Source organism: Eurosta solidaginis, chromosome 4, assembly GCF_040869045.1.
Source record: "Eurosta solidaginis isolate ZX-2024a chromosome 4, ASM4086904v1, whole genome shotgun sequence".
NCBI classification, from domain to species: domain Eukaryota; kingdom Metazoa; phylum Arthropoda; class Insecta; order Diptera; family Tephritidae; genus Eurosta; species Eurosta solidaginis.
Window position 1 is genome coordinate 125,068,153 of NC_090322.1, and position 72,089 is coordinate 125,140,241.

General features: G+C 38.2%; 2 protein-coding genes across 2 annotated transcripts in view; one reads left to right on the forward strand and one right to left on the reverse strand.

The window, feature by feature from the left end:
• Positions 1-7,903: 7,903 nt before the first annotated feature.
• cold (coiled) lies at positions 7,904-10,069 on the reverse strand. Its single transcript, XM_067779035.1, has 3 exons — positions 9,843-10,069; positions 9,461-9,768; positions 7,904-9,405 (listed from the first exon to the last, which is right to left on the reverse strand). Exons 1-3 carry the CDS (start codon positions 9,904-9,906, stop codon positions 9,313-9,315), a joined length of 465 nt encoding a protein of 154 aa, XP_067635136.1. The 5' UTR covers positions 9,907-10,069; the 3' UTR covers positions 7,904-9,312.
• A 52,902-nt stretch (positions 10,070-62,971) lies between these two features.
• The window catches only part of LOC137250278 (putative nuclease HARBI1), a 16,791-nt gene continuing 7,673 nt past the window's right edge, over positions 62,972-72,089 (forward strand). The window contains exon 1 of the mRNA XM_067782781.1: positions 62,972-65,197. The gene's annotated coding sequence lies outside the window, so the exon portion shown is untranslated. The remainder of the gene's footprint in view (positions 65,198-72,089) is intronic.

The window sequence follows — 72,089 nt, forward strand, 5'->3', positions numbered from 1 at the left end:
TTATTTAATGGATAGGGCTTATCCTACATGTCTGGCGTTCCAGATTCTGTGATCAAAATGGACTGGTTGCATCGGGAGTTGATATTTACAAAACCTATTTTTAGTGATAACTTTTGAATGGGCAATAATATTTACCCTCCGCCTTCGAACTAATAATACTTACACTAAAACAAGTATTTTTATCCTTTTTCCCATAATTTTTGAACGCTATTCTACAGTTGTAGGTCAAACTAAAGTTTACCAAAAATTTTGGCACGTTTTTCGTTTTGGCTGGCACATTTTTTGTTCTGGCACCCGCTTCAGCTGGCGCGAGGGATTTATCTGTGATTGTTGCCAGCATCAACTAAAAGATAAATCCCTCGTGAGAGCGAAAATATGAGAGCGTAAGCAAAAGATTCGTATCAATCTAATCTATGATCGACACTGACAGCTGATCGCTCAAATTAGACAAACATACAAACCATAAATTGTTGTTGCCAGCAACAACTAGAAGATAAATCCCTCGTGAGAGCGAAAATATGAGAGCGTAAACAAAAGATTCGTATCAATCTAATCTATGGCAAATTCATTCATCTATGATACAAACCATTGTTTACTATGATACAAACACTACTCGACTGCATATTACAAAAAATTTATAATTCAGGAGATCCGGCACACAAGACTTCAAAAGGACATGAAAAGTCCCAGTGCCATCCACAATCGGTTGGCAGTAGTGATAAATCGCACGCTTCTCACGGCAGCGCCTTAGCGTCCCCAATCTTTTAGCAGCTCCGCAAGCTACAACAAGTTTGCACTGCTGCTCAAGACCGACAGCGCCAGCAGCTCACACGACCACTCCAACGAATAACTACAATCTCCATAGCATGGTAAATAGCACTGCCGAGCACCAGACCCTGCCCCCGTTGTTGTTGTTGTTGTAGCGGTGCTTCGCCCCACCTAACAGTCGCGACCGATCACAGATTGTCATCAATATCCTCTAACGGGAGTCCAAGGCAACTTGCCGTTTCAACAGGGGTGGACCATAAGTAAGGGGTGTTAGAGGCGTTGGTTCCACATTACAATTAAAGAGATGGTTGGTGTCATGTGGGGACACATCGCAAGCGGGGCATACATTTTGTATGTCGGGGTTGATTCTGGATAGGTAAGAGTTTAACCTGTTACAGTATCCAAAACGAAGTTGAGCCAGAGTGACACGCGTTTCCCTGGGGAGTATGCATTCCTCTTCCGCGAGTTTTGGATACTTTTCTTTGAGTACTGGATTCACCGGGCAATTCCCGGCATAAAGGTCCGACGCGTGTTTGTGGAGTTCACCAAGGACCTGCTTGTGTTTTTTCGCTTCATACGGCTGGGTTCTCAGGTGCCGTATTTCCTCAAAATGCTTACGGAGATGACTCATTAAGCCCCTAGGCGGTGCTGGCTCATCAATCAGATGTCTGCTGGGATGCCCAGGTTTATGGGTATTCAACAGGAACTGTTTGGTCAGCATCTCGTTTCTCTCCCTGATGGGGAGTATTCTCGTCTCATTATGCAGATGGTGTTCTGGGGACATAAGAAGACAGCCCGTGGCAATTCTGAGGGCAGTATTTTGGCAGGCCTGTAGCTTCTTCCAGTGGGTAATTTTTAGGCTTGGTGACCATATGGGTGACGCGTAGCACGTAATCGGCTGGCTAATTGCTTTATATGTAGTCATGAGCGTTTCTTTATCTTTTCCCCAGGTACTGCCAGCAAGGGATTTGAGGATTTTCTTACGGCTCTGAATTCTCGGAACAATTGCGGCTGCGTGCTCACCGAAATGTAGATCCTGATCAAACCTCACACCCAAGATTTTGGGGTGTAGGACAGTCGGTAGCGTAGAGCCATCGACGTGGATGTCGACATTTGGGACGTCCATGTTGTAAATAAGGTCGCGGAAGATTTAGTCGGTAATAATGCCAGGTTTCGCGTGGCGAAAAAACTGGAGAGATCAGGGAGGTAGCCGTTTATTTTATTGCATAGCTCATCGATCTGTGGGCCTGGGACCCTGCCCCCGTTTTCTCCCCCTCTTTCTAGCACTAGCACGCGAATGGGACAGGGAAAGAAATTCTTAGTCCCTATCACCTTGTGCACCGTTTGCCAGTACAGAATATATATGCTTGCGATATCTTACCCCGACGGGTAAGATTTGCGCAATGTTGCCAGGCCGCACACCCAACCACACTGGGTACTGCGATGGTTACCCATGGACGTCCAGTCCCAGGGCCCCAACAGCACTTGCGACCAGACCTTCCCGACCAAGGACTGTCATTTCAGTGTAACTCCATTTAATTTGTTGCGTCCGTCCCACAAATTGTCATCCTCCCAGCAGCTCCTTCCAGCGGGACTGCGCCATACTCTCCTGCTCCGGGTCCGTCTCCTGACCCCGGTCCTGAGAAATGGTTTTGCTGCGTTTGCCGGAAAGGAATCTTTTTAGGACGGTCATACTCTTGTTGTTGTTGTTGGTGTAGCGATAAGGTTGTCCCCCGAACGCTTTGGGGAGTGTTATCGCCAGATACAGATCCGGTACGCTCCGGTAACACAGCACCATTAAGGTGCTAGCCCGACCTTCTCGGGAACGATTTATATGGCCACATTAAACCTTCAGGCCATCATCCCTCCCTCCCCACCCCCAAGTTCCATGAGGAGCTTGGGTCGCCAGAGCCTCGTCTGTTAGTGAAACAGGATTCGCCGCGGATAGGTGAGGTTGACAATTGGGTTTGGAGAAGCTGTATATTGCGCTGGCAACCTGAAGGGTTGCGCTACACAGCCCCTTGAATTTGGTATTTTAGTCGCCTCTTAAGACAGGCATACCTACCGCGGGTATATTCTGACCCCCTAACCCGCTGGGGTCTTGTCAGTGTGTCTCGTGCAGGGATGGTTGCATCGGACAGGTTGTTCTGGCCTTGATCCCAAAACCCGACGTCTTCGTAACTTTTATAAATCTTTTGTGGCTCCTTGCTGTTCACGCCCAAGGGCGTCCCGTAGTCTGCGCCTTAGCGCCCTCCACTACCTCCCAGCCGCTCTGTTGCTCAGCAAGCCACAACAAGTACTCGCTGTTGCTTGCGCCCTACGGCGCCACCAGCTCATACGGTCGCCCCCACTCATAACTACTATCTCCGTAGTAGAGTCGGTAGCAATGCCGAGCATCAGCCCCTGCCCCCTCTTTTCCGGCAGCAATCGTGCAGGTCAGGGAAACAGACTCTTAGTCCCTACCTCCTTTTGCACCGTTTGCCAGCACAGAATATATATGTTTGCGACATCCGCCCAATGCAGCTCCTGCCATGGACGGTGCCACTTTCCAAGATGTTCTGATCTCCGCGACGGCAACCCCCCGACGGGTTTCATTGCGCCATGTTGCCAGGTCGTAAACCCAAATACACCGGGTACCCCAATGCTTACCCAAGGACGTCCAGTCCTAGGGAGAGGGTTTCAAATATTTAGCAAATGTCTTCAACCTGTCTCTTTCCACCTTTGTCATACCCAAAAATGGAAAATGACCAAGGTGGTCCCGCTACTACTGGGAAACCAGCTAACATAGGAGACTCGTATCGCCCGATATCTCTCCTATCGCCAGTAGCCAAGACGCTTGAAGCCATTTTGCTTCCCTACTTCAAAGCAAATTTGCAGCTAGCCTGTCATCAGCATGGCTTCAGAAAACTCCATAGCACCACCACCGCGCTAAATTGCATCAGCACACAGATAAATTGCGGTTTAAATCAAGACCCCACCATAGAACAGTACTCGTTGCGCTAGACCTATCAAAAGCTTTGGATACGGTCAACCATGGCACGTTACTGCACGACCTGGAAGGGTTTACCCTTCCCCCATGTCTTAAAAGGTGGACCGCAAATTATCTGGGCGGTCGTTTCCTACGCCGATGACTGCACAATAATGGCCACAGGCCCAGGCCCACAGATCGATGAGCTTTGCAACAGAATAAACGGCTACCTCCTAGATCTCTCCAGTTTTTTCGCCTCGCAAAACCTGGCATTATCACCGACTAAATCCTCCGCGACCTTATTTACAACATGGACGTCCCAAATGTCGACCATTTTGAACATCCACGTCGATGGCACTACGCTACCGACTGTCCTACACCCCAAAATCTTGGGTGTGACGTTTGATCAGGATCTACATTTTGGTGAGCACGCAGCCGCAATTGTTCCGAAAATCCAGAGCCGTAATAAAATCCTAAAATCCCTTGCTGGCAGTACTTGGGGAAAAGACAAAGAAACGCTCGTTACCACATACAAAGGAATTGGCCAGCCGATTGCACGCTACGCGTCCGCTATATGGTCGCAAAGCTTAAAAACTACCCACTGGAAGAAGCTACAGGCCTGCCAAAATACTGCTCTCAGAATTGCCACGGGCTGTCTTCTTATGTCCCCAGAACACCATCTACATAATGAGGCGAGAATACTCCCCATCAGGGATAGAAATGAGATGCTAACCAAACAGTTCCTGTTGTATACCCAGACACCTAGGCACCCCAAAAGACATCTGATTTATAAGGCTACATCTCCAAGGGGTTTAAGAGGTAAGTATGATGAGGAACTACGACACCTGAGAACACATCCGTATGAAGCAAAAAAGGATAAGCAGGTTCTCAGTGATATCCACAAACCGGTGTCGGACCTCTATGCCGGTAATTGCCCGGCGAATCCAGTTCTCGGGAAGCGGGTGTCACTCTAGCTCAATTTCGCTCTGGGTACTGTAACAGGTTAAACTCTTACCTTTCCAGAATAAACACCGACATACAAAATGTATTTCCTGTTGCAATGTGTCCCCACATGACACCAACCATCTCTTCAAATGCAGTCTGGAACAAACGCCTCTAACACTCCTCTCACTATGGTCCACCCTTGTTGATTCTGCAAGTTTCCTTGGACTACCGTTAGAGGATATTGATGACAATTTGTGATTGGCCGCGCCTATTGGATGGGGCGAAGCATTGCTACAACAACAACAGCAATAACTGTATCCTAGGCACCCCATCCATGGATCAGCTGTGTAATAAAATAAACAACTATGTATGCTCTTATTACCAAGCCTAAGGGTTATTCACTGGAAGAAAATACAGGCCTGTCAAAACACTGCTCTCAGATGCGCTACGGGCTGTCTTCTTATGTCCCCCGGACACCATCTACGCAGTGAGACGAGACTACTCCCCATTGCGGAGAGAAATGAAATGCTGAACTAACAGTTTCTGCTGAATGCCCAGAAACCTGGGCATACCATCAGGCACCTGATTGAAGGGTGGACGCCCCTATTGGATGAGATAGATAGATAGATATTGGATGGGACAAGACACTGCTACAACAACAACAACAACAACATCAACAACCACAGTGATAATTCACCGGAAAGTTGCAGTAGAGGCAGAATATTTCCCCGGAGACGCGCGTCGTTCTCATAGGCACGATCACTCTTATCCCTGGAGTTCAAAAAAGTGTTTAAAAAAAAAACTTGTTTCTAAAATTTTGATGTTGCTTTTCCCGGGGCATGAACCCAGGATCTTCGGTGTGGATGGCGGAGCACGCTACCATCACACCACGGCGGCCGTCGTTAATATTTGGACTAAGGCAGTCTTATTTTGTATCGAGTCATTTGTGTTACTTTACTAAACACTTTTTAAAACAAATAAGGAAGGCTAAGTTCGGGTGTAACCGAACATTACATACTCAGTTGAGAGCTGTGGAGACAAAGTAAGGGAAAATCACTATGTTGTAAACAGAACCTAGGGTAACCCTGGAATGTGTTTGTATGACATGTGTATCAAATGGAAGGTATTAAAGAGTATTTTAAGAGGAAGTGGGCCATAGTTCTATAGGTGGACGCCATTAAGGGATATCGCCATAAAAGTGGAACAGGCCTGACTCTAGAATTTGTTTGTACAATATGGGTATCAAATGAAATGTGTTAATAATAATTTTAAAAGGGAGTGGGCCTAAGTTCTATAGGTGGACGCCTTCTCGAGATATCGCCATAAAGGTGGACCAGGGGTGACTCTAGAATTGGTTTGTACGATATGAGTATCAAGTGAAAGGCGTTAATGAGTATTTTAAGAGGGCGTGGGACTTAGTTCTATATGTGGACGCCTTTTCGAGATATCGCCATAAAGGTGCACCAGAGGTGGCTCTAGAATTTGTTTGTACTATATGGGTATCAAATGAAAGGCGTTAATGAGTATTTTAAAAGGGAGTGGGCCTTAGTTCTATAGGTGGACGCCTTTTCGGAATATCGTTATAAAAGTGGACCAGGGTTGACTCTAGAATGCGCTTCTACAATATGGGTATCAAACGAAAGGTGTTAATAAGTGTTTTAAAAGGGAGTGGGCCTTAGTTCTATGGGTGGACGCCTTTTCGGGATATCGCCATAAACGTGGACCAGGAGTGACTCTAGAATTTATTTTGTACGATATGTGTATCAAATGAAAGGTATTAATGAGTATTTTAAAAGGGCGTGGGCCTAAGTTCTATAAATGGACGCCTTTTCGAGATATCGCCATAAAGATGGACCAGGGGTGACTCTAGAATTGGTTTGTACGATATGAGTATCAAGTGAAAGGTGTTAATGAGTATTTTAAGAGGGTGTGGACCTTAGTTCTATGGGTGGACGCCTTTTCGGGATATCGCCATAAACGTGGACCAGGGGTGACTCTAGAATATGTTTGTACTATATGGGTATCAAATGAAAGGTATTAATGAGTATTTTAAAATGGAGTGGGCCTTAGTTCTATACGTGGACGCCTTTTCGGAATATCGTTATAAAAGTGGACCAGGGTTGACTCTAGAATGCGCTTGTACAATATGGGTATCAAACGAAAGGTGTTAATAAGTGTTTTAAAAGGGAGTGGGCCTTAGTTCTATGGGTGGACGACTTTTCGGGATATCGCCATAAAGGTGGACCGGGGTTGACTCTAGAATTTGTTTGTACGATATGGGTATCAAATGAAAGGTGTTAATGAGTATTTAAAAGGGAGTGGGCCTTAGTTCTATAGGTGGATGCCTTTTCGAGATATCGCCATAGAGGTGGCCCAGGGGTGACTCTAGAATTTTTTTGTACGATATGGGTATCAAATGAAAGGTGTTAATGAGTATTTTAAAAGGGAGTGGGCCTTAGTTCTATATGTGGACGCCTTTTCGAGATATCGCCATAAACGTGGACCAGGGGTGACTCTAGAATGTGTTTGTACGATATGGGTATCAAATTAAAGGTATTAATGAGGGTTTTAAAAGGGAGTGGCCCTTAGTTGTATATGTGAAGGCGTTTTCGAGATATCGACCAAAATGTGGACCAGGGTGATCCGAACCGTCATCGGTCGGGTACCGCTAATTTATTTATATATGTAATACCACGAACAATATTCCTTCCAAGATTCCAAGGGTTTTCTATTTCGCCCTGCAAAACTTTTTCATTTTCTTCTACTTAATATGGTAGGTGTCACACTCATTTTACCAAGTTTTTTTCTAAGGTTATATTTTGCGTCAACAGACCAATACAATTACCATGTTTCATCCCTTTTTTCGTAGTTGGTATATAATTATGGTATTTTTTTCATTTTTCGTAATTTTCGATATCAAAAAAGTGGGATTTCGGCCATTTTTTACACCAATACAAAGTGAGTTCAGATAAGTACGTGAACTGAGTTTAGTAAAAATATATCGATTTTTGCTCAAGTTTTCGTGTTGACGGCCGGGCGGAAGGACAGACGGTCGACTGTATATAAAAACTGGGCGTGGCTTCAACCGATTTCGCCCTTTTTCACAGAAAACAGTTATCGTCCTAGAATCTATGCCTCTACCAAATTTCACAAGGATTGGTAAATTTTGTTCGACTTATGGCATTAAAAGTATCCTAGACAAATTAAATGAAAAAGGGCGGATCCACGCCCATTTTGAAATTTTCTTTTATTTTTGTATTTTGGTGCTCCATATCATTACTGGAGTTAAATGTTGACATAATTTACTTATATACGGTAAAGATATTAACTTTTCTTTTAAAATTTGAATTAAAAAAAAAATTTTTTTAAAAAGTGGGCGTGGTCGTTCTCCGATTTTGCTAATTTTTATTAAGCAGACATATAGTAATAAGAGTAACGTTCCTGCCAAATTTCATCATGATATCTTCAACAACTGCCAAATTACAGCTTGCAAAACTTCTAAATTACCTTTTAAAAGTGGGCGGTGCCACGCCCATTGTCCATAATTTTACTAGTTTTCTATTCTGCGTCATAAGTTCAACTCACCTACCAAGTTTCATCGCTTAATCCGTATTTGGTAATGAATTATCGGACTTTTTCGATTTTTCGAAATTTTCGATATCGAAAAAGTGGGCGTGGTTATTGTCCGATATCGTTCATTTTAAATAGCGATAGATGAGTGCCCAGGAACCTACATACCAAATTTCATCAAGATACCTCAAAATTTACTCAAGTTATCGTGTTAACGGACAGACGGACGGACGGACATGGCTCAATCGAATTTTTTTTCGATACTGATGATTTTGATATATGGAAGTCTATATCTATCTCGATTCCTTTATACCTGTACAACCAACCGTTATCCAATCAAAGTTAATATACTCTGTGAGCTCTGCTCAACTGAGTATAGATATACACACATACAAATGCGATGCGATTTTAAAGTAGTCCATTGAATTTTAGAATAGTGGAAGTGGGGTGGGAGATTTTATAAAATCCAATTGGATTTTATATAGCAACCCAAAAATCCAATTTTTTATGCTTTTATATGTCAAATTGATCCTCACGCGAACATTGATCGACAACCACACCAAAGGAAAATTTGTGTCAGTCGTATAGTTAAAAATTGGTTATACCATAAAATGGCGAACGGATCGTGATGGCTTTTCTCGTTCAGAAATAAGTTCAGAAGAAGCAATTTAATATATATAATAGTTGCATTCTATTGTATATACTATATGTTGGGACATTAACCCAATTCATTTGAGGATGTCGAATTTTTGTTAAAAGTTTGAAATGATCAAACCAATGATTGTGTTCAATTACTTGTTCTCGAACATACGATATACATCACGTATGATATAAACCGAGAACCATGGTTGTAACAACGCTTTAGACATCCACGTAGATATATGTCGATTCATCAGTTTCTTATCCTAAAATCCATTGCAGGCTTCCTAAAATTTAATCAACTGGTTTGAAGCTTTCAAGCATTCAATAGATTATTTTTACTTCAAATTACACCTGTAGAATGTGTAGATATGGAAGTTGAGAGGCACTTGGTGAGCTTATCAACACAGCATTAACTTATATTAGTGCAGCGACAACAATATACTTAAGGTTGATATTAAAAATAAATTTCCAAAAATTGTGAGTTTATCTATTCGTTGTTGGGTTGACCCACTCTGTAAACAAAAGATAAATTAAACAAAGGTTTGCATCGTATATGTTGTAACTTACTATGACAAAGTAATTACAACGATCACCGACGCAGCACTCATAACACCACCAATCTTCATACCAAATATGTGTGCAATACTGCATGTAACGTTTGCGTCGTTGCTGGCATTGCTGTTTAGTCATACAACGCTTCGAAACATAGTACTGCTTCAATGCGCCTTGAGAGAAGTATGGTTGACTGCCCCAACGTATCTCAGTACCACAAGCATCTTCACCTGGTTCACATGTTTTTATTGTATTTAAACATTTTTCTGTATTGCCCGTCTGGTTGGAACAGACGTAACATTCCAACCCACTTACAATGTGTACTGAAAACGAGTGGAGCCATTATATATTTATGTAGAACGAGGTGTGGCATTACGACGGCTGGGATTACACTCACCTTGACCAACGTAATATATGGCAGTAGTTACAATAAGAAGAAGTTTCCATGTTTCCATTTCCATCAATTGTATGTAAATGAGTGAATCAATATGTTGTATATTTGGGTGAAATAATAAGTTTTAAATAATAAACCCCAAAAAACAGCAAAAGAGACAATCAACAAAAACTCCAAACTGACATGCGTAATTTGAAGTTTTCCCTTCCAAACCACTCCCAAAAACCATTGTAAATTTTACCAAGTAGCGCAAGTAACAGCTGATCGGTGAAAATTTGCACATTCACACGCACAGTTCTCGACTCAGTTTCAAAAAAAAACTTTAGATTATTTAATTCAAATTTTAAAGTGAGATAATCCTTACAAATTTATGTATACAAAATATATATGGCGTTTTTGTTGTTATTGAAATAATAGTTTTATTTATATTAAAGCTTTTATCGTATATTTTTTAACTTTGAAAAATCTCCGAACACCATTCCTTCATTGTATGACATTCGACTGCCTAGTCCACTGCCTTCCACTCTATTCGCAACATAACCTCTACTTAAGCTGCCAAACTATATAGTAAACAATGCCCAAAACAGAGTACCAGAAACATTTACATATGGTTTCCACCATTGTAATGCGGCAGTTACTCACGAACGTACGTACCATACACGTGTCAGCTGACACGACCTATCTTATGAGTGTGCAATGTAAACGAAAACTCACCGACGTGCAACGCCCGTACGCATTGTAAATTTTACCAAGTAGCGCAACTAACAGCTGATCGGTGAAAATTCACACATTCACACGCACAGTTCACGACTCAGTTTCAAAACAAAACTTTAGATTATTTAATTCAAATTTTAAAGTGGGATAATCCTTACAAATTTATGTATACAGAATATATATGGCGTTTTTGTTGTTATTAAAACAATAGTTTTATTTATATTAAAGCTTTTACCATTTTTTTTTTTTTAACTTTGAAAAATCTCCGAACACCATTCCTTCATTATATGACATTCGACTGCCTAGTCCACTGCCTTCCACTCTATTCGCAACATAACCTCTACTTAAGCTGCCAAACTATATACTAAACAATGCCCGTACGTATGTAGCCCGGAACGTAGAAATCAAAACAATTTTGATTTTTTCCGTAAGAACGTGTCAGCTGATCGCTCGCTCACTCGACAGAGTTGCCTAGTAAACTTTTGTGCGCTGATTTTTGACCGTTTGCAGTTTTATTTAAAAATACCTAATTAAAGTTTGAAAAATTGTGAAAATAATTCGAAATAATTATGTAAAAGTGCAGATTATAAATATGTAATCTATTTATATTTATTTAAATTAATTCCAGCCTTTTACAACATCAAAAATTAAACTGGAAAAATTTGCTGTTTCCATAAGCATGCATGCAAAATGGTCATTGGCAACAGTGCTTATCTGTAAACAATACCCACACAAATATGCTATGTACATGTACACAGACGCACACATTGATTCCTATGGGCTTGAGAGTTCGGTCAAACGTGTTTCGTACGACAAACGTTCGTACGTACGGCACGCGTCGGTGGGTAATTGCCGATTAAACTTTACCAAGTAGCGCAACTAACAGCTGATCCCTCTAAATTTGCACACACACACAAACATCACTAATGGCCATATTACGGAAATCTTAGGCAAATTGAAGTTAAATTTGTAAACAGACATAAAATGTTATAATTTTGAAATATATCCCTTCAAAAAACGCGAGTACTCTATAAATAATGTAAGGAATACTCCTTTGGGAGTATAGGACTGCTCCAAATCTAATCTGTATTCATACAAAAAATGCGCTCCAATTAACATTGCGATGTCCTATGAGAGGAGTAGGTGATTCCACTCTCGCTTTGTTTGTGAGTAATCCATAGAGAAGATACGTGAGAGTACTTTCCAAAGTACTTTCACTGTAGTACTCCATGGAGCACCCACAGAGGATCATATGCCAAAGTACTAAAGAGGATTGTGTCGGAAAGAATTATCGGACTGAATTTAATTTAAAATGAATGTAAATGAAGAGGGGCAATACAACTTTTATATTTTTCACTACGAATATTCTTATGTTATTTAGCATTTGCGTGAATAAAGAAACTATATATAACTCTATACATACCATAGTATGTATATATAAAACCAGTGCGCTGTTGCATTTTATCAGAGTTGCCAAAGTAAAATTTTATTATTAGTTATTGCATGCAATATTTTTCTTTTGGCAACTCTGTTCGATCGTCATCGTGTAGTGATCACTGTCGTTAAAAAACGAGCAATGATCGGCTGATGGTGGTCCGCAAACGCATTGCAAAGGAGTATTGTTAGAGTACTCCAATATGAAGAAAATGGAACACGTAATCCAACAATTTTTGCAGGGATAGCATCAAGGACACCTTAATTGCAGCAATTGAAAGAAATTGTTTGCTTATATTTAAGTATTTAATTATTTTTTCTAAATTTATCTTTAATATTGATGCAATGATTGATCCGATGCAACTCTGCTCTTCGTACTGTTTTTCATTCCACCCCATTCGAGAGTCTCTTTCACAGAATTCGAGTGCCTTCCACTCTATTTGCAACATAACCTCAAATTAAACTGCCAAACTATATAGCAAGGCGAATTCTGTAGAGGTGGTGTTATCCCAACAGCTGATTGCTTCTTCTTGATAATTTTCCATACAAAGCCTTGTACAACAAAATGTCAGTTAATCGAAGTCTATGAAAATTTTCTTTTGACTTGACATTCTTCTGCGCGGCGAATTGATTTAATTCGCTTTGCCACCACCTGGTATGGATTCGCCTTGCTATATAGTAAACAATGGTTTCCACTACTTAATACATTAAAGCCATGTCACATAAGCACGTTTTCATATAGATGCGTTGAGAGACTTGAGAAGCAGATGTCGCGAAATTTTCGCACACAGGAAATGTGATAGGCAGATGTCGCCGCTGTTTTTCATTTAACTCATACGGGGAAGAATTAAACAGGGGGTGCCACAGGGTGGTGTCCTATCCTCACGTTTGTTTAATTTCTACATATCTAAAGCGCCAAATACACGACACGAACATTTCCGCGAACATTCCCGTTATGTCATGTTTCTGCGACCTTTTCTGTCGTGTATGGTGGTGTTTGCCAGTTCCCGCAAATGTTCGCCAAAAATCAAAATATTTTAATTTTTGGCGAACATTTGCGCGAACTGTTCGTGCGTGTATGGCGAAATAGCTCATAATCGTAGTAATTTCTGAACGGAACAGACGTGCGCGGAAAAGTAAAATGGACAATAAAAAATTTCTGAGTGAATTTATTGAAATGTAAGCAAAGATTATTGTAATAGAATTAAAAAGAATAATGATTATGCGACTTTAATCGAAAAATTAAAAGAAGTAGAAGTAGATTTGTTAAACCATTTTTTGCACCAAATTCTTTTTTTGCGATCTTCTCTCTTTCTGAAAGAGAACTAATGTTCGGCCAAAAGTTCGTATGGTGTATGACCAAAGCTGCGAACAAGATTGAATGTTCGCGGAAATGTTCGTGTCGTGTATTTGGCGCTTAAGCTACATTCGCCACCAGAAGGAGTTACTATCGTTTCCTACGCCGATGGCTGTACAATAATGGCCACAGGCCCAGGCCCAAAGATCGATGAGCTTTGCAACAGAATAAACGGCTACCTCCCTGATCTCTCCAGTTTTTTCGCCTCTCTAAACCTGGCATTATCACCGACTAAATCCTCAGCGACCTTATTTACAACATGGACGTCCCAAATGTCGACGATGGCACTACGCTACCGACTGTCCTACACCCCAAAATCTTGGGTGTGACGTTTGATCAGGATCTACATTTTGGTGAGCACGCAACCGCAATTGTAGAAAATCTAGAGCCAAAATAAAATACCTTGCTGGCAGTACTTGGGGAAAAGACAAAGAAACGCTCATTACCACTTACAAAGCAATTGGCCAGCCGATTGCATGCTACGCGTCCCCTATATGGCCGCCAAGCCTAAAAATAACCCACTGGAATAAGCTACAGGCTTGCCAAAATAATGCGTTCAGAACCGCCACGGGCTGTCTTCTTATGTCCTCAGAACACCATCTACATAATGAGGCCAGAATACTCCCCTTCAGGGAGAAATGAGATGCTAACTAAACAGTTCCTATTGAATACCCGGAAACCTGGGCATCCCAACAGACATCTGATTGATGAGCCAAGATCGCCTAGGGACTTAAGGAGTCATCTCCGTAAGCATTTTGAGGAAATACGGCACCTGATAACTCAGCCGTACGAAGCAAAAAAGCACAAGCAGGTCCTTGGTGAACTCCACAAACAGGCGTCGGACCTTAATGCCAGGAATTGACCGGTGAATCCAGTACTCAAAAAACAGTACCCAAAATTCGCGGGAGAGGAACGCATACTCCCCAGGGAAGCGCGAGTCACTCTGGCTCAACTTCGTTCTGGATACTGTAACAGGTTAAACTCTTACATATCCAGAATCAACCCCGACATACAAAATGTATGCCCCGCTTGCAATGTGTCCCCACATGACACCAACCATCTCTTTAATTGCAATGTGGAACCAACGCCTCTAACAATGGTCCACCCCTGTTGAAACAGCAAGTTTCTTTGGACTCCCGTTAGAGGATATTGATGACAATTTGTGATCGGTCGAAGCTATTAGGTGGGGCGAAGTCCAATTTCCTTACAAACTCACAAGGAATATAAATATTTTTCTTGCTTACTTGGCTACCCCTGTTTGGTTCCATACTTATTGAACACCTTTAGAAGACTCACAATCACAAACTCACCATAACAGTCAACCAGCTGATTAGCAAGAGATAGTTTTAGTATCTGACAGAAGTTAGCTTGGTTGGTGGGCGGTTTCCGCTTTTTTTTCTTTCTTTCTGTCTGGAGCTGCTGAAGAGGACGAAGGTAGGCTTTGCACGAAACATTGCAATCTAGTCCGTTGAATTGCTTCACCATATTGCCGTAATCGAAATTGCAGGTGGAAATTAACAAATTGCATCTTTATCTAATTATTTCGGCACGATCCCACGGCACAGCTGCTCTTACTCAAATATTTGCTTTTTATTTGGTGCTGTAAGTTGAACTTGCCCAAGGAAATATATAAATTGCCTCATCATTTAATGATTCCGGCAAAATCGCCCAGCGCATTCATTCTTGGCTCGATTATTTCCCTCGTGAGTGTGCTGCTAACGTGAGCCCGCATTCAAAATCACATAAATTGCACAATCATTCAAGAATACAACCACATTGCGCAAGTTGTACTACGACCAATATTATATAAACCATAAATGTAGCTAATGCGGCAGTTACCCACCGACGTGTGCCGTACGTAAGGACGGTTGTCGTACGAAGCACGTTTGACCGAACTCTCAAGCCCGTAGGAATCAATGTGTGCGTCTGTGTACATGTACATAACATATTTGTGTGTGTATTGTTTACAGATAAGCACTGTTGCCATTGACCATTTTGTATGTATGCTTATGGAAACATCAACTTTTTCCAATTTAATTTTTGATATTGTAAAAGGCCGGAATACATATTAAATAAGTATAAATAGATTAAATATTTATAATCAGCACTTCTACATAATTATTTCGAATTATTTTCACAATTTTTCAAACTTTAATTAGGTGTTTTTGCATAAAACTGCAAACGGTCAAAAATTAGGGCACAAAAGTTTACTAGGCAACTCTGTCTAGTGAGAGAGCGATCAGCTGACACGTTCTTACAGAAAAAATCAAAATTGTTTTGATTTCTACGTTACGGGCTACGTACGTACGGGCGTTGCACGTCGGTGAGTTTTCGTTTACATTGCACACTCATAAGATAGGTCGTGTCAGCTGACACGTTTTTGGTACGTACGTTGGTGAGTAACTGCCGCATAATGCGAATGAATCTACTATATTACACTTGTAAGTAAAACAAACGAAAAAGTATGTATTACATTCCATAAACATTCCATTCAAAATTTAAGAACCATTATATTGTAAAATAAAAAGCGCCGAATCCAAATAATCGTATGTAATTCGTAAATATCGGCCATTATAAGTACAAAGTAGAAGTCCCAGTAGGATTCAAAAAAAAAGAAAAAATATGAGTCGTCTAGCCTGAATATTTCGATGTAATCCAAATGCAATAATTTAATACCGCCAAAGATTCGATAATCATAAGTGAAAAGCAGAAATGCTCGATAGGATTCTAATAATAAAAGGTGACTAATACATATTGTATTGTGACTCGTTCAAATGAAGATTCAAAAAAACCTGAAAATGCATAAATGTGAAAAATGTAAATCAGAAATGTAGGAGACAGGAAAAATTGTGAAGTAATTTTAAATAAAAATGACTAGGAGCTAGACTTCCCTCAATGACCACATTTTATACATACACATAAGCTGATATTTGCACGCTTGAATTTATATCACCACTCTCCCATATGGTTTAGTAATCAAACCAAATCGCATCTACAAGCACTGAGTATGGGTTGACACTAATTATATTTGAAGGAAGACCAGATAATGCAGATCAACGCCAATACTACGGATGCGGGGGAGGCCTTCTACGCTGCGTTGGACACGGCGTCGTTGACATAAAATGTAAGTTCCATTTGAATGATAATTTACTTTCTTTTTTTTGCATAGTTAAGTGTTGTTGAAAGTTTTACTAAGGCTGAGGTTTGGTCTTTCTCTTTTAAAATATATGCATGAACATATGTATTTCTATACCTAACAAGCAAAGTAAAGTAACAGTAAGTTTTTTCATAGATTTACAAAAATAGTTACTAAGCTTACAAAAAGAGTATTGAATAAAACCAAAATGTATTTAGTATCGAAAACGCTTAGACGTCGCTTATTTTATAAACTTACTTAAAGTTGTTTCCCAAAACAAGTAACAGAAATGCCTGTTGGGTATATACATATATATACGCATATGTACGAGTATACAACCCACTACTCAGCTTTCATTTGTTGCACCTCGGTTTCTATTGTTCTGTCTTTTGAGAAGATCATCCTGCCATATATTTGGAGGCAGAATTAGAAAAAAACCTGAAAATAAATTATGCATAAATGTGAAAAATGTAAATCAGAAATGTAGGAGACAGGAAAAATTGTGAAGTAATTATAAATAAAAATGACTAGGAGCTAGACTTCCCTCAATGACCACATTTATACATACGCATAAGCTGATATTTGCACGCTTGAATTTATATCAGCACTTTTCCATATGGTTTAGTAATCAAACCAAATCGCATCTACAAGCACTGACTAGGGGTTGACACTAATTATATTTGAATGAAAGACCAGATAATGCAGATCAGCGCCAATACTACGGATGCGGGGGAGGCCTTCTACGCTGCGTTGGACACGGCGTCGTTGACATAAAATGTAAGTTCCATTTGAATGATAATTTACTTTCTTTATATTCCGCCAAATAGTTCTGAAGATCTTTATAAAGCTCATGCTGACAATTTTTCATCTGTAGTTCTTAATAAGCTTGGTGATAATCATATATGTATTTTAGGTGACTTTAATCTAAGTGATGTCACTTGGTCTCAGGGTTTCTGTGGCTCGGGCCTCATGCCAAATAATATATTGAAGTCCTATGAGACTTATTTTATAGATAACATGCTAAGCTTAAACTTGTTGCAAATCAATAACTTCACTAACAGGCTTGACAGAATATTAGATCTTATATTCCTCAGTGATAATATTAATTTTAACATTTCCGAATGCCATGCACCATTTGCTCCGTCGGATATGCATCACACTACTATTGTTCTTAAACTTGAGTTTTATGTGTTTTGTGTACCCTCTGCAAATGATCATATCGCTTTTAATTTTGCACGGTGCGACATGTCTATACTTAACCATGTTTTCTCGGAAATTAACTGGGTTGATCTTTTTTCCTCCTCAGATGTTAGCATTTGCTATGAGATATTTAGATCAACGCTTTTTGACCTATGTTTAAGGCATGTTCCAGTCTTTAAGAAAAAACCGTATAAATTACCTTGGTATACTAAGGGTTTAAAAAAATTGAAGAATTTGCGAAACAAATACTACAAAAAGTTTAGTCAGACCAAGAACCTGTTCTTTTACGAGAAGTATCAGCAGTACCTAAAGGAGGTTAACTGCTTGGATAGTTTCTTTACAAAAACTATATTCTTAGCTTTGAGACAAATATTAAGTCCAATCCAAAAACATTTTGGAGTTTTATTAAATCTAAAAGGACCTGCTCCTCGGTTCCTGCTTCTGTCTTTTACCAAGATAATGTAGCTACAAATCCTAATGCGGTAGTGAATCTGTTTGCGGACTATTTTAGTGCAAATTTTGCATCCTATGATGATGCCCCTTCTTTCGACTTTGCATCTGATTTAAATTCTGCTCTGGATTTCGGTTCAATGTCGATTTCATGTGACGATATCTCAAGTGGTATTACTAATTTAAAGCAGTCGGTCAAGACAGATTCTGATGGTCTCTCAAGTGCCTTGTTTAAAGGTTGTCCGGCCTTAGTTTTGCCTCTTGAGATCCTGTTTAATATGTCACTTCAGTGCGGGGAGTTTATTGATGCTTGGAAACTTGCATCGATAACTCCTATCTACAAATCTGGAAATAAGAATGATGTCTGTAACTACAGACCTATATCAAAGCTCACTACTGTTTCGAAGTTATTTGAATGTGTTGTAAAAGACAAGTTATACTTTTCAGTGAAGAGCCTAATTTGTGCCAAACAGCATGGTTTTGTCGCGGGACGTTCGACGGTCACCAATCTAGTGGAGTTTAGTGAGTATTGTATATCTGCTTTTGCATCTGGATACCAGGTGGATTGTATTTATACTGACTTCTCCAAAACCTTCGATAAGGTATCACATGAGATCTTTATTCATAAACTTTCCTGTCTTGGTTTTCACTCAAATTTTCCGCAGTGGCTAAAATCTTATTTAATTAACAGATGGTGTATTGTCTGCATTGATGGTGTATCATCTGATCCTTACCTTGCAACTTCCGGCGTTCCGCAGGGCAGTATTCTTGGACCCTTGCTCTTTGTCCTGTTAATCAGCGACATCAGCACTTGCTTTTCGTATGCTAGGTTTCTCTTGTACGCTGATGATCTTAAAGTTTTCTCCATTATAAAGTCTTCGCGTAATATGTTCGAACTTCAGTGTGCAATTAATAATCTCTATTCCTGGTGCGTTAGATCGCACCTTTCTTTAAATATTAATAAATGCTTTCACGTAACCTACTCTAAATTGCGCTTTAAGTTTAATAGTTCATATACCATTGATAACAAACCACTGCAGACTGTTGATAAAATCAAGGACCTTGGTGTGGTTTATGATACCAAATTTTCTTTCAACAGCCATGTAAACTTTATCATGTCCAAATCGTATGCAATGCTTGGTTTTATTCGGCGTAATAGTGCAGAGTTATCTGACCCGTATACACTCAAATTGCTCTACAATTCATTTGTACGATCTCATCTCGAGTATGCCACTATCATTTGGCGACCGCTCCAACAGTTTGCAATTAATAGGATAGAGAGAGTTCAAAAAGTTTTTCTTAAATACTGTCTGCGGTCACTTAGATTTACTAGCCCTCTTCCCTCATATAATGCACGTTTACTTCTGTTAAATCTTAAAACTTTAGAAGCGAGAAGGTCTATTATTTCTTTGACCTTTTTATATTGCATCATCCATGGGGATACAGATTGTGCTGCTCTTCTTGAGAAAATTAATTTTAATGTTCCAAGAAGAGAACTTGGAAGCTTTTACCCTTTTTATGGCATTAATAGTAGAACTAATTATGCGAGAAATGCCCCAATTACCCGCGCTATGAATGAATTTAATAAGATCTCATATTTTGTCGAACTTGATTTCTCTTTGTCGAAGAACGTTTTTATTAATTTATTAAAGTGTGTTTTTTAGTTATCAATTCTTTTATATTAGTCTGTAAGTGCTAGTTTTTCACTGACTTGTTAACTTTTTGTATTTCTTAATTGTAGTCAGTTTTTTAATTGTATGAAAATTGTTAGTAGTCTGTAAGAATTTTGTTAATAATATGCTGTATAGTTTTTCATTGGTAGTCTGTAAGAACATGTGTTCATAGACTTAATAAATAAATAAATGGTAAATGGTAAATACCTAAGTGTAAGCAACTAACACAATAAGTACAAATGTGAATTATATTGAATAAAATTAACTATGGAAATTTTATTTGGAGAATGATGGTCTGAGTCCTGAGGATACGTGTGCGGTAACTAATGGGGCTTCATCACCAGCTGAAAGCCATGGAAGGGAGGGCAGAGGTCAGCCATCCAATATTCATTACGCTGCGAAGGTAAGGTGTTATCAGGGGGTGGATTAAGAGATGCGGGAAAATACCAGTGAAAGTGTAAGTTTTAGGATTGTGAGTAATTACTCACAGCTGTGTTTGGGAACTCACGTTGCTGAAGCTCCGGGATTAAGCCAGTACACACGCCATAGTTGTGGATAGTTGAAGGGCACTCCTGAATGAGGAAGAAGGTGTTAACGTCAATGGGTTCATAACAGATAAAATGGCGCCCAACGCACAGTGGCGCCTCTGCCGTTAAAGCATGGCAAAAATCAAAAAAATCATGAAAGCGTTCGCATTTTCTAGGGATAAAGAATAGATAACTGTTTTTTTTCACAGAAAATTATAGTTTACCAGGTATATCCGCTCAAAGTTGACCAATTTTCAACATTGGGAAAAATTTGAAATTTTTCTTTTTTTTGTTGTATTTAAAATGGTTTTGTGAGTAAATAAGGCGCCCAGTTGTCGTTTTCTTGTACAGCAATTAAAGATAATTTAATTTAGGATTGAAACAAAAAAAAAAAAATTGTTTTTTTTTGGTAAAAGTTGGCGGATATACCTGTTTTTCGAAATGCCTATTTTTAGGCCCATTTTAAAACTTTGATGGAAAAAAAAGTGTTAAAATATGTGCCCCGTCAAATTAACAGTAGTTATTTGTGAAATATTCAGTTACCATAATTCAAAAAGTCTACCTGCGTCCAGCTGCAACTTCACTTTTTACATCAAATGGAGTTAAACAACCTTGGGCATAAATACGCGCCTGAGCAGGTGTATATAATTCAGTACGGCCGTAAGGTCGTTTTATTGGAACTTGTTAACAACATACATTTTTTTAGTTACGAATTGTATACCTGAAATTCATTTTAATAATTTGAGTAGGTATATAAAGCTATCCATCATACAATGCACATTATCATTCGTCTTTTGGAGATTAAGGAACTAAGTATTCTGTTTACTTAAATAAAGTGAATAGTATTTTTAAATATAGTTCACAGTTTAATATTTAGTCAGATACTCTCGAAGCCAATTCTAATATGTATCTAGAAAACTCGAAACTATTTGCGGTGTTTAAATCTACAAAGTCAAGACGGGACTTCGTTGAGGCTATTATGAGAGAATTAGCGAGTGAAACAAGCATTAAAGAAAAGGAAGGCCTGGAAGAAAAAATTGGTTTCAATACATTATGATAGAAAGAAAATGGAAGTACGTCTATCGTAACAATTCAAAATTTCTAAGTAAGCATGAAAAGTGGCTAGCTGACAAAACTTTTTTGGATGAAGAAACGCCTAGCACGTCAGCCAATCCAACTAGAGGGAGACCAAAAAACCCATAGAAGAGTGTTCTACCTACACAAGGAAAAGAAAGCTGTCTGATACCACAAAAGCTATGGCCACGACTCATCTTTCAGAAGCACTGGCTATTAAATATAAAAAAGATGAAGAAAACGTGAAGTCTCATATAACAGAAGCAGTTGCGGTAGCAAGTCCAGTGCGACTGATGGGGATCAAAAACAGCATTCCCACACCACCAAATGCGCTACCTACGAAATACACTCCCGAAGAAGCTTTGGCGCTGTTTATAGATCTCGAAGAAAAAATATATTATATTGCGTAAGTCATTATTACAACGTAATGCCGATATTTTACTTGGATACAAAAAAAATTACTCAAGCCAAGAAGAAAGCAGTTCCTCTAAGTCCCAAAATAACCGAAGTATCAACTGAAATTGAGCTACAAAACCTAAAGGATCCTTCAAAGTTTTACTGAAGAAAAGTTGAAATCACTGCCAAAGGAGCTAGCATTGATAACTAAGTGGGGCTGTGATGGATCATCAGGACAAAGCGCATATAAACAAAGAATAAATGTAGACGATGAAACAATTACAGATAGTAATATGTTTATGGCTTCTATTAATCCATTACGACTAAAAGATGAAGCTTCAGAATATTGGAAAAATCCACGTCCGTCATCAACTATATTGTGCCGCCCGATATTATTTAAATACGAGAAGGAGTCTTCGGAACTCATAAAAGCTACAGTGAGTGATATAAAAAATCAAATTGCCAAATAAGAACCAACAATAATTGAAATTGAAGAGGGGAATGTCATTACAATAAAGCATGATTTTCTTCTAACAATGGTCGATGGAAAAGTTTTGAACTTAATAACAAATACGACATCTACAATGAAATGTCCAATTTGTAAGAAGAGCCAAAAGGACTTTGAAAACCTTGATGATTCAATAACTGACGAACTAAATTATGAGTATGGAATATCTCCTTTGCATGCTAGGATAATATGTATGGAATTTGTTTTGAAGCTGGCTCATACACTACCACAACAAGGAGAAACAAAATAGGAGAAAAAAAAATAGTTCAGGATGCATTCTATAAAGAGACTAGCTTTACCTGGCGTACGTTGTAACGCCCGAGATCGATTGAATGTTGCGTTATTTTTTCTGTTTTGTTTGTTGACAATTTAGTTTATTGTTCTCTAAATTGAATTGAATTTTGTACACATATTTGGTGAAATTTTCGCTTAAAACATTTTATTATTGTATTTTATTGTAATGCAAGTGGCTACACAGTATTTTTGGCTTTTTCGTTCGGTGCAAAGATAAACAAATTTTTTGGCGTTCCAACTTGAGAATTATCGCTATTGTAAGCGAAAGCAGCATATTCCATCTCTTGCACAGCACGACGTGAAAGTCGTGTCGTTCGTCTCGATGCTGGATTTAATGGATTTGGCTCTGTCGATCTATGACGACGTGCGTTTCGTAATTGTTGTACTTGGTTTTGTTGTGAGCGTTCCTCTACACTTTGCGCTCTCCTTTGATTAAATCTATAGGTAGAATTACGCGTACGTCGACCTATAGTTGATCGTCTTGTTGGTGGCATTTTGATGCATATGATGAAATTATGGAAAAAATCTTTTTTAACTAAGTTTTCTTGCACTGAACACACTTAAAATCACTTTTTAAATTAATAATAGTTGGAGAAATGTAGAGCGTTTTCTACATCTATGTATATGCCAAATCAATAGGCAAACGAAATTTGGTTTTTATATGGCTTTATTTTGTCGTAACTCTTTGACGATTACAAATTCAATGATCTTACATGCTAAGAAAAAATTCAATTTAGGCAGCAGAATTTATGTTTAGGAATTTTCCATGGAAAATTCCTGCTATTTAATGTTGACAAAATAAGCGATGAGTGCGAAGAGTATATAGGCAAAGTAATATTAGTGCCGGTGAGTGTGCATTATGTTGCTGCAGTGGGAGTGGGAGTGAGTGGGAGTGCAGTGCATTGAGGAATATGCGATAATAGCAAAATGATAAAAAAAAGCGAAGACGGTGACGTTACGTTGTACAACAAAAGCATGAATGCGTGCGATGAGTAAGAGTGTGTGTTTGTACGTATGAAAATTATTAACTTAACGAAGATATGTTGGAAAGGCAGGCGCGAACAATAGTTACCATCAGAAGAAAGTGATTGATAAACATTTGCATTTGGACAGGTTCATCTGTTTAACATTTGTATGCTGTCAATGAAATTAACTTGTAATAGGTTGGATCGATTTTTTTCGTTAGGTCGGACCAAATTGTAAACTTTATTTTTTCAAATTTTGAATTTTTTCTAAAAAAAAATCATAACTCAAGAATGGCTAAACCGATTTGGGATTTCAAAATCAACTAACCATCATCTCTCCTTCCTGTATCTTTCCATGAACCAGTTAGTGGACCCAAATTTGGAGAATATGCATCTAAAACTACAGAGTTGCTGCATCAAAAGTAGGTATCCTGAGAAGAAACTTACACCAACGGGATTGCAGCATTCTTATGCTTGCTTTCTTGTAGGCTTTGCCCTTGTTTAATGTGATATTATCAAGTGTACAAATAACAAATATGAGTGACTAACTATAGCGGGAGTATGTATGTAAATTTGTATGCAATGCAATGGTACATTAGCAGCAAACGGAAATAGGTTACACATCAAATTAAGCAATGCAAGTAAAATGATTGGGTGAATGACTTGTGTTATTCTGGCCTTGAATAGCTTAGGCATATAATTAAATAGTAGTTAGGTATGTATAAAACATATGTTCAATAAATGCAGCGGTTGCCAATCTATGACCCAACATCCCGGCCCTGTTGAAAGACATTTCAAACCGGCAGAGGTGACAACTTATGATTCGGCCGCCGAATGACTCCCTTTGATATACGAATATCGACCACCCGAACTTTGGAATCTTTTCCTGGAATACAGTTTATAATTCTGCCAATTTGCCATTTTTGTGATGGTAAATTGTCTTCTTGGATAATAACCATTGTATTTTCATTGATATTTGGACGTTCCTCAAACCACTTTGACCGAGCTTGAAGCTCATTGATGTATTCGTGTGACCACCGATTCCAAAACGCCTGTTTGATTGCAGTAATTTGATTCCACCTTTGTAAGTTGTTGATGTTGTCTGACAACTGACGCTCTGGAAGGACCTTTAGTGAACTACCAATGAGAAAATGCCCCGGAGTTAGCGTTTCATAATCATTGGGATCGCATGACAATGGTGCGATAGGACGAGAATTTAATACTGCATCTATTTCAACCAGAACAGTGTGCTTGTCGTTAGCTCCTCAAATGTCAGTCTTGCGTTTAATATGCTGCGATTAAGGTGACACTTGGCCGATTTAACTGCGGCCTCCCATATACCGCCAAAATGTGGTGCCCTGGGGGGAATAAAATTAAAGTTTACAAATTCATTAGCACAATATCTTACTATTGCATCTCGATTTTCGGTTTTGAATAAAAACGCCTTTAATTCATTGAGTTTGTTGCAAGCACCAACGAAATTTGTTGCGTTATCGCAAAAGATGTCGGAAGGAAGCCCTCTTCTGCCAATCATGCGTTTTAGTGCCGCCAAGAACCCGTCGGTAGATAAGTCCGATACAAGTTCGATATGAACCGCCTTCGTTGCCAGGCAAACGAAGATGGCAATATATGCTTTATATGGTGTTTTGCCACGAATTCGCAAATAAACATTAGATTGTCCACAAAAGTCGATACCGCAGCGTGCAAAAGGGCCAGATGGATTTAACCGTTCAACCGGTAACTGTCCCATTATCTGGCTCATTAGCTTTGGCTTATAGCGTACACAATGCACGCATGACTTTACGATGCGCCTTGCTACGTCGCGAGCGTTGATTACCCAAAACTGTAGTCTTATGAGTGATACTAGTGCTTTGGGTCCTGCGTGGTAGTGCTTCAGATGAAGATGACGAACGTAGTGCATAACGAAGTCGCATTTGTTTAATAATTTGGGAAAAATTTAAACAACGTGACATCAGGACGGACAAGACGACAGCTGTTTCGATTATACCTTGTAAATCTCTTCAAAGCCTTTTCTCCCGGGAGTGGGAGTCGCATTTGTTTGGTAATAAAATTGGGTGCTTTCTTTCCTCTGGGATATCTGCTTATTCTAGTCTGCCACCAACCTTCAGTATTTGAAACCCTTCCACGTATTCAAGAAAAGAGATTAAGTAACGCAATGGGTCATTCGTCCTAAGATCCTTATGCAAAAGCAACGCGTGATGCAATTCTTGCGATGAAAGTGTATGACCATCATCAGGTTTGATACGGTGTCGTAATTTGTTAATAAAGCGAAACATCCAGGCTTTTAATCGAAGTGCGCTAGTGTAACTACTACGCTGATTGATGATTTCTAAAATGTAATTGGTACTAATAGTTGCATTGAATGCTGATTTTCGTTTCTCGCTCTCTACAACTTCCATGTCAATGTCGCCGCACCTGCCACTTGGCCACTTGTCTGGTTTTTCATACAAAAACGTTGGTCCATTGTACTATATTGACTTGGCAAGTTCTTCCACAGTCGCTCCTCTAGACACCAAATCGGCTGGGTTGCAATGTGTCGGGACATGTTTCCAATGAGCGCCTGTAGTTAAATCTTGAATTTCCGAAACCCGGTTTCCTACAAAGGTCGAAAGTGTTGCCTAATGCATTTTTAGCCAATGTAATACGATTTGGGAATCTGTGCAAAGAAATAAGGTAAACGAGTTATTTATGATTGGTTTAATTTTTTCTATAAGGCGATCAAGAAGAAGAGCGCCACAAAGTTCTAATTTAGGTAAAGTTTGTTTTTTGATGGGTGCAACTCTGGACCTTGCGGTGAGCAAGTTGACGATGATAGTTCCACACTTTTTGGTAACACGGGCATATATTGCACAACCATATGCACGAATCGATGCATCACAGAATCCATGTAACTCAAAGGACACCATGTCGTCCGATAAACAATACCTATTCACCTTAATTGATGAAAGTGAAGATAAACAGTCTAAGAAGTTTTTCCAAGCGCTTGCAATGTTCTGTGGCACCGATTCATCCCAATCCAACTTCAGCAACCATAATTCTTGCAGTAAAATTTTGGACGTAATAACCACAGGAGCCAAAAGACCAAGTGGGTCGAACAGCGACGATGCTACAGAGAGGATTGATCGTTTTGTAAATTTGCGTGTGGATCCGAGTTTTCATCGAAAGAAAAAATAAAACAATCAAGACTTTGATTCCATTTTAGGCCCAGTGTGCTTGTAATAGATGCGTCTATGTTCAGATCCTTTGCAGAGTTGTCTTCTCTGAATTTATAATGATTGGAATGACACTTCGATAATTCAAATTTTCCTAATTCTAACAACTGAGTTACCTCCTGTTTGATTCGAGAGAGTTCGACCAGAGTATCAGCACCACACAATAAATCATCTACGTAAAACGATTCCTTCACGATTTTCGCTCCAAATGGAAATTGTTCTGAATGCTGCTCAGCTAGATATATTAAACTCCGTATAGCCAAATATGGAGCGGACGCCATTCCATACGTTACGGTATTAAGTTGGTATGTGTATATCTTCAGTCGGCGAATTCCTCCATAGGACGTGGTGGAACTTTCGATCGTCTTCGTGCATCAGCACTTGTCTATACATCTTAACAACGTCAGCTGTGAGTGCAAACCTAAAGAGACAGAAACGAAAAAGGAGAGTAAACAGTTCATATTGAATTGTAGGGCCAACCATTTGAATATCGTTTAATGATTTTTGGGTTGTTGTTTGACAAGAGGCATCAAATACGACTCGAAGCTTCGTTGTTGTACTTGTTGGCTTTAACACACAGTGGTGTGGGATGTAATAATGTGGTTCGCTTAGGTTCGGATGTTCTACAATGCTCATGTGTCCCAAACGCTCGTACTCGTTCATAAATTCCATATATTGTTTCCTCAGTTGTGATGATCTCTCTAATCGACGCTCTTGTGCATGAAATCGTCTCAATGCCGTTGTGTGAGAATCGCCCAAACAATCTGGATTATCTTTGAAAGGTAATTTCACAACTATTCTACCATCGGGCTTCATTGACACTGTTTTGTTGTACAACTGGTCGCAACTCTGCTGTTCACGAGTCCAAGCCTCTGGTTTACTCGTAACTTCTTCCAACTTCCACAACATTTCCAATTTGGCGTGTAAACAATCGAAAACTGCAAATAAACAAGATGATTTGGTTAAGTTATTATTACCCGTTTGGTAACGTCCCGAAACCACCCAGCCTAAAAGCGTTTTTTCCAAAAGAGGTAAGTTAGGTCCAAGTTGTATTTTACCAACAGACAGCAGACTAAAGAATGTTTCTGTACCCAATAGCATGTTTATTTTCTTTGGTACATAAAACTCATCATCAGCCAGTACAACGTTGTTTGGTATATTCCATGCTGAAATGTCGGTTTCAGGATCTGGTTGATAAGCGATGTTCGATGTGATGCAAAACGTTAATGGGAGCTCGAAACCAGTGACTTGCGACCTTATGTTCGTTGTGGTTTTGTATTTGATGCTTGTTGATGACGCACCGATGCTTTGAATTTCTATGTTCTGCTTGTTTCTTGGTAGTAACAACCTTTGCGCAAACTCATCAGTTATAAAATTGACTTGCGAATAAGAATCCAGTAGTGCGGTGCCCAACATATAACTACCTGTTACGTCACGAACAAGAATTTTTGCGGTAGCGAGGATTACATTTTCCGACGATGAATTGTTCATATGTGTATGTACAGCTGCTTCTTGTGAAGTGGATGTTTGAGCTGCTGCTTGTTGGCTAGACGTGGACACCCGATGAAGTAAACTATGGTGTTGCCGTGCACAAACCCTGCATCTGTGTGTTGATGGACAATGGGCTATTTTATGTCCCTTCGAAAGGCAATTGAGACACAATCCCATTTTCTTTGTATTGTCGTAGCGTTGGGTGACATTCAAAGATTTAAAACGTTCACAATTTGGAACCCTGTGGCCAGTGTTGGAACAAAATTGGCAAGACATACTGGAGCAAGAAAACATGTACCCTTTGATTGATTCCTTGACTTTGTTGTTGATTTGCTGCTACTTTGTGCGAATGGACTACTAGTGTGCGTGTTACTCAGAGACTCCAAATATTGACAGTGTCGTTCCAAGACCTGTGTACACTCCTCCCATGATGGCAAGGTTTTAAAGTACAGCGATTCCTTCCATTTTTTGTTGGTCTGTTCGTCGGATTTCTGCAAAACCATATAAATTAGCATAGCTTGGGATATTTGCCTGTCAGTACCTAGCGACGTCAGCGAACCATAAATAGCAGACGCCTTATCAACTACACTTCTAAGCTGAATACCGTTTGGTTTTGTAACCGCAGGCGAATCAAATAATGACGATATACCTTCCAAAAATATAAGGGTCTTGTTGTCATACCGTACCTTAAGTCGCCCTAAAGCCTTTGGGTAGTTTTCATTTGTCACCTGGAACGCATCAACAGTTTCTAAAGCTTGGCCTTGGAGACAATTTCGCAAATGATTGAATTTTTCAATATTTGTTAAATTGAACTCTCGATCTATAATTTGTTTGAAAGAGGTAATAAAGTTTTGATAGTTCGAATACTTGCCGTCAAAGGATGGAAGCTTGAGCCGTGGAAGTTTGAACGTCGATTGTACTACGCAAGTTGTGTCCGAAAGTGAAACGTTGTTATCTTCTGACAATTGCGTTTGAATGGCTAGTTTGGTTGTTATGTACAATTCTTCCAGGTCAGCGCGTCCTCCATCCTCAGCATCCAATCTTTCGATGTCAGTTTGAATTGAAATAATCTGCTTAAAATAAGACTCGAGGATACCCAGGCGACATTTGTATTCTGCAGTTGAAAGGGGCATTCCACCTGGTCGTAGACTAGAGTCAATGATATTTTTTATGCGCGAAATGTTTTTCTTGGTGCTAGCGCGTTGCTGTTTCAACTCTTCTAAAGACATCGTAAAGCAGAACGAAATCAATGCAAAGAGAGTGTTTTCTTACGTTGTTAACAGCAATGGCAAACCTTGTATAGATATTGCAGTGTCTCACCGGCTTACAAATGAATATATTAACAGAGGCAAATTGGGCGACGACGACGTAGCAAGGGCAAGTGGATGATATACAGCGATATACGTTTGATGAGCGCACGATGAGCGAGCTATGATGAATTCAAAATTTTATATACTTACGGCAACCAATGTTGAAGACACTTCAACCAAAGTATTAGCAGCTGCAAGTTCTGGCGACAACGATATACCGACGGCAAAGCAGGTGATATGCAGTGATGTGCGCTTGATGAACGCACGATGAGCGAGCTATGATGAATTCAAAATTTTATTTCCTTACGGCAACCAATGTTGAAGACACTTCAACCAAAGTATTAGCAGCTGCAAGTTCTGGCGCAACGATGTACCGACGGCAAAGCAGGTGATATGCAGTGATGTGCGCTTGATGAACGCGCGATGAGCGAGCTATGCTGGCACTTTCAATTATGCTGATGTCCAGCGATGTAATTGTTGCAACTATAATGCTATGATGTTGCCTAATGGTGGAGTCTAATGCTGACCACCAATTCCCAAATCCAAGCGCAATTCGGTACCAAAAACTTACTCGTTCCCCACGATTGGGCGCCAAAAAACATCAAATAATTAGCTTTCATTTGCATTTTAAACTTTTAAAATATCTTAATTGGTTCAAAAGTTATGATTTTTGCAAAGAAAAACTCAAAACACTGTGCAACGTGGGGCACAGCCATAACAGATAAAATGGCGCCCAAACGTGTGGGGCACAAGCATGCACGGTACGTTTAGATAGCCGTAGACGCTTGGTGCCTCAGATAAATTTCCTCTTGGAATATGTCCCTTCGTCTGTCTGATTATATTAAATATTTTTTTTATACGGAAAATGATAGCCGGAATATCAAGTGTTTAGGCTTAAGGCTAGGTTAAAGCTAGGCCACTTGACCAGCTTATCATCTGTAAGTTTTTTTCGATTCGAGGTTAGTTTTCTTGAGCAGTCTATCCATACTCATATATCTTTTTGGTGGAAATGCTGATCTTCAAAGTTATATGCTTAGAGAACAGACCGCATAAGGAATTGTGTATGAACGTCTTTCGAGAAGATTCCTTTTTCAGTGCTAAATTCAAATGATTATTAACTTTGGGGTATTCGGAACTTAGCTGTAGTAAGACTATATGTCTTCTCGCTTACGAATAGCTTAAAACATAGAATTTAAGCATTTTATCACTTTATTTTTTAGTTAATGACACTAACCATTCACTACTGACCCGTAACATATTTTACCGATAAGTACCACCACATGACCTGGAATTCAGACCATATCTCGTGATTAATTCGTTATACCTATAAAATTTTATTAGTGGTAAATTTTTGTAAGAAATTCGTTGAATTTAACAAGTACATAAATCCAAATATGCAGAAGTTGCTTGCACTTCTTGTGAGATACAACTCTTTGTAGTTATATATACATAAATTGAAAGGCAACAATTTTGTTTTACAACCGTTTTCAATTAGTTTTTTTTTTGAGCGAATTGAGGAGTAAGATAGAATATCTAAGGCGGAATTTATAACTTTAATTTCCTTGGATATAGTTACAGCCTCATAAATTTCCTTTGCAGAAAATTTCCTTAAGACATAGCAACGAAAATTTGCAGTTGCGAGCAAATGCCTGCTTTGTATGTCGGTGTATCTTTACAGGCGGGGATGAAACTTTGAAAACTGCATGTTCACATACATTTCATAGAACTTGCTTATTAGATTGGATGAAGCAACACCCCTCACGAACTTGCTGAAGAAGAGTAGAAAATTTGAAGGGAACGATAGTGCAAAAATTGCCATTGACACTTTAAAAGAGAAACTCTGCTCAGCTCCCGTTTAGCTAATCCAAATTACAAAAACCCTTTATCATACAATGGGATGCTAGTAGACTTGGTGTTGGTGCGGTTGTGTCTCAGGAAAACGAAGATGGAATCGAGGTACCAATAGCATACTTCTCCCAACAAATGCTATGGTGGAGTTACAAAAACCTTACAACGTTTGCGTATTAATTTTTATTGGCCAAATATCACTACCGACGTGAAAAACTTTGTATCGAAATGCGACCTATGTAAACAAAGTAAAGCTCCGAACACAACACTTCGTCCACTCATGACTACACCAAGCACAATCGAGCGACCATTCCAAAAACTATAGATTTGTTAGGACCTTATCCACGCTCAAAGAAAGGACATATCGCAATTTTAATTGTGTTAGATGATCTGACTAAATTTGTACTTCTGAACACTATCAAAAAATTTATGAGTGAACCAATTTGCAATTATTTGCTTCAACAAGTTTTTAGTAGTTACGGCACGCCAGAGATTATAATGAGCGACAACGGAAAGCAATTCAAGTCGTCGCAATTTAACAAGTTACTAAGTGACCGTGGGATAAAGCACACATACACAGCACTGTACAGTCCTCAGGCTAATGCCAGCGAACGTGTCAACCGCTCTATTCTGTAGGGAATAAGAGCCTACCTTAAGACTGATCAGACACTATGGGATACCAACCTTCCTTATATAGCAGAGGCACTCCGGAGCTCACTCCATCAAGCGATCAAATGCACGCCGTACTTCGCTCTATTCGGACAGGAAATGATGACAAACGGGCAAGACTATGCTCTTTTGCGACAATTACAAAGTTTAAGTGAACCCCTACTAGATAGAACGGATAGGCTGCAATGTATTAGACATCCCTAAAGGGAAATATTGCAAAAGCTTTCGACTCATCAGCTAAGCGTTACAATCTCAACAAAAAAATTTTCGGAGGGATACATCGTCTTTCGAAGAAATTTCGTTCAAAGCGATGCAAGTAAGAAATTTTGCGCCAAACTTGCCCCAAAATTTATTAAAGCTAAAGTAATTGCGGTCAAAGGTAATTGCATTTACACAGTGGAAGACGAGGACACTAAGCACCAAGGTATATATCATCGTAAAGACCTACAAGAGTGCAAGTCCTAGATAAGGGCTGTTAGAATCGCACCAACACTCTAGGTGGGGAGGGGGGGGGGGGGTGTATAGTGCGTTTTACACACTGTCCAATTTCCTCATAAACTCACAAGGAATATAAATATTGTTTGGTTCAGTACTTATTGAACACCTTTAGAAGACTCACAATCACAAACTCACCATAACAGTCAACCAGCTGATTAGCGAGAGATAGTTTTGGTATCTGACAGAAATTAGCTTGGTTGGCGGGCGGTTTCCGCTTTTTTTATTTCTTTCTCTCTGGAGCTGCTGAAGAGGATGAAGGTAGGCTTTGCACGAAAAATTGGAATCTAGTCCGTTGAATTGCTTCACCATATTGCCGCAATCGAAATTGCAGGTGGAAATTAACAAATTGCATCTTTATCTAATAATTTCGGCACGATCCCACGGCACAGCTGCTCTTACTCAAATATTTGCTTTTTATTTGGTGCTGTAAGTTGAACTTGCCCAAGAAAATATATAAATTGCCTCATCATTTAATGATTTCGGCAAAACCGCCCAGCGCATTCATTCTTGGCTCGATTATTTCCCTCGTGAGTGTGCTGCTATCGTGAGCCCGCATTCAAAATCAGATAAATTGCACAATCATTCAAGAATCCATATACAACCACATTGCGCAAGTTGTACTACGACCAATATTCTATAAACCCTAAAGGTAGCTAATGCGAATGAATCTGCTATATTACACTTGTAAGTAAAACAAACGAAAAAGCATGTATTACATTCCATAAACATTGCATTCAAAATTTAAGAACCATTATATTGTAAAATAAAAAGCGCCGAATCCAAATATTCGTATGTAATTCTTAAATATCGGCCATTATAAGTACAAAGTAGAAGTCCCAGTAGGATTCCAAAAAAAAATATGAGTCGTCTAGCCTGGATATTTCGATGTACAATCCCCATTGTGATGTAATCTTTCTGCAATTTAACATGCAGCCGATCTATCTGATTAAGGCAGGATGTACTTTAATGTAATTAAGACCATCCATAATCGCCCATTTTGCAACATTATTGAAAGCGACGGTAATGTCCAAGAAGACTCCTAGAGCATACTCCTTATATTCCAGGGATTTCTCTATGCTTATTACCACCCTATGCAATGCGGTGTCTACCGACTTGCCTTTGGTGTACGCATGCTGTGTTGTGGAGAGCAGCTTTTCATGCACGTTGGACTTTATGTACACATCTATCAGCCTCTCGAAGGTTTTGAGCAGAAATTATGTTAAGCTAATGGGTCTATAGTCTTTGGCATACACGTGACCGATCTTCCCCGCCTTTGGTAGAAAAGCTACACGAGCAGTTCTCCAATAGTGCGGTACATGATTCAGTCTTATGCACCCATCGAATATTATTTTAAGCCATTCCACTACCGCCCTACTTGATACTTGTAGCATGGCCGGGAATATACCATCTGGGCCCGACGATTTAAACTTAGAAAACGTCTTCACCGCCCATTAGATCTTGGTATCGGTCACCAAGCCCGGTACTACTAGCTCCGTGATCGAAGTGTGAGTAATGTCTGCTGGCTCTTCTAAACCGTCTCCCGATGGGAAATGCGTATCGAGAAGCACCTCAAGGGATTCCTCACTATTACGTGACCATTCCCCGTTCTCTTTCTTTATTAATCCCTGGACTATGTTTCCCTTTGCTAGGACTTTTCTCAACCGTGCTGTTTCGCTGGAGCACTCTATGTCCGTACAGAAACTTTTCCATGAGTTTCTCTTCGCCCTGGGAATTCCACGCTTGTAGATCCTCAGTAGATCACTGTACTCGCCCCGACACGCTTCGCTTTCCGCGGTCTTTGCGAGCTTAAACATTTCTTTTACCTGTCTTCTTAGAAGACTCAGCTCATTGCTCCACCATGGCGGCTTTGCTTTTCCTCTGAATCTTCTTAGAGGGCAAGCTTTGTTATACGCAGTCATAAGAGTCCTTGTTAGGAATTCATTCGACTCCTCTAGTTCCTCTACATTAGCAACCTCTTTGGGTTGTCCCAGTTTTGTTTCTACATGTTTCTGGAATTTAGTCCAGTTCGTTGACCTAGGGTTTCTAAAGGTTCCTCCCTTCTCTACCCTCTTTAGGGGGATGCTGAAGCTGATATACGCATGGTCGGAGAAGGATGGTCTATCAAGAACCATCCAATCATACCTTGATATATCACGGTCGGAGCTCAATGTAATATCCAGAACATTGCTGGATGTTGGACCAATTTATGTAGGGACAGTTCCCCTGTTGGCTATCTGCAAATTGGTTTGCAGGATGTAACAAAACAGAGATTCGCCTCTCTCGTTCGTATCTGCTCCTCCCCACGCATTTTGGTGCGCATTTGCATCTGCGCCTATGACCAACCGCCCTTTGCGCCCTTCCTCCTGTACTAGCCTTTTGCACCCCATCGGTGGAACCTCCGCAGCATGGGCCACATGACAAATGCCTGCTTATTCTTTTGCTCAACGGCCACCGCTACGAGATCCTAAGTGGTGTAATTAGGCAGCATATATGAACGCAGCTGTTTCCTTACCATTACTACAGCTCGCACCCGTCCTTCCGTTTGCGCGTAGTAAACGCCAAACCCGCGCGCGATAAGTCCAGAAACCTTTCCTCCCGATGAGAGCCACGGCTCCTGGATAAGCGCCACGTCAAACGAACCCTCCTCAGGGGTTAGGAGGAGTTCGCTCGACGCCACTTTACTGTGTTGGAGGTTTATCTGTAGGACTCGCAGCACCATTGGGCTGTTTGTCCCCCTTCAGCACCTTCGTCTTGACGTCGTCGTCCTCCCCTAGCCCTTTTGGTTTAGAGTATTCGAGGCCCCCTTCAGCCTCTCGTGACTGTTGTGCCGGGTGTTCCTCTGTGCGAGTCACAGCACCATTTAGCGGTTGGTCCTCTTCTAGCACGTTCGTGGTGACGTCGGGGACCTCCACCTGTCTTTTTCCCCTTAGGCTTTTGAGGTCCTTTTCGACTTCGCCCACCTCTAGCGTGTTAGGGTTTTTATCCTCGGGACTTCTTTTTCTGAGTCGCATGTAAATTTTGCCAGTGCCAAAGGACATTTTGCCAAGCTGCGTGTACAAAATATCCTCCGCCTGCTTGTTTATTTGTGTAACGGTGTAGATTAAGGAAATAATCTTGTTTCAAACAATATGTAAAATCATTTGTAATATGTATATCTTTTAATAAATTTAACTTAACAAAACGCAAGTTTAACTGCAGTTCTACAGTGTAGTCAAGCATTATTTCATTTAATTGTACAAAGTTTTTATGTAGGGACTGGTTTAGTTGTCGTTTTTACACGCCTTTAAATCATGGTATACATGATGTTGTTGTAGCGATTAGGTTACTCCCCGAAGGCTTTGGGGAGTGTTATCGATGTGATGGTCCTTTTTCGGATACAGATCCGATACGCTCCGGTAACACAGCACCATTAAGGTGCTGGCCCGACCATCTCGGGAACGATTTATATGGCCACATTAAACCTTCAGGCCATCCCTCCCTCCCCACCCCCAAGTTCCATGAGGAGCTTGGGGTCGCCAGAGCCTCGTCTGTTAGTGAAACGGGATTCGCCGCTCGAAGGTGAGGTTGACAATTGGGTTGGAGAAGCTATATATTGCGCTACACAACCCCTTGAATCCCATGGCATAGATGATCGTCATAAGTTGTTGGGGAGCACAGTGGACATAAGTACTGTTAAGAGCTCATAAGTATAAAAACGCAGTGCTTTAATTTGAAAATAGCATATTTAATGCAAGTTTATGATTTATTTAATATTCAATAGTTTTACCAGCTAGAAATTGTGTTGGTTAAAATACATTTTTGGCAAAAAAGGAATTCTTTCTTTTAAACAGGGGTTTTGCCAATTTTTTCTTTAAATATATGCATATCAAAGTAAAGGCCATTTAACCACCTTCACAGCAATACTAAGATTATTGATATGTGTAGCGAAAATTCGGAAATATGAGGTTTTTCATATTTTCGTAGTTCTGACTTTTCACCTCGTATAACAGCTTTTATGCTAAATTTCTCAAAAAAAGAATTCAGCCCGTCAAATAATGGAAAAGAGCGGACTACGACCACATTTTTACTTTTTTAATTTGCTGAACGCGTTAACAAAAAAAAATTAAATTTCGAAATGTAAAATTTCGAACTTCGAAAGCCGATATATATTTTTTGGAGGCTAACTTAAGAAAACGGAGATAGTACTTTTTATACTTAAGCCTCAATCTCCTCAAAAAGGTTGGTTTTGTCCAATACCCAGAAAAAAAGTTGATCGTGTCTCATAGTGTTATTCCTAATTGATGGTTTTATTTACATGTCCCTTTTTCTCTCTTATTTGGAGTCCAAATCTCTGAATAAAGATTTGGTTGTAAATATGGGGATTCGTGGTAATAGCGAGCTTTGGGCGTAGTGCTTTTGTTTAGCTATATTTTATTAAAACTAGCAGGCCCGGCAGACGTTGTTCTGCCCTAAATTTGGTCTATCTGCATACATTTTAATAAGCTTTTTCCGTCTAACTCTGCCCTCGCCCCTCTACACTTTTTCCTAATCTTTGTATTCACTCCTCCCTTCGTATTTTTCGCTTCATCTATCTCCATCTTCATCTCATTCTATCTCTTTCTCAGTCTCCTTCTCTCTTTTCTCTTCTCTCAAGTTTTTCTCATTCTTCTTCATATCTTATTGCCAGTCCCAGAGGGTGGTATGTATTTTGTTCCAATCCCATTTCGAGTCTCAGCCCCAGTCCCACCCGAGTCTCAGTCTCAGTCCCAGTCCTAGTCCTAATCCCAGTCCCAGTCGTCTCTGGTCTACTTCCCGGAAAAAAGCATCGTAAATACTAATATAGGCAAATTTATATACCAAATTTCAGGCAAATCGAATATGTCTTTATTTCGACTTTGCATGCATATTTATCAGTTTTGCCAGGTTGATGCGGTTAAATCGAATATCACAATGAAAATTACTTAAAAGCTCTCAGCTACAGCTTTCATTTGATATCCATAATACACACACATTCTAGGGGTATCCGGGTCCATGTTTTGGCCTATATCTCGAGACCCTAGTCACCCAGCGGTGTACAACTTACTCTGTACTAAAGCATACAGCAACAATTGATACCCATAATGGGAAAAACATATTCTAGGTGTATCCAGGTGCACGTTGTGGCCTATATCTCGAGACCCTAGTCACCCAGCGCCATAAAACTTACTCTGCTCAACAGCTTCAATTTGATATCCATAATGTAAAAACACATCCTAGAGTTAGCCTGATTCACCTTTTGGCCTATATCTCGAGACCCTAGTCACCAATAGGTATGAAAACTACCCTGTATTAAAGCACTCATCAACAGCTTCACTTTGATACCCATAGTGTAAAAACACTCTCTAGGCGTTCACGGGCCCACGTTTTGGCCTATATCTCGAGACCCTAGTCACCCAGGGGTATGAAAATTACCCTCTACTAAAGTAATCATCAACAGCTTTCATTTGATATCCATATCCTATAAACACATTCCAGGGGTACCCGGGTCCACGTTTTGGCCTATATCTCGAGACCCTAGTTACCCAGTCGTATGAAAATTACCCTCTACTAAAGCACTCATCAACAGCTTTCATTTGTTATCCATATTCTATAAACACATTCAGGGGTACCCGGGTCCACGTTTTGGCCTATATCTCGAGACCCTAGTCACCCAGGGGTATGAAAATTACCCTCTAATAAAGCACTCAACAGCTTTCATTTGATATAAATATTCTATAAACACATTCTAGGGGTACCCGGTCCACGTTTTGGCCTATATCTCGAGACTCTGTGCGTCGATCCTGAATTTTCTTTGATATAAACCTCACGGAGCCCGAGACCTTTCCAACAAATGCAAAAGCGTGGAAATCTGTTCGTGCGTTCTGGAGTTATAGCGTCAGGAAGGAAAACCCGACTTATTTTATATTATAGATAATTTGTTAAAAATAAAATTAAAGAAAAAACTTTTTTAAAAATAAGCTTTTATTATTGGTTAATAAAATTAAATAAAAAGTAAACAATAAATTGACTCTAAAGAAATATAACACTTTATAAGTTCATTGTAACCTTTAACGATAATTAGGCTTTTTCGTCTGCGACAAAAAAATTCTATATTGTACATAATTATATATTTTGAACATTAAAACTTTACACCTAAATTATTAAATCTTACAGTTTATATCACAGTCCTAATTGTTCTAATAAAAAACGTGTTAAATTTTGATGGTATAATTAAGAACATTTAGGATCTCCTTTTTCTGCTATCGCAATGTAACACGCTTTTATTAGAACAATTAGGACTGTGATATAAACTTATAAAGTGTTATATTTCTTTAGAGTCAATTTATTGTTTACTTTTTAGTTAATTTTATTAACCAATAATAAAAGCTTATTTTTAAAAAAGTTTTTTTTCTTTAATTTTATTTTTTACTTTTTAGTTAATTTTATTAAGCAATAATAAAAGCTTAATTTTAAAAAAGTTTTTTTTTCTTTAATTTTATTGTTCATTTTGTTCCCACGAGTATAGGACAAAAACGGTCCATCCCCCCAGAGGTCCATTGTAAAGGGATAAGGGCTTCAGTACAACAGGGTTCGCCCTGGTACCCTGAGGCGTAACGTTAGCGATATGAAATTTTTATACACCCTCATATCATTCAGCCCTCGGCACGTGCTCACCTTGGCATTGGGTCATAAATACTAATAATAAATCAGAAAAAATCCACATTCATAACCAACAAATTTTCTCTGTGGCAGAGATCGGCATCAGGTAACTTTTTTGATACTCTAATATATCCGCAGCAATTTGAGTATGAGTACGTATAAAACAACCAAGAGCAGCTAATCTGATCTATTCGTTTACATACAAAAATTATTGTGTAAGTATAAGCTATGATGTATATGGATACAAGCTACAACGGTCTCTCGCGAACTATTCTCGTGTTTGGTTTGTTTTCGTATGAAATGAGTGAAAGAAATTGTTCTTTTGAAACGATACGTTGAGCCAACTGTCAACAACCCATCGATAAAAACGTTGAGTGAATGGAGCGGAAAATTTTTATGCTCACTAATTTGCCATAAAGTTGCAACTCTGCGTTTCAAGAAGTTATCACTAATCAACTTCGCCAGCAGTGTTGCTTTTGGAATGCGCCCTATGCGTTGTTAAACTCATTCAAATGAATTTGTATATATGTGCATACACATGTTCACGTGTTCTTGCAACAACAAAACGTTAAATACATACATATGAATATACAGATTTTCGAGAAAACATATCGTATGTGTTTGTCAAAAGTAGCTTCACTTCGGATATCAGCATCTTCCTTCGGTTGTCAGATCTTTCGCGTTCAACGCTAACGCGGTGTCAGGATGAAAAAAAGACTCTCAACCAAATTACTGATACGAATCGCTACGTTTGAATAACCCTGACTGAGTATGAGTACACGATTATTTATATCATGATCCGAATATATTGGGGCATATTCACAATCGAAATAAAATGTGACTAAGTTAGTTGAAGTATTTTTGACAGAGAGTACATATAAAATTGTGTCAAACAGTGTTAACTAACTTAAAATCATATTTTATTGTGACTTTGCCTATGTCGCATTTAGTTTACAACTACTCATTGCAGATCTCTGCTCTGTGGGTTAAATCTGTTTTAAAATAATAGCCGTGTTTTTTTTTAAACGTAAACGTCTATACGCTTATACTTTATATGGACTGCTAAGCGTCAAACTTTAAATACACCTCTGAAGTTGCTGCGCATAAAATGTGTACTACTAAATTTTAATACGCATTATACTCAGATGTAACTGAAATATGTGTTTTTGTTTCACCCTATACACTAATTCTATGTATTCTATGTGCGTCCAGAATTCATGGCAACTGATTTAGCTATATGTTATACACAGGCATACAACAGAGGGTCGTGTCTCCGCTTTTCGGTACACCCTGTAGCTGTAGCTAGTTGTTTAACCACTGCCGCTAGATGGGTCTCCTAAGCATTATCTAAGCGAGGATATGCGTTTTTTCCAGCGCAAACGTAATTGTATACGCGTGTATAAAAAAACGGCTAATCGGCTCTGTCGCAGAATCCGATATTCTCGGTATCGGTTTTCAATCCGTCAATTTTTTTCATTAGGTGTCGCGCAATTCGACCTTATCGATTTTAATGTTCGAATTTTTTTGTTTATCGATTTCAGGTGTCGGGTAAACCGAGATTATTGGTTTTGTTATCGGAAACAAAACGGTGAAGTAAATGCTAACGTTTTCATTTGTTTGAATTAGAAATTTGTAACATTTTGCAAAATATAGGAATATTGATCATATTTTGTGAAAAATGCATATTTTGTTCATGCGTTATATGGAAGAAAACACGCAACACCCTCAGCAAAAAAATTCTATAAAATCAATGGTACTTTATACCGTCTGTAAACTTGCAATTTGTTTTGATGGACTACAAAACTGCATTTTAGAAAACTGTGTAAAAGTTTTGAATAAAAGATTTTAAATTGTTATGAAATTTTTTTGAAGTTCGATTTACTTTCTAGAACTGCCTGTTAGCTTTAAATTTTTATTTATGTGCTTTCTATTTGCTATTCCACTATATTTTAAATGAAAATTATTTAAGTTAAAAAAACAAAAAACAAAGATAGTTTTCAAGCTATACATTAGGATTTCGCTACAATTTTTTTGAACACAACTATATATATTTAAGTAAAAATAAACTTAAAATGTGTACAACAATGAAGACGTTTCGGCTATTCACGCCACCCTGCTTATGAAGTTATCTGTTCAAAAATTAGTTTTCTCTAGTGTGTTTTGTTTTTGTAATAGAATAAAAAATATAACCACCTAAGTGCATTACTTGATAAGTACGCTTACGTGAATAGTGCATTTAATTTTTATATATATGAAATCATTTTTATTTAAATAAATTAATGAATTTTGGAGTCATGTTATGTCTATATAAGAGTTGTAAATCTTTTGTACGTACACTGATGGCGATATTTCCTAAAGACTGTTAGCAATCTCATCTCTTATTCTTCGGCCCTCATTTTGCATATTGGTGTTTTGCAATATTAAAGCATCTTCATTAGTATCTTGGGATACAGGCAAATTTACATTCTCATTCCACTCGACGTTATACTGCCGGCAGATGTTATGTAGTGCACAACAAACATTTATAATTTTAACTACTTTCTCAGGTTGATAATGCAAGGTCACTTGTAGGCAATGGAATCGGCTTTTCAAAACTCCTATTATGTTCCGTTCTATTATGTTCCGTCCCCAGCAAAGTGCCATGTTCAATTTGTATTCCTCAGATGCATACGGAGGGTCGCGATAAGGTATCAACAAAAACGGTTCGATGGCATATCCTGAATCGCCCAGTAGTCTAGATGTCCGATATAGCCCTTTCTGTTAAAGAATAAATGTTCGTTGGTATGAGGTTTCATTATTTTAATATGGGTACCATCGATAAATCCTGTGATGCCAGGAATTTTATATTTGCGGTAAAAATAGTCCCTCGTTTGTCTTTTTTCATTCTCGTCCATTTTTAAACTGACCCATTGGCGACAAATATTAGTTTCTGTAACTCTTAACATTCGTGTCAAGGTTTCAGATGTGGTACTTCTGCCCAAACTTATATTAATGTCGTTCCATACAGAACGTTGATACGATCCTTCTGCTAGGAATCGAAGCAAAGCGCATAGCTTCAAAATTGAAGGAATGGATGTTGGAGGTATATACCTATCAATGGTATTCAGCACCATTGCAAATGCAACATTGCTTAAACGATAATGGGCCACAAATCTGCAAGGAATAAATTTTCTGAACTTGGTATAAAAATAAACCTTTAATATGTATGTATGGAAGAAGGATTGATTTCATGAAAGATCCAAAATGTTCACAAGTTGTATTAAGCAATTAGACAATTATAGCTGATTCAACGAATAGCTTCAAAACGGCTTTTTACAAACGTCAAACTTAGTATAGTGACCGACATACATATATATTTAATGCTTTTTGCGCTTACACAGACTCCGGAAGTTCTAGAGGATTTGTGTGGTCCCTTAAGCGCCGTCGTTCACTCTCGCATCCCGTTTCTCTTGGATAATTAAAAAAGCAATTACAGTGGTCATATTTCTTCTTTATTTATTTTTTGTTTTGTTTTTGCAAATAAATCTTTGAAAAAAAGCATAAGTTAATTAATTTTATTAGCATTTGCAACCAAATACCAATTTTACACACAATACCAAAAGTGAAACAAAACCCAGCTGATGCGAATATCGGTTCTGTTTAATTGCGGAAAACCCCAAATCCGATCGAAATTCGCGACACCAATTCGAACAGATATCGGTTTTCATTTCCGACAAAAATGAAATCCGAGTCGGATTCTGCGACATACCTGAATATTCCAACTTTCGCTTAGCTAAAATTTCATCGCCAAAAATCTGTAAAACAAAATCAAGTGCGCAGAAAAGTATGCAACACTTACCGATAACAGCCTAACCGCGTTAGCGTTCGTTGTATCACAGAATTTTTACACTTTGAAAATGACGGCTGTTGTTTGCAAGGTTGCATTCGTTTGAGTCTTCGTTTTCACCATCTGGATTAACAAGTCATGAGCCTGGGCATTCGCGCAAGTTTAGTGATGTAAATTGCATGGTGCCAGCGCCAATGCGGTGCCAGCGCAATGGTAGCTCATTGACGAAATGACTCCAAGCGAATTTTTGACGCTACTTAGTAGTGAGTGCGTAGTACATTTCACTTGCGCTATTGAGTGAAACGACTTTTGTGTGTCAGGCACGAGTTTGGTGTTATTGGCGCTACTGGCAATGATGACACTGAGCTGATGACGGTAGCGCTGGTAGTTCAGCTTTTGAATCAGAGAAAGAATTGATGACCCGTGCAAATTATTATAGCTTTGGCCGTGTAAATTATTATGGTGCATTTGCACCAAATAAATTCTGCGGACATAACAACCGGAGTCATTTTTGAGTTGTATATTTTAGATTTAATGCACAATTAATATGGGTGTGTTTGAGCGGCCAAATAATAACAGTAGTATTGCTAAAGTGCTGCTAAGTTGAATGAATGTCGCTAATTTCCTAGCGATGATCAATAGATTGTCAATATTTCGTTCAACGGACGCGCGAAATTGCCACATCTGCTCAAATTTTCCAAGATTTTCCATTCTGATTTAACTTAAGCTGTTATGGCAATATTTTTCAGCCAGCTTTTTTCAAATAGGTAATTTTTCCAAAAGCAAAATAAATTACAGAAAAGATTACAGAGTCAAACAGCCTTAAAAATTCAGCTATGTTGGTTATACACAGAAATACAACAGAGGGTTGTGTCTCCGCTTTTCGCAAGCGTGATATTCACCACGTGTGACGCGTGATTCACCACGTTTAAGTCTCAAAATCCATGGTTAGGTACCGGCGGGTTTGTATGGGACTTAGGCTGTTATGCCAAAGTAAACACAAATCTTTACCGATAACTGTGTTATCGATTAATTTATCGAATTCTCGCAAAGTAATATTGCATTGTCACCAGAGTTATACATGTGTGCAAAATTTCAGCTCAATCGGACACAGGGAAGTGTATCAAATTTAACTTGCAAGATACCATTACATACAACAAAAGTGAAACTAAATAAAAGCTTATAATAAACGATGTTGAGCACACAAAGAAATCAATTTATACTATGGCACTATTGTGCATATTTGATTAGAACTAACATTGCATTACCGGCAGTTGCTAACATTCGCCAGATGGCAGCGAAGTTAATAGATGTTTGCATGTAAGTTTATAGAATGTTATGGTCCACTTGGGAGATTCACCCTTGAAACATACTAGTTGGCTAGTGATAGGTAAAAAGGTTAGGATTCACCCTCACTCATGGTCGCCTGGGGTGGCTAAACACTTTCTGTGTTAATTTCGTGCGGGTGGCATCGCCAAGAATTCCATATCATCAGCTGACTGGCATAGGAATTGTCAAAAGGAGATGACAAAGGCAAAACGAATCAACACAATGCGCATAATTCTCTCACGACATAAAAGTTGCCTCTGAATCCCTTACGCGTATCATCAACATGACGACTTTGAAATCTGAACAGGGCATGTGTGACAGGGATATGGGCCTCGTTGAACAAAGCGATATAGCGATAACAATTCGAGTCGCTTCGACAGAATATCGGGGTATCAATTTATCGGTGGGAACCAGATACGGAAGTTGGCTGCTTGGTGGTCTTCTTGATAGCTCTCTTTTTCGTTTTGGCTGGGTAAGGAGGAAGGTTCATTTTGCTAGAACTTGCCCGATCTGAAATAAAAAATATTGGTTGCCACCAGCGGCGAAGTCTTCGATTTACTAGTACCTACTTGGATGATTCATGAAAGAGGAAAGAGGCTGAGGAAATACCCGATCTATAACCCAAACTAAACAATTCATTTTCGGATTTGCATTAAGCAAGGAACATTTTCGTTTCCAGGTAATTCAATAGGGGGGCACAGCTATGCAGCTGGGTGGATGATGTTGATGGTATTGCCTGCGGTGTTATGCACCTGAACGTTAAATGATTAATAACAGTGTTAATGTGGCATAAATATAAAAAGAAAATAACATTCGTTGATTTTGTTGCACTCGTGACCCAATTAATTCTCAGGCCACTGTTCCAAGTTAAGGAAAAAGGAAAAATTTCCACGCCACTAATTACCTTCGCGTAGGCGCATATCAAATATTTCAGCCAAGTGTTTTCGCAAGCGCCTTAGCTGGTACCATCGCGTTAGGCGTGTAAACCAATATTTCACGAGGTCTACATTATCTATAAACCTAAGCGGACCACAGCCTCAACTGGGCAATTGACTCAACCGACGTTATCAAAACTGTGACATGATCGCACTCAAAAAGTTCAACGGCGTACAGTGTCTGGAAGAAATAGTTTCCTCGGAACAAGAGATCGCTGCCATTGAAAGTCTCGTCGATGTATTGTCAACTCCTAAGTCAGCTCAACCGACACAGCATCATAACTCCCACCACATGAGTACGCATTATCATCATCATCAGCAGTCACACAAATCACCTCATCATAATCAAGCGCATCCAACGCCAAGAGAGATTCCGACACATAGTGGAAAGGGTAATATTAGTCAACAGCACAACACTACCGACACAGTGGATAAGTTCTGTCCATAGCGTAAACGGTAAGGCAAATTTATTATATTCCAATTTACGCTAAAACAAAGACGACAAATCCAATATCAGTAAAATCAAGTTTTCCAGTTCATTCGAAGACGATTTTTTTTGTTTAAGAATTTGATTTTTCACTGACAAAAGTCACTTCGAAAATTTCCTACTTCCTACCTAGATGTATATGCATGTACAATATCCTTTTTAAACCTCCTGTGAGGATATATAAAAAACCAAGAGAAAAGTTGGGTATCAGCAGAAAATGAAGCAGAGGCAGGAAAAGGAGTTGGTTAAAGAACAAAGCATTTTGAAATATTTCAAATACATACATATATTTTTCCGTCTTCATTACTTATAATTAATAGGAAATAAAAAAAGTAATATACAACACTTGTAAACTTATACCTATATATGTGACCAATACATGTACTACGTCATACTACTACTATGACAACATATAAGACATCTATACACCCAATATAAAAAGTGACGTGCAATAAACTTTTTTTTTGCAAAACCCACAACAAATTAGTTACTACAAAAAAATAGCACTTAGTCTACACCATTTTCATATTAAAATGAGAAAACTTCAACTTGAAATAAGAAAACTTCATTTGAAAATCAGAATAGACAAATTAAAATGAGAAAGCTTCAGTTTAATGTGAGAAAATTTCATTTGAAAATCAGAATAGTAAATTTAAAATAAGAAAACTTTAGTTTAAAATGAGACACTTTCATTTGAAGATCAGAATAGTCACTTCAAAATAAGATTAGGGGGACTCATGATAGCATATAAACTTATAAGGTGTAAAATTATATCCATTTACACACGCTGTTATATGAACGCACCTAGTAATACTCTTGATAAACTTGATTGTTTATCAGCTGTATTATTGTCGAACAACATTTTTTGATTGTTATGCAAATTAAAAAATGCCAAGATTAAGTGAAAAATCAAAACTAAAACGTCTTTACTTGCTGATGTTGGAGATTTCTGATGAAAATGCCTGCTGTTATGTCTGCAAGGTTGCATTCCTTTGAGTTTACCGCGTTTACACAATGAAATGTGCGTGTAAATTTATACAAATTGTGTAAATGATTTTTCATACAAAATTTGACAGCTCGTGCGTAAACTAGATAAATTTATACGTTTACACACTTTATAAGGCATTTATACGGTTACATGAGTCCCCTTATTGTTTCATTTCAAAATAGGAAACCTTTATTTGAAAATAAGACAAGCCACTTGAAAACGAGAATATTTCATTTAAAAATAAGAAAATATCATTTCAAAAACAAAACTTTTTATTTGAAAACGAGAATCCACCAATTGAAAATGAGAAAAAAAAATGTTAAAAAAATTTGACTATAACTAATTTCCTACAGGCATATTTTCTAAAGCTACAGCATTTGTATGGATGAGTGAAACGCTCGTACACAATCACCGCCAGTTATGGTTACTTTAGCTCCGTACACCAAATATTCCAAGTCCTGCACTGGGAATGGTCATGTGACTCTTAACATATGTTTTTATCTTAGCCCAAATGGTCTCAATAAGGTTGATCATGGGCGAATAAGGGCCAAGGCGTAACACCTGCGATCGTCCACCTGAATGGTTACCTACAGCGTTCTCATTTTTAGAGTGACATAGAGCATTGACGCTAATTATAACACATCAAGGTTAATACTATAGTTCTGCTCTAACCACGAAACCATGACATCGACTTGTTCCCGAGAAAGAAGTTTGGGTTTGCAGCCGCCTCTTGTTTTTGAGTTTTTCTTATAAACTTTTCTCGAAAATTCTTCGGTATCTGAAAAATTATATGTATATAAATACATATATGTAGGTATACAAAGATTTTAGCTTGTCTGCATTTGACCATACCATCTATTTCCTGGCGACAAATTGGGCATATTTTGTCATCCCTGTTCAATAAAGAACGGATGCAGTGCTCGTGAAATAGGTGCTTACATGGTAGAATACGCGAAATCGCTCTTCTATCCATTTTTCAACGCAAAAAGCACGATTGTCCTGGAACTGCTGCTCTGTTTTACTCGATTAATAATATTATTATCTGATTTTTCGTTGCCTAAGTACTTGATGTCTTTTTCGTTAGAGAGGTGCTGTTGTGCATAGTTGTTTTCATTTAAAACTTAAGCTCATACGATATTATATTCTCATTTTAAAACAAAACTTTCTTATTTTTTAATTAAAGTTTCTCAATTTCAAATGTTCTTTTCTCATTTTAAAATGACTATTCCTATATTTAAATGAATATTTCCTATTTTAAAATGAAGGTTTCTTATTTTGAATTGCCTAATCTGATTTTTAATTGAGTTTTCTTATTTTGAATCGAAATTTTCTCATTTTCAAGTAAACAATCCAATTATAAAATGGAGAATTCTCGTTTTTAAATGAAGCTTTCTCATTTTAAGTTGAAAAGTCTGATTTTGAATTGAAATTTTCCAATTTTAAACTGAATTATCTGATTTTTAATTGAAGGTTTCCCATTTTAATCTGAAAATGGTGTAGTATACGTACATATATACAAAATACAAAAGATGAGGAACGATCTTATTAACTTATTTTACTTTTTTTTGGCTACACAATCACATATATTAATGCATATACGACAATATAATTATAGGCATACATAGCCATATGATAGCTAAATTCGTAAACACACTCTACGGATACCTACATATTCCTATATAAATCATTGCTGAAAATCGTTAGAAGCTATATACCTGCATGGTAGAGAAAAATTAATATAGTTAAATGAAACAAAAATGGTGTAAGAAATTCGAAAACCATTTTACTAATATAATCATAAATGGTATCCGAAGATTGTTGGTTGGCGTATTGCGCGCTTGTATTTAAGATCCAATTTTTCGTGCGTCGTCCAAAGTAACAAAACTTGTTGGTACTCTATGTACTATGAAGCCAATAATTTTGAACCTAATATTTCACCAAGCAACGCTCACAAAACACATATTACAATTTATATAGTACTACAATTAAAAATATTGTGAAAATTGCAAAAAAACTGAAAACTCACTTTAAAATACACAGAAAAGTTATTTTAAAACCAAAAAAAAAAGGAATTGGAACAAGAATTTATATTTTATAACCACCAAATACAAATACATTAACAAATTTTACTTTCCCAGTTTTCCTGGCGATAGTCGTATGCGAGCTCGTTTGCGACGCTTCCAAGGCCGTCGGTTCTATGTACCGGAGCGACTCGGGATTTTTCCCGACCAAGGACTGCCATTTCAGTGTAAACCCATTTAATTTGTTGCGTCCCTCCCACAAATTGTCATCCTCCCAGCAGCTCCTTGCAGCGGGACTGCTCCATATTCTCTTGCTCCGGGAAGGTATCGTACCCAATTCGGGTCCGTCCGCCCCCCCTACCTTCCAGCAGCCCCGCTGCTCAGCAAGCCACAACAAGTACCCGCTGTTGCTCGCGCCCCACGGCGCCACCAACTCACACGGCTGCTCCCACTCATAGTCAAGTCGAGAGCAATGCCGCGCATCAGCCACTGCCCCCGTCTGCATCCCCCTCTTTTCCGGCAGCAATTGTGTAGGTCAGGGAAACAGACTCTTAGTCCCTACATCCCTTTGCACCGTTTGCCAGCACAAAATATATACGTTTGCGACATCCGCCCAATGCAGCTCCTGCCATGGACGGTGCCACTTTCCTAGATGTTCTGGTCTCCGCGACGGCAACCCCCCGACGGGTTTCATTGCGGCATGTTGCCAGGCCGCATACCCAAATACACCGGGTACCCCAATGCTTACCCAAGGCCGTCTAGTCCCAGCGCCACAACAGCAGCCGCGTCCTGGCCTTCCACAACCCCGGCGTAGTCACCCGTCACTTACTCCCAGAGTGACGACGTCTCCCCCTATGCACTTCAGAATTCTGCAGTTAAACTGCAATGGATTAACTGGGAAGATCACGGAGATTGTCGACTTCATGAAGCGGCACAACATCCACATTGCTGCGATTCAAGAGACTAAACTCACAGCAAGATCTGCATTGCAGACCTGTTCTGGGTATAATGTCCACAGAAAATATCGCGAGAGCAGAAATGGACACGGTCTCGCGTTTATTATACACTACACTGTGCAATATCATATATTTGATCCCGACATCAACCGCAGGGACAGTGTCTTAGAACGTCAAGGATTATCTGTCCGGTCGGGCGATGCAAACCTAGAAATCATCAACATCTACATCTCTCCTGGCACCTGTTGCCCCAGTGGATACCGCCCTACTATCAGCGCCGTACTCACTGGAAACAATCGCATTATCTTAGGCGATTTTAATTCCCATCACGATCTATGGCATTCAAACTTGCGGGTGGACAGTAGGGGTGAGATGTTGGCGGATCAAATAGAAGAAACGACTTTCTGCACAATAAACGGAGACGCCCCCACACGTATGGTAGGAAGCTGTCTCAGTTCGTCGGATATTTCAATCGTGAGCGCAGAACTCGTAAACTGCGTCAACTGGCAGCCGATGGTAACAATGGCATCCGACCACCTGCCTATACTTATTTCGCTCGAGCGTTCCGCCGACTTCATCATCGTAGAAAAACGCACTTTCATTAACTTTAAAAAAGGAAAGTGGGACGAATACAAATCCTTTACAGACAACCGCTTTGCTGCCCTCCCTATCCCAACTGATGCCCGCCAAGGGGAGCGTGCTTTCCGCAAGGTCATTGAATCCGCCTCGGCTCGTTTCATTCCCGCCGGTAGAATTCCCGAAATTCGGCCACACTTCCCGGCAGAGGCCGCAAGTTTAGCGAGAGTACGTGACCTTATAAGACAGCTCGATCCCGGCGACCCCAAATAAGGGATATAAACCAACGCATCAGATTGCTTGTGGATTAACACAAGCGGGCGAAATGGGACGAGCACCTAAGCGGTTGCAACCACTCTGCCGGTGTAGGTAAATTTTGTTCCATCGTAAAGTCCCTATCGAATCCGTCTAGGCACAATGACAAAGTTTCCAACGCCTTTGGCGATAAAGTGCTGACGGATGCGAAAAAATGCGCGAGTGCTTTCTGCCGAGAATATATAATGCATCGAGAAAGATAGACGGATGGCCAACAGACACGCACATAAACATAAGTTCAGCGCGTCACCAATTACCATCACCGCCAAAGAGGTTGAGGATACCATCGGTCATTTTAAACCATCCAAAGCAGTGGGCCCAGACGGCATAGCCATGCCGATGCTTAAAAGCCTAGGGAAAGAGGGTTTCAAATATTTAGCACATGTCTTCAACCTGTCTCTTTCCACCTTTGTCATACCCGAAAAGTGGAAAATGGCCAAGGTTGTCCCGCTACTAAAGCCTGGGAAACGAGCTAACATAGGAGAGTCATACCGCCCGATATCTCTCCTATCGCCAGTAGCCAAGACGCTTGAAGCCATTTTACTCCCCTACTTCAAAGCAAATTTGTAGCTAGCCTGCCATCAGCATGGCTTCAGAAAACTACATAGCACCACCACCGCGCTAAATGCCATCAACACCCAGATAAATTGCGGTTTAAATCAAAACCCCACCATAGAACAGTACTCATAGCGCTAGACCTATCAAAAGCTTTTGATACGGTCAACCATGGCACGTTACTGCAAGACCTGGAAGGGTCTACTTTTCCCCCATGTCTAAAAAGGTGGACCGCAAATCATCTGGGTGGTCGGCAGGCATCGGTGCAATTTAGAAATGAAACATCAAAACCAAGAAGAATTAAACAGGGGGTGCCACAGGGTGGTGTCCTATCCCCACTTTTGTTTAATTTCTACATATCAAAGCTACCTTCGCCACCGGAAGGAGTTACTGTCGTTTCGTACGCCGATGACTGCACAATAATCGCCACAGGCCCAGGCTCAGGGATCGATGAGCTTTGCAACAGAATAAACGGCTACCTCCCTGATCTCTCCAGTTTTTTCGCCTCGCGAAACCTGGCATTATCACCGAATAAATCCTCCGCGACCTTATTTATAGCATGGTCGTCCCAAATGTCGACCATTTTGAACATCCACGACGATGGTACTACGCTACCGACGTCCTACACCCCAAAATCGTGGGTGTGACATTTGATCAGGATCTACATTTTGGTGAGCATGCAGCCGCAATTGTACCGAAAATCCAGAGCCGTAATAAAATCCTCAAATCCCTTGCTGGCAGTACTTGGGGAAAAGACAAAGAAACGCTCATTACCACTTACAAAGCAATTGGCCAGCAGATTGCATGCTACGCGTCCCCTATTTGGTCGCCAAGCCTAAAAATAACCCACTGGAATAAGCTACAGGCCTGCCAAAATACTGCGCTCAGAACCGCCACGGGCTGTCTTCTTATGTCCCCAGAACACCATCTACATAATGAGGCGAGAATACTGCCCATCAGGGAGAGAAATGAGATGCTAATCTGTTCCTGTTGAATACCCAGCAACCTGGGCATCCCAACAGACATCTGATTGATGAGCCAACACCGCCTAGGGACTTAAGGAGTCATCTCCGTAAGCATTTTGAGGAAATATGGCACCTGAGAACTCAGCCGTATGAAGCAAGAAAACACAAGCAGGTCCTTGGTGAACCCCACAAACAGGCGTCGGACCTTTATGCCAGGAATTGCCCGGTGAATCCAGTACTCAGGGAACAGTACCCAAAACTTGCGGAAGAGAAACGCATACTCCCCAGGGAAACGCGAGTCACTCTGGCTCAACTCCGGTCTGGATACTGTAACAGGTTAAACTCTTACATATCCAGAATCAACCCCGACATACTAAATGTATGCCCCGCTTGCAATGTGTCCCGAAATGACACCAACCATCTCTTTAATTGTAATGTGGAACCAAAGCCTCTAACACACCTTTCATTATGGTCCATCCCTGTTGAAACAGCAAGTTTCCTTGGGCTCCCGTTAAAGGATATTGATGACAATTTGTGATCGGTTGCAGCTATTAGGTGGGGCGAAACATTGCTTCAACAACAAGCTCGTTTGCGAATCTTTTGCAGGAACCTATAGGTACTCTTTTTTATTTATTTGTTGCAAGTAAACAATGTTGGTTTTAAAACAACATTTAGAGAAACTACTACCTTATACGAGAGCTATTCATTTGCACACATAAATACAATCTTGATATAGTTTTTTTTACGTATAGTTTTTTCATTAGATAATTTGTATGACATAATTATATATTATACTAGCAGACCCGGCAGACATTGTTCTGCCCTAAATTTGGTATATCTGCATACATTTTAATAAGCTTTTTCAGTCTAACTCTGCCCTTCCCCTCTTCACTTTTTCTTAATCCTTTTATTCACTCCTCCCTCCGTCTTTTTCGCTTCATCTATCTCTATCTTCGTCTCACTCTATCTCTTTCTCAGTCTCCTTCTCATTCCCTTTTTTCTCTTATCTCAAATTCTTCTCATTCTTCTTCATCATTTATTGCCAGTCCAAGAGGGTGGTATCTATTTTGTTCCAGTCGCATTCCGAGTCCCAGTCCCACTCCGAGTCTCAGTCCCAGTCCGTCTCTGATCTACTTCCCGGAAAAAAGGATTGTAAATACTAATATAGGCAAATTTATATACCAAATTTCAGGCAAATCGAATAGTACGTATGTAAATAGGTATGTGGGTATTATTAATTCATGTCTTTATTTCGGCTTCGCATGCATATTTATCAGTATTGCCAGGTTGATGCTACTAAATCGAATATCACAATGAAAATTACTTTAAAGCTCTCAGCAACAGCTTTCGTTTGATATTCATATTACACACATATTCTAGGGGTATCCGGGTCCACGTGTTGGCCTATATATCGAGACAATAGTCACCAGTAGGTATGAAAACTACCCTGTACTAAAGCACACATCTACAGCTTCAATTTGATACCCATAATGTAAAAACACATCCTAGTGTTACCCTGATCCACGTTTTGGCATATATCTCGAGACGCTAGTCACAAATATGTATGAAACTTACCCTGTACTAAAGCACTCATCAACAGCTTTCATTTGTTATCCATATTGTATAAACACTTTCTAGGGGTACCCGGGTCCACCTTTTGGCCTATATCTCGAGACCCTAGTCACCCAGGGGTATGCAAATTACCTTATACTAAAGCACTCATCAACAGCTTTCATTTGTTATCCATATTGTATAAACACTTTCTAGGGGTACCCGGGTCCACGTTTTGGCCTCAATCTCGAGACCCTAGTCACCAATATGTATGAAAACTACCCTTTACTAAAGCACTCATCAACAGCTTTCATTTGATATCCATATTGTATAAACTCTGTGTAGGGGTACACGGGCCCACGGTTTGGCCTATATCTCGACACCCTAGTCACCCAGGGGTATGCAAATTACCCTATACTAAAGCACTCATCAACAACTTTCATTTGTTATCCATATTCTATAAACACTTTCTAGGTGTACCCGCGTCCACGTTTTCGCTTATATCTCGAGACCCTAGTTACCCGCGGGTACGAAAAATACCCCGCACCACAGTACTCATAAACAGCTTCCATTTGATACCCATATTGTACAAAACATATCCCAGCTTTACGTAGGTCCACGTTTTGATCTCAAGACCCTAGCCAGAACGGGATAAAAATTTTCCTATGTCTGTCTCCTGGTTCTAAGCTACCCCTCCACAAATTTTCAGCCAAATATGTCCATCCATTCCTTCCTCTTCAATCACTCTTTATCTATTAAAAAAAAGCGCATCAAAACCCGTTGCGTATTTTTAAAGGTTTAAGCATTCAAATGGACATAGGGGCAGAAAAAGCGACTTTGTTTTCTACTATGTAGTGTTGTACATCCATACATACCTATAAACATACACCCGAAGTTAAATAACGCAGCGAATGCTGTATATGTACGTACATATGTATGTGTCGCATCATCCTCACTCAAAATCAATTAGCGCGCACAGTTCACAGAGAACAGCCACAAACACATTTTTTGGTAAAAATGTTACTTTTGTTTAAACAATTTGGCTGATATAAGAAAGGAATCAAGTATTTTTTTTTATGCAGATCGAAGGTAAATATTTCAAAGTTTTAATGAAAAGTAGAGTTTTTAAATCCTCCATCCGTTTATGAGTTATAGCTATGTAAACAAAAATTTTATGATTTTTTACTACATATTGGCAATTTGCCATGCCCCTATAATATACATCTTCAAATTATAATAACTGTACCATCTCACGTAGCATTTCAAATGCAAAAAACCGTTTTAAAATCGGAGCATTCTGTGTGAAGTTATGTGCATACATGGCATTTAGCGACTTTATTTTATAAGATTTATAGATAGATATATACTAGGCGTGTGAGGGATTAAATGAAATAATTAAACGTACGAAAAGAAATATATATGTATATATAAGCTAGTATTCATACATATCTTAATATATAAAAAACACGTGTCACACAATTGAGGCCAATGGACTCCTAAACTATTGAACCGATTTTGAACTTGTTTTGCACCCCGTGTGAAGTTTGATCTAACTTGAAATATAGAATAGGTGACTGGGTGACTAGGGTCTCGAGATATAGGCCAAAACGTGGACCCGGGTACCCCTAGAGTGTGTTTATAGAATATGGATATCAAATGAAAGCTGTTGATGAGTGCTTTAGTAGAGGGTAATTTTCATACCCCTGGGTGACTAGGGTCTCAAGATATAGGCCAAAACGTGGACCCGGGTACCCATAGAGTGTGTTTATAGAATATGGATATTATAACCGCACTGCGTTACCCGCTTTACGCAACAAAACACACCCCTGCGTGCAAGTGGCATCGCCGTCAGCTGTTGCTGAACAGCAATGCCAACTGCACTCAGCAGTGGCAATTTAATTCAGCGATAGAAAAATGGCAACGCAGAGTGGAATATATATATATGGGTAGATAGAGAAGCGGCATTAATATATTACAGAGACGTGAACAAAATCGGAAAGTCAAAACTACGAATAGAAATTAGAAAAATTAAAGCTAAAATTAAAAACTAAGAACTGAAAAATGTGTAAAACTAAGTGTTAAATAAAACAATTATATTTAAAAACTAAAAGACATTTATTGAACTAAAAAAAGGAAAAAGTAAGTACGCGTAAGTGTGTGTGTGTGTAGAGCGCATTTTTTGGTGTCCCAAAATGGACACCTTTCATGGCGACCGTGGGCCGAAGGCCTGCAAATGCGGCGAGTGGCCATTCAAGCCTCCCAGCAGGCACTAATTAAAGTGCAAAAATCGAAAAATTAAATATAAAAAAATTACAACAAAATACACATATACAAAAAGAAAAAAGTTACAAATAAAAATCCAAAAAAAATCTACAAAAAAAAAACATAAAATCAAATAAAAATTCAAAAAAAAAACTATAAAAATGCAAAAATTTTACAAAAAAATTAAAAACAACACTACACAAAATGTTCTTTAAAAAACTATAAAAATTACAAAAAAAATACAAAATTTAGGAAAACCCTACAAAAAAAAATTTACAAAACATTTAGAAACCTACAAAAAAATTTTATTTAAAGACATTAAAAGTCACACAAAAAATACAAAAATTTGAAAAATATCTACAAACATACATTACACCTTTACGGATTCCTAAAACCTGGTGGAATAATCACCAGTTTTGAAACATTTAAAAACCTGAATTACAAAAAACCATACACATGGAAAATTGCAATTATATTAAATATATATTAGAAAAGTACGGAAATTGAATTACCAAAATACGCAAAATTAATATGGAAAATTTTAATTCAAAGCATACATTAATGTGTGCGAAATGAACAAAAAATTACATACAAACATTAAAATCATACGGAAAATCTAAAATTTTTAATTTTCGGCGAAAAACGGCTGAAGCCACGCCAACTCCATAACGGAACCATAATACGGTACATATTTATGTATATTGAAAAACGGCATTAGCCAAGTAACGCCCATAACGGAACCACAAGAAGAGACCAAAAATAGCGGAAAGTACTTAGCAAAAGCAACGCCATCAGCAGCAGAACAGTAAGCAGAGAGCAGCGGTACAGTAGGCGACAGATGGTATGGCGAAATAAAAATTTCTTTACTTTCATACATTTTCATACAAATTCATTTAAATTACATTTTTTTTCCAATTTTTATACTTTTCAAAATTACAAAACTATTTTGCATTATATTTACAACTAATTAATCTAAATAACAAAAAAAAAAAACATACTTAACTAATTACACTAATTACAAAAAAAAAAATTTTTTAATTTTAATTTTCCACAAACATATGGATATATGCATAAATATACAGGTAGGCACTGTGGGTCAGGGTCGGACAAAAACGGGAAATTTTATAAGTTTTAGTTATTGGTCATCAAAGGAAGGTGGCAAACTTAATAATTAACCATTCGAACACAATTTTAGTTTTGGTCCCACTCCGCCCTACAGTGGGCTTCATCAAAAACAGTACAAAAATATAACATGATTACAATTTTTATTTAAAGCGGTGGTTCCGTAATTAACCAAAAAGATTTTTTTTGCGTAAACGGTGGTCCCGTAAACAACCAATGAATTTTTTTTAATCCCGGTGCGTCCGAGGATATTCATATTACAAATTTGAAAAGACGGTGCGCCCGTATCTATAAAAATAAAACCATACAATTTTAATAAAAACGGTGCGTCCGTAAAAGCACAAACACATTGAGATCTTTTTAATAAAGCGGTGCGGCCTGTATCATCAGCCAAGTCCTTTTACAAAAATAAAATATTTTCCTTTGAAATCAATTTAAATTAAATTACTTCAATATACATTCAATTTATCATTAAATATTCAGTCTTTCATTAAATTGCCGGATAATTCTTTCAATTTCACATCAACATTCAATTAAATTTCAATTTCTGTTAAATTTTCGTAAGCAATTTCTACAAATTCGACTTTAATTAGTTTAAATATTTCTTCTTTGCTTCCTACTACATATGTTCCTTAGAAACCAAAAAGTGGTTCCCAGAATTTCAGAACAAGACTCAGATTCCGAAAATTCCAAAAATGCAGATTCCAATTCCAAAAATTTTAATTCCGAAAGTTCCGATTCCGAAAATCTCGATTTTAAAAGCCCAGTTTCCGAAGGCGCAACCACATACTCGCCCATTACAATCAAAAACCTTGTTGTTAGACTTTCTTTGTCCGGAGAATTTCACGGATTTGAGGAATTGCCGGAAACAAATATTTCAAATCCTCCTAATTCCGATACAAATATGGCGACTCCTGAAGAAAAAAGGACATTTATCGGCATATGTGCTGGTATTATGCGTGAAAATTATAGCGGTGAGCCCCTAGGTCTCGAATCTTTCATTACTAAAATTGAGTTAATCGAACAATTTGTCGACGAAAATTTAACTAGCATTTGTATTTCATATATTAAATCCAAACTCGATGGTAAAGCTCGAGAAGCGATACCAACTCAAGTACTTTCAGTTAACGATATAAAAATAGCACTACGTAACCGTATAAAACCCGACAACTCCAAAGTTGTGGCCGGAAAAATTGCAGCTTTGCAAGTTAATAATAATAATTACACCGATTTTGCAAAACGCGTCGAGGAATTGTCTGACGCTTTAGAGCGTTCGCTCATTATCGAAGGGATTACTCAGACCAAAGCCCATGAAATGGCCATCGAGCAAACATTTAACGTTTGCCGATTGAATGCAAAAACCAGTTTAGTCAAATGAATCCTTGCTTCAACCAATTTTTCTGATTCCAAGGACGTAGTAGCTAAACTGATTGTAGAACAATCAAATGAAATAAAAGAACGTCAAGTTCTAGCATTTAGAGCTCGGAACAATAACAATTTTAGAAATTTCCAAAGTAATTACCGAGGTCGAAATTTTCAAAATCAAAGTCGTAACTTTAACAATTATAGCCAAAATAGACCATCTTTTAGTAACAGTAACTATGGCAACAACTTCAATCGCGGCAATCAAAGGCAAAATTTCCGTTCCGGCGGCGGAAATCGGAATCAGCCTAATAATAATAATAATAGCAACAATAGTCGTACTAGCAATAATAACGGAAACACAATAATAACGGGGACAGGGAAACCCCTCAGGAGCGAACACTGAGGGAGGACGAGACAAATTACTAACTGACAATCACAATTTTTCTTCTAAAAACGTTTATTGTCTTAACTTAAATTATTCCGATTTTATACAAATAAATATTACTGGCTCTAACAAATTTTGTACATTTCTAGTCGATACACAAGCCGACATTTCGTTAATTAAAATTTCTTCTCTTAATAAAAATTTGTCAATTAATAGCAATGATATAATTAATATTAATGGAGTAACTACAGATACAGTTTCTACATTAGGTACTTTTACAACCAACTTACACTTTTCAAATTTTTAAATCAAACATACGTTGCACGTGGTAGACAATGATTTCAACATTCCATCAGATGGAATACTTGGTAAGGATTTCCTAAAAACAAATAAAGGCGATATCAGCTATGCAACAAATTGCATTTCCTTCTGGATAGGCAATGAAAAGATCGCACTTCCCATCCTTCACGGAATGGAAAGCGATACATTTGTTATTCCACCTCGTTGCAAAGTTTATAGAATTTTTGCCTTGGAAAAAGACTCAGAACCACTTTTCGTGGATTCTCAAGAGATTTCTGACGGTGTTTTCACAGCGAAATGTATAGTTGATACTAGTAATCCGATCATTAAAGTAATAAACACCACAAATAGCGTAAAATACGTAAATAACTGCAACATCCAAACAGAAAAACTTTCTAATTATCACGTTTATAAAATCAATAACCCGGTAAAGCAAGATAGTCGTATCAAAGAACTTAAAAGCATTTTAGAAAAACAAATACCTAATTATGCTGAAAATAAGCTTATTAACTTATGTTTACAATATTCCGATATTTTTGCGCTAGACAATGATAAAATGACAATAAACAATTTTTATGAACAAAAACTAAGACTAAACGATACAACGCCAGTATACATTAAAAATTACCGCCTACCGTATTCGCAGCGCGAAGAAATAAATAAACAAGTTAATAAATTATTGGAAAAGGATCTGATCGAAAATAGTTGTTCGAATTATAACAGTCCCTTGATTTTGGTACCGAAAAAAGACCTAAATGGCCAAAAATCGTATAGAATGTGCGTTGACTTTAGGGCTGTAAATAAAAAGTTAATTGCCGACAAATTTCCTTTGGCACTTGTAGACGATATTTTAGATAACCTTGGCCGTGCGAAATTCTTTTCTACTTTAGATCTTTTTTCGGGTTTTCACCAAATCCCACTTCACAAAGATTCAAGAGAAATTACATCTTTTTGTACTGACCGCGGAGCTTTTCGATGGAAGGTGTTACCATTTGGTCTAAACGTAGCTCCAAATTCATTTTCAAGAATGATGTCAATTGCATTTTCTGGTATTTCACCCAACCAAGCCTTTATGTATGTAGACGATATAATAGTAATTGGATGTAGCGAAGCACATCATCTCAATAATCTGAAAAAAGTTTTCGAAACCTGTAGGAAGTTCAACTTGCGACTTAACCCAAAAAAATGTAATTTTCTTCGACCTGAAGTAACTTTCTTAGGGCATAAATGCTCAGCAAATGGGTTGCTACCAGACGATTCAAAAATTGAAGCAATTAAAAGGTATCCTAAGCCACGCGATAAAGACGCTGTCCGAAGTTTCGTGGCATTTGCAAATTATTATAGGAGATTTATTCCAAATTTCGCTTCTTTAGCAGCTCCATTGAATCGTTTGAGTAGAAAAAATGTTGAATTTAATTGGGATACGGCATGTGAGTTAGCTTTCGAAAAACTAAGAAAAAGTCTGATTTCTCCAAAACTATTACAATATCCAGATTTCACCAAGGAATTTTTAATTACGGTTGATGCTTCAAAGTTAGGGTGTGGTGCGATACTGAGTCAAAATCATAATGGTAACGACTTGCCAATTTGTTTTGCTTAAAAATCCTTTAGCAAATCGGAACAAAATAAAGCAATAATAGAATTAGAACTTTTGGCAATATATTTTGCAATAAAGCAATTTCGTGCATATATTTATGGCACTCACTTCAAAGTTAAATCAGATCATCGTCCACTAGTTTATCTATTTAATATGAAAGATCCGTCGTCGAAACTTTCCAGAATCCGTTTGGAATTGTCCGAATATAATTTTACCATAGAATATATTAAAGGAAAATCTAACGTAGGTGCAGACGCATTATCGCGAATTTCAATTCAAGAACTTAAAAATTCCAATAATCAAATTTTAGCGGTACAGACGAGGTCTATGACGAAACGTCACGAACAATTACAACAATCGGTTGAAAACATAAACGAAGAAAATGTTAAATTACAGGTATTCGACAAATTTTCATATAATTTTTCCAAGAAAATCCATAGGATAAAAAGCCAAATATGTCATGACAACGATAATGATAGAATCAATTTAAAAATATATGCGCATTTAAAACATAAAACTCGAGTTACTTAATATTGTGTGTACTAACAAAATAATGCAATTAGATGAATTACTTTTGAAGCTTGAAAAAGAAGCTGGTAAACACAACATTAAGCAAGCAGAATGGCAAAAAGATGATCAGTTATTTAAATATTTTTCTATTTCAAATTTTAAAAGTACAGGGAGTTCAATTTTAAAAAATTTACAAATACTATTAATAGAACCTGTCGAAACAGTTACGGACAACGACAAGAAACTTAAACTAATGGAAATTTACCACAATGACCCGATATCAGGAGGTCACTGCGGAAATAAAAAGCTTTACGCAAAAATACGTACAAAATATTATTGGAAAGGTATGACCCGTGATATTGCCACATACGTCAAAAATTGCAAAAAATGCCTTTTGAATAAAGTCAAGCCAAAAACCAAAGAAAATTTGGTGCTTACACCAACACCCTACAAACCTTTCGATGTCGTAGTTATAGATACAATAGGACTTTTGCCTGAGTCGAATAATGGGAATAGGTTCGCGGTTACCATTATGTGCGACTTAAGCAAATACCTAGTTACAATATCAATCCCTGATAAGACAGCAAAAACAATTGCAACTGCCATTTTTGAAGGCTTCATCCTCATTTATGGCATAATTAAATCAATTAAACCCGATTTAGGAACCGAATATAAAAATGAAATTTTCTCTGAATTAACTAAACTCCTAAAAATCGACCATAATTTTTCTACAGCTTACCATCATGAAACCCTAGGTACAATTGAAAGAAACCATCGGGTGTTTAATGAATATTTACGAGCTTTTCTAAATGATAACTTCCCCGAATGGGACGTTTTTTGAAATATTTTACATTTTTGCATAATACAACTCCTAGTACAGTTTTGATAATGGATTTACTCCATACGAATTAGTATTCGGTAGAAATGTTACCTTACCAAATGAAGTTCAAAAGGAACAAATCGATCCAATTTACAATGTTGAAAATTATGCAAAAGAAGTAAAATATAGGATACAAAAACGCATAAATTAGCAAAAGATTTAATTAATGAACATAAAATTAAATAAAATTAAAGAAAAAAAACTTTTTTAAAAATAAGCTTTTATTATTTTGGTTAATAAAATTAACTAAAAAGTAAACAATAAATTGACTCTAAAGAAATATAACACTTTATAAGTTCATTGTAAGCTTAAACGACAATTAGGCTTTTTCGTCTGCGACAAAAAAATTTTATATTGTACATAATTATATATTTTTAACATTAAAACTTTACACCTAAATTATTAAATCTTACAGTTTATATCACAGCCCTAATTGTTCTAATAAAAAACGTGTTAAATTTTGATGGTATAATTAAGAACATTTAGGATCTCCTTTTCTTGCTATCGCAATGTAACACGCTTTTATTAGAACAATTAGGACTGTGATATAAACTGTAAGATTTAATAATTTAGGTGTAAAGTTTTAATGTTAAAAATATATAATTATGTACAATATAGAATTTTTTTGTCGCAGACGAAAAAGCCTAATTATCGTTTAAGCTTACAATGAACTTATAAAGTGTTATATTTCTTTAGAGTCAATTTATTGTTTACTTTTTAGTTAATTTTATTAACCAAAATAATAAAAGCTTATTTTTAAAAAAGTTTTTTTTTCTTTGATTTTATTTTTTACTTTTTAGTTCGTTTTATTAACAAGTAATAGAAGCTTGTTCTTATAAAAGCTTTAAATATATGTAAGTATAGGGGGTGAAACAAAAACACATATATCAGTTACATCTGCGTATAATGCGTATTGGAATTTATTAGTACACATTTTATGCGCAGCAACTTCAGAGGTGTATTTAAAGTTTAAAGCATTGTAAATATAAATATTGAAGTCATGAGCCTGGGCATTCGCGTAATTTTAGTGATGTAAATTGCATGGCGCCAGCGCCAATGCGGTGCCAGCTCAATGGTAGCTCATTGACGAAATTACTCCAAGCGAATTTTTGACGCTTCTTAGTAGAGAGTGCGTAGCACATTTTACTTGCGCTATTGAGTGAAACGACTTTTGTGTGTCAGGCACGAGTTTGGTGTTATTGGCGCTACTGGCAGTGATGACACTGAGCTGTTGACGGTAGCGCTGGTAGTTCAGATTTTGAATCAGAGAAAGAATTGATGACCCGTGTGAATTATTATGGCTTTGGCCGTGTAAATTATTATGGTGTATTTGTATATTTTAGATTTAATGCACAATTAATATGGGTGTGTTTGAGCGGCCAAATAATAACAGTAGTATTGCTAAAGTGCTGCTTAGTTGAAGGAATGTCGCTAATTTCTTAGCGATGATCAGCAGATTGTCAATATTTCGTTCAACGGATGCGCGAAATTGCCACATCTGCTCAAATTTTCCAAAGATTTTCCATTCTTGATTTAACTTAAGCTGTTATGCCAATATTTTTCAGCCAGCTTTTTTCAAATAGGTAATTTTTCCAAAAGCAAAATAAATTACAGAAAAGATTACAGGGTTAAACAGCTTTAAAAATTCAGCTATGTTGGTTATACACAGAAATACAACAGAGGGTTGTGTCTCCGCTTTTCGCAAGCGATGAGATTCACCTCGCGTGACACGTGATTCACCACGTCCAAATATCACAATCCACGTATAGGTACCGGCGTGTTTGTATGGGACTTAGGCTGTTATGCCAAAGTAAATACAAATCTTTACCGATAACTGTGTTATCGATTAATTTATCGAATTCTAACAAAGTAATATTGCATTGTCATCGGAGTTATACATGTGTGCAAAATTTCAGCTCAATCGGACACCGGGAAGTGTATCAAATTTAACTTGCAAGATTCCATTACAGACAACAAAAGTGAAAGTAAATAAAAGCTTATAAAATAAGGATCTTTATGATAAGAGGGCGCGTCCTTTAGCTATTAATATAAACGATAATGTAGTAATACAAAAAGAACCTAGAAATAAACATGAAAGCATTTACCAAGGACCATATATAGTCACAAAAATTGATAGAGTTAATGTCACGGTTTTTGATGAAGTAAATAAAAAGGAAAAAACCGTTCACAAAAACCGAATCAATAAGGTAAACTGATAATTTTTTCTCATACAAATTTACAAACTATCTTGTAACTAATTTTAAATTTTCATTACTCTGTTAGTGAAGCATGAAATCGCAAATTAAAATTTATATTAATATGCGAAAACAAAAATTTCAAATTGCATGTAAATAAAACCAAATGTTAATATGCACGCACTATTTGTAACAAATATATATTATACATTAAATTAGTGAAATAGAAATTAGAAAACAAATTACATGTAAGTAATTGCATTAATATTAACAAAATTTCATATGTAAAAGAAAAAATTGTTCTGATTGAACGAATGAGAAAAAGGGGGAGGAACACCCTAATATCATACATTCATTCAACCAAAACAATTTGAAAGTCATGAGAACAAGAAGAATATGACAAATCTGATCAACTTGTCAGATTCTTCTTTTTCTAAGGAAGGGTGGTATAACCGCACTGCGTTACCCGCTTTATTAAAACAAAACACACCCCTGCGTGCAAGTGGCATCGCCGTCAGCTGTTGCTGAACAGCAATGCCAATTGCACTCAGCAGTGGCAATTTAATTCAGCGATAGGAAATGGCAACGCAGCGTGGAATATATATATATGGGTAGATAGAGAAGCGGCATTAATATATTACAGAGACGTGAACAAAATCGGAAAGTCAAAACTACGAATAGAAATTAGAAAAATCAAAGCTAAACTTAAAAACTAAGAACTGAAAAATGTGTAAAACTAAGTGTTAAATAAAACAATTATATTTAAAAACTAAAAGACATTTATTGAACTAAAAAAAGGAAAAAGTAAGTATGCGAAAGTGTGCGTGTGTGTAGAGCGCATTTTTTGGTGTCCCAAAATGGGCACCTTCAATATCAAATGAAAGCTGTTGATGAGTGCTTTAGTAGAGGGTAATTTTCATACCCCTGGGTGACTAGGGTCTCGAGATATAGGCCAAAACGTGGGCCCGGGTACCCCTAGAGTGTGTTTATAGAAGATGGATATCAAATGAAAGCTGTTGATGAGTACTTTAGTAGAGGGTAATTTTTATACCCCTGGGTGACTCGGGTCTCGAGATATAGGCCAAAACGTGGACCTGGGTATCCCTAGAATACGTGTATAGAATATGGATATGAAATGAAAGCTGTTGATGAGTGCTTTAGTATAGGGTAATTTTCATACCCCTGGGTGACTAGGGTCTCGAGCTATAGGCCAAAAAGTGGACCCGGGTACCCCTAGAATGTGGTTATAAAATATTGATATCAAATGAAATCTGTTGATGAGTGCTTTAGTAGAGGGTAATTTTCATACCCCTGGGTGACTAGGGTGTCGAGATATAGGCCAACACGTGGACCCGAGTACCCCTAGAATGTGTTTAAAGAATGCGGATATCAAATGAAAGCTGTTGATGAGTGCTTTATTAGAGGGTAATTTAGGCCAAAACGTGTACCCGGGTACGCCTAGAATGTGTTTATAGAATATGGGTATGAAATGAAGGCTGTGGATAAGTGCTTTAGCAGAGGGTAATTTTCATACCCCTGGGTGACTAGGGTCTCGAGATATAGGCCAAAACGTGGGCCAGTGAATGCCTCGACAGTGTTTATACAATATGGATATCAATTGAAAGCTGTTGATGAGTGCTTTAGTACATAGTAATATATTATCCAGAGACGGACTGGGACTGGGATTAGGACTAGGACTGGGACTGAGACTCGGAGTGGGACTGGGACACGAATAAAATACATACCACGTTCTGGGACAGGCAATAAGGGATGCAGAAGAATGAGAAGAAATTGAGAAAAGAGAAAATGGAGAAGGAGATTGAGAAAGAGATAGAATGAGACGAAGATGGAGATAGATGAAGCGAAAAAGACGGAGGGAGGAGTGAATAAAAGGATTAGGAAAAAGTGAAGAGGGGGGAGGGTGGGAGGGCAGAGTCAGACGGAAAAAGCTTATTAAAGTGTATGCAGATTGGCCAAATTTAGGACAGGACAACGTCTGCCGGGTTTTCTAGTACGGATATATATAATAGTATTGGACATTTTCAAGAATGCGGTATACGTTTAACGACAATCGCAAATGGTTGAATCCAGGGAAAATCGAAATATTATCGATAAAGAAATTATCAAGATAAATTGTATCTCGTTTTTAACGGAAACAAAATCATTTCGTTAATTTGACGTTCTTAACGTTAATAAACGAAACGGAATGACTTTGTTTCGTTTATTAACGTTAATTATCATAACGAAATGATATCGGTTCGTTGGTTAAGCATGCCTGGTTGAATCCATAGTCTATGAACTATTTTGAAATGAATTTTGAATAAACTTTTGTAATTAAAATGGGAATGCTGGCATTCTTTTGATTTAGAAGGCATAGGTAACAGAGGTAAAGGGCCACCGAAAAATTAGGTGCGTCGGTGGCCATGGATTTGAGGGTGGGATCAAGCACCGGGCGCCGCAACAACACCCACGGCGCCCCCAAATATATTCGCTCTTTTTTATTTATTTAATTTAAAAATTTAAACAGGCCAAAATGTTCAGTTTACTTAAATTATGTAGTATATGCGATATAAATAACATTTATTCTACAAATTTATAAGAAGAATAGATTGTTGTGCATCAATTCTTATACGTATGACCAAGCAGGCAGCCGTCGTGAGGATCTCTGAAGGACGAGAATTGCTCAGGAAGGAGCTGTGTGCCCATTAGGGAGCCGACATGAAGCGCTCATAAAGGAGCCAACGCGAAATGCTCATGAGGGAGCTGTTTGCCCAGTAGGGGGCTCTCGTGAGATGTAATGTATGTTGTAGATGACGCAGTGACCATTACGTTTTTGTAATGTATTTATTAAGCGTATGATCTTATCACACTTTTATGCGTTTTGATTTGCCTGTCCTTGCATTAGATAAGCATTTTCGAATTTAGGTTAAATAGTATACTTTTCTTTATTAACAAAGGCGAGTCTGAAATATCGAAATTGATGTAGTACTTGTTGAAATCCAGACACAAACAACGAAAAGCTTCGTGCATTTCAAAATTGGATCTGCATGTACTCAGGAAGATTGGCTGAAAATTTCTTGATGGCCTCATAGGGACATTATCTCACTAAGTAAAAATGGGCTATTCACAATCCCTCCCAATAATTTCAGCATGAACAATACACCCAACGTTTTCCTGCGGCTCTCAAGGGAAGGAAGTTTAATAAGCTTCAACCGGCTATTTTAGGATGGAGGATTCCTTGTAGGATCCCACGATAAGTGACTTAACGCAAAAAGCAGGAACTGTTTTTGAACCGATTCCAGCTTGTCACGGTAAATCAGATACCGTGGGTTCCAAACAATTGACGCGTATTCTACTATCGGTCGAACTAAGGCAGTAAAGAGTGCTTTTGTGACGTAAGGGTCCATAAATTCTTTTGAGTTTGTTGTTTTTGTGTGTTAAGTTTATTTGTTGTTGTGTGTGTGTCTGTTGTACCTGTGTGATTACTTTGTTTCTTGTAAACAAGTTTTAGAAGCTCGAATATTGTGTCAGAAATTGTGTTTGTCTGTTCGTTTATTATTCTACCGTGGAATGTTTTCTGTTTGTAGATTTCCATGTTTTCGAGTACGTTGAGGCGTCGGCCTTTTGCTTGTATGTGAAGATCCCTAACTGTTTTATTGGTGTTTGCTGGGGAACATTCATTCTCAAACATGCGATTCGCGAAGTTAGACTCGGGTATAATGTTTGGATCCCGTATTTTTTTGTTGTAATCTCTAATATGTTCTCTGAACCTCGTTCTTATTTGCCGTCCTGTTTGTCCTATGTAACTATGCTGGCATCCGCAGGTAAGCTTGTATACGCCGTGGCTGCTAAACGGATCCTCTGAGTTAGTGTTAGTTCTTAGTTTTCGCCCTAGATTGTTCGATGTTTTGAATGATGTAGTAGTGTTGTATTTTGTAAAGAAGTTGGCCAATTTATATGTTGCCTTTCCAGTATATGTCATAGTCGTCCAGCTATTATTTTCCTTTTCATTATTTCTTTTTGGTTCTCCATTTGTCCTTTTGAACTTATCTACTAGTGTTTTTTTATATCCGTTGTTTGCAGCGATATTATATATAACCTCAAGTTCTGTCTTATATGCCTCTTGTGTAATATAGTAGATTCTAACATGGCACATAGATTGGGCTGAGGCCCATCAAATCGGCACCATGTTACAAACTGTCTAAATATTTAAAAACGATATTGAAAGAAACTCTGGAGCTAAGGAACGAATATGCAATAGCTAACACAACAGAAGTAACAGAGAGACTTGAGACCGTAGAGCTAACAAAGAACAGCAAATTGGTATCTCTTGACATAAAAGATTTATATCCATCAATACCACAAAAAAAGAGGTGAAAAGTATGCAAATCACAAATACGCTAAGAACCACTTTACGGCAAAACTATTTTCATTTCAACAATAAAATATATAGACAAACAAATGGTCTTGGAATGGGAAGCCCCACACCAGCAATTCTTATGGAAGTGTTCATGCAAAATCTGGAAGAAAAGTACATACAGGAGCTGAAGTCCAAATTAGGCGTGTCATTTTATGCTAGATACGTGGATGACATAATATGCGTTTTAACTACTAATAGCGAAGAGCTTGTACTGGAGTATCTCAACAAGCAGCACGAAAATATAAAATTTACAATGGAAACCGAAAAGGACGGAGGAATCAACTATGTAGACCTCACGATAAATATTGATAAAGAAGCCAAAAGATTTAACTATGACATTTGCATTGCGCGGCCTTAATTGGGACTCAAGTCTCCACCTTCCTCCATACAGAAGTAGACTTCTTCTTATTAACTTACCCACTCTGGAAAATCGGAGAATATGACTGGGGGTATTGTTCATCCATAAGCTCATTATTGGAGAAATTGATTCCGCGGACCTCCTCAGCCGCTTGTTTTTTGCGGTTCCCCCTAGAGTATCCAGACACTACGTTCCTTTCTATTTACCCCTTTGTCGACGAAACTTTGCTAAAAATAATCCTCTTCTTATCTGGTGCGCGCACTACAATGGCTTGTATAGCTGCATCAGTCTTGAATGTACTTTTGCCACTATACGTAATGCAATACTTGCTTATCTAATTTAAGAGATACAAGCTAATTTAATTTGCCATAATTTTATTCCTTCGATAAAAAACAGGAATTATCTCGCTTAAGGATGGAGGAACATTTATCAACATGTCTCATTAAGAAGGAACAAGACAGTACTGTGTTGATTGGAATCTGGTGCATTCCAACAACGTAAAAAACATGCTTTTTCAAGAGTCACTGACCGGAATCGTATGCATTCCGGCAGTATAATCTTATGGGTCAGGCATCGAGCTGATTGGAATCCGGTGCATTCCAACAACACAGGTCATGTTACTTTTTTATGCCTTGTGATGGCGTATTCTCATTACACTACTCTTAGCACTGCCGGATTCCCATGACATGCTGATTGGAATCTTGTTGCATTCCAACAGGGAGATTGGAATCCACTGCATTCCGAAATCATGCTGAGCGGAATCTGATGCATTCCGCCAGTATAAGATTTCGGCATAAGATCTTATTTCTGCTCATATTTCTTATTATTATTATATTCTGAAATTAAATAGTAATGTTCATTAATATTTCTTTGTTTATAATATAACATTGTTGAAAGCTCGATATATCTTAAATTTTATCTTTTGAGTTGTATATTTATATATCTTTTATATTATGCAGTCGACCATAGTTTGTCGTCGACTTTAAATAATAAATAAATAAAATATATAGAAAGCCAACGGCCACCGACACAATAATACATAATACCTCAAATCACCCCCAACAGCATAAAAATGCAGCATTAAGGCACTTGGTGCATAGACTTGAAAGAACACATCTTACACAAGAGGCATATAAGAGAGAACTTGAGGTCATATATTATATCGCTGCAAACAACGGATATAAAAAGCACTAGTAGATAAGTTCAGAAGGACAAATGGAGAACCAAAAAGAAATAATGAAAAGGAAAATAATAGCTGGACGACTATGACATATTCTGGAAAAGCAAAATATAAATTGGCAAACACAGCATTCAAAACATCGAACAATCTAGGGCGAAAACTAAGAACTAACACTAACTCAGAGAATAATAAACGAACAGATAAACACAATTTCTGACATAATAGTCGAGCCTTACAAACTTGTTTACAAGAAACAAAGTAATCACACAGGTACAACAGAAAAACACACAACAGCAAATAAACACAAAAAAATTAACACACAAAAACAACAAACCCACTAAGAAGGTCAAACGAATAAAATTACGGATTTTTAGCTACCCCATTCAGCCACACAAATCGATTAGTAAACCACCCTCGGTTCTGAATGAACACACAGCACATACACATAACTAAATATACACAAGCATCAATTTTGACAATACCTGCTCATGTTCCTTCGAACTATAAATGCAGGACAAACGACAACAACAGATCAGAACGAAAATCGACACTGATGATGGCGCAACACCTAAACCGGTTTGTCTCAAAACCAAATTTGACAAGGGATGACGGAAAATCGTTCCAATATACATCAATGATTTTGCTTCGGGAAATCTCGAAAACAGCGTTTAATGAAAGCTAACACACCTCTAGATCGAGTCACACAAGTTTAAATATGATATTTGAAGTCTAGTTTGGGGTCCATTGTGACACCGAGATCGATGAAGCTAGTAACTTGCTCAAGCTGGTAGTCACCTATCGAAAAATTATGTACCTGATATGATTTTCTAGTAAAACTCATGAATTTGCATTTGTTTAGGTTGAGGGCCATTTCACTGGCCTTGCACTATTGAACTAAGCTATCCAAATCGTTCTGAAGAAGTAGTCTGTCTCCAGGGCTTTGAATGGGTGTAAAGAACTTTACATCATCGGCGTAAATTAAAATCTCGGAGCTAGTTAACATACTTGGAAGATCATTGATAAATAATAAAAACAATAGCGGCCTAAGATGGCTTCCTTGATGTACGCCAGATGTAATTTTGATGAATTGCGATGAGGCGTCTTTAAAGATCATTTTTTGCTTCCTTCCTGTTAAGTAAGTGGATATCCATCCTAGAAACGTTGATGAGAAGCCCATACAGTCAAGTTTGTTAATAAGAATTGTATGAGAAACTTTACCAAAAGCCTTGCTAAAGTCTGTGTAAATTACATCTGTTTGAAGGTTATTTCTAAATTTTCTAGAGACTTGCGTTGTAAACTCAAGCAAATTTGATTCGGTTGATTTACCTCTGCAGAACCCATGCTGAGACGGGTGGATTATTGGATATAGTGAGTGAGCTAACTGTTTTGTAATAATGAATTCGAAAAGCTTCGGTATGTCACTAAGTTTTGCAATTCCTCTATAGTTTGCTACGCAAGATTTACTGCCACTTTTGTACAGTGGTATTATAAAAGATTCTTTCCAGAAACTAAAAAATATTCGTTTTTTAGAGAGGCGTTAAATATATCAGTTAAGGGCTGATAAAGAAATTCAGCGCAACTTTTCAGAAAAACAGTGGGAATCTTACCAGGACCACTAGAATAAGATGTCTTCAGGTTTTCTAGCTTTAAAAATACATCTGCAGCAGATATTAAAGGAACTCGTACACAGTCAAGCATTGGTAACCCAGGTGGAGGTCTTGGTTGTCGTGAAGCCGAC

What these genes read in the sequence shown, in the direction of transcription:
- cold (XM_067779035.1), bottom strand. Translation starts at nt 9,906, where the DNA reads ATGGAAATGGAAACATGGAAACTTCTTCTTATTGTAACTACTGCCATA. An exon ending in CATATATTACGTTGGTCAAG is followed by an intron (nt 9,769 to 9,842) that starts GTGAGTGTAATC and finishes ACTCGTTTTCAG; the next exon opens with TACACATTGTAAGTGGGTTG. An exon ending in GTTGTAATTACTTTGTCATA is followed by an intron (nt 9,406 to 9,460) that starts GTAAGTTACAAC and finishes TTTTGTTTACAG; the next exon opens with AGTGGGTCAACCCAACAACG.